This window comes from Astyanax mexicanus, chromosome 20, assembly GCF_023375975.1.
Source record: "Astyanax mexicanus isolate ESR-SI-001 chromosome 20, AstMex3_surface, whole genome shotgun sequence".
NCBI classification, from domain to species: Eukaryota; Metazoa; Chordata; class Actinopteri; order Characiformes; family Acestrorhamphidae; genus Astyanax; species Astyanax mexicanus.
The window spans coordinates 29,466,984-29,538,249 of NC_064427.1; the positions used below are offsets into that span (position 1 = coordinate 29,466,984).

Genomic DNA, 71,266 nt, shown 5'->3' on the forward strand with positions numbered 1-71,266 from the left:
TTATGCTGAGCTTTAAGGTTAGATTAGATCAATTTTAGTGCACTTTCCCTTTATGTACTTTATTATTTCATAACTTGTGCAGTATAATACAGAGTTTTCAGTTCAGATTTTATGCTGGAGTCTCTCACAAAGCATTTTTACAGAAGTGGAGAAATGTATCCAACTTTCCATCTGGCTGTTGAAATACATTTAAGTGGATAATTGGATTAAATGTCCAAAAGAGATGCACACAGCTCTGTAAAAGAGAATAAAATCAGGTCTGCAGAAACACTCTTTTTTTAAATGCAGTGTGTGGATTTACAGAGAAATCGGGGGTTGCAGACAATAATATAATTTCCAGAATATAAAGTAATACGGAATAAAATGGTCTGTTCTTCTATACCATGCTCTGTATATTAAGTAAATGGGGAATTTGAATGGGCTTTTCAAAAACTGGCCTCTGCATACCTGTCAAGTCTCCCGTTTTGGCCGGGAAACTACCGTATTTTACTCCTCTTTCCCGCCGTCCTCCCGTATTAGTATTTTCCCGTAAATTTCCCGTATTATACTAAATAAAAAAATATATAGGCCACAGCGACAATGCACTGACCGCTGTGTGTCTCTTAACCAATCGTGGTGCCGGTTCAAGGAGAAAGTCCCGCCTTTCAGGAGAAACAACCAATCAGCTAGCTGGTTTTGCGGAGCGCAGTTTGGTGTGCGGGAAGCCCCGCCCCTCCCCTCGCTGTGAGTTCAGGCAGCTAGTCGGAGCAGCTGTCGTTAAAACTAATCTGGATATACGGAGATTTTTCTAAAAGAAAGGTAACTAACCATGTAAACTGTGATGAGATTGTTTCTGATAGCTGGTTAAAAAGACTCTTCTCTGAATCAAAACATAAATTAAACCCACTGTGTGTTTAATAAAATACAGCTTGTGACTCAGTTAGCTTAACTTTAGAATTAGCTAGATAGATATTCAGGGTTTGAGAAAAATCTACATATATATATATATAATGCCCTGCCCTGATGTGCCTGATCAGCCAATAACTATCATTTCCAAACTCTATTAGTTCAGGGCTAGTTTTAGGGTTTGTTAGAATTTGTTTAAATCTCAAGTATTGTGGTAATGTATTATAATGTAATGTAATGTATTATTTAGAAGGGGTAGAAGAGATGGTTGAGCTGGAGAGAGAGAAAATGTGGAGAGGGCTGAAATTAACTGAACTGATCAGGAGTGGAGGCCCCTGTGTAGGCCCCTTAGGACTATTATTTACTTATGGAATATATCGGATCCATGTCCTTTTTGTAAATTTGTGCACCCTTCAATTTCAATTTTAAATCTATTAAATAAAAAAATATATATATACAGGTATGGGCCTCTGTCACATTCTGTGGTAAATAAATATGTTCAAAACCCTGTACCTTTTATTCTGTGTACAGTTACCTCCTAAATATCACTGGATCCTCTGAATTACTAGATAGTTTAAGGGTAGTAATTAGAAAAATGCTAACTTTAATGCTTAACTGATGTCACAGCACAGCGGCTGGAATTGACGCCGAACTGCATTCTGCAGTACACCAGCGAACTCCGGTCAGATCAGAGTGCTTTGGATTAATATGCTTCTTCACAGATGATCATTAAAGCATTCAAACAGATGAAAACTCTTTCAGTAATGTTGAGCAGTGTAGTCTGTGTTAGAGCTTTAAAAGGCAGATAATAAGAGAAAGTGGCTCTCAGTTCAGCCGCGCTTGCCTGCAGGTATAGTATTTAATTCGTTTATACTAATTACAACACCTGACCCAAATAATCAACTAACAACTAACTAATCAACTACCTGCCCTCACTGAGGCAACAACCAACCAGAAACACCAATTTATTTCACTGCATAGTAATGACGGTAAATGTTAAAACGTGTTACAGCTGGTTCTGGAGTATCACTGACCTGTTTTAGTGATTTTATGCTGTGACACTCTCAGTAGGGCAGTTAGTTTATTAGTTGGATCAGCTGTGTGTAATATGCTCCTAATTTATGGTCGGAGTTTTCGCCGGTGTTGCGCCGAAAATAGTCCCCGGCTGATCTCTGCAGCTGGGCTGGGAGGTCAGTTCACGCCACTGTAGCATTAGTTAAAGTTAGCATTTTTCTCATTACGACTCTTAAACGATCTCATAATTCAGAGGATCCAGTGGTGTTTAGGAGTAAAATGTACACAGAATAAAACGTACAGGGTTCTAAACAGATTTATTTACCACAGGATGTGATAGAGGCGGGTTTTTGAAAACCCTATACATTTTTCTTATTCAGTGGTCTATGAATTGATGTAGAGATCGTTTCCCCGAGGGTCTGTTACAACAGCCCTGTTACAACAGTAAAATCCGAACGTGAGAAAGATCTGACTGTAAGCTCAGCAACTGAGCCACAGTGGCAGTGCGCGTTCACGCTCTCAGGCGACCTGTCAATCAACTTGCCTAAGCTGTCAATCACCACATCGCCAAACCCCTTTAAATATCACGGAATAACTACTATAAAACGTATTAACTGTTAAGAAAAACACTGGGAGTTATTAACCAGGGGGGGGGGGGGGGGGGGGGTTGCAGAATGTCATAACGTTAGTGGCTTTACTTTTCAACCGGTGTCGTGCTGTCCTTCCTTATATACAGTCTATGGTAAGGACTGAACGTTTTAGTAAATATTTTTTTGCGTTCTGATTTAATATGATCTTAAGCCTTGAGACACGACTCAGGCAAAGTGACGTGAACAATGTCAACAACCAATAGAAGAGCTACGAGAAGCCGCGAGGTAAGAATATTTTACCTGACTGCGTACAAACGATTTGGAAAAGAACACATTTTGCAGTTAACATGCCTTATATGGTTCTTATTTTAATATGTAATTGACAGTATTTTAAACACAGGTAGCACTTTAAAGTCATTATATTTAAAGTTATTTTATTTTGCACGACTTTGTCTTATTGTGCAGTGTTATTGTTTTATTCAAACAAGTTTAATAAATACAAATTTTGTTATTAATTATATTATTCTATTCCAAGGTTATAGCAAAAAAATGGGGGGTAAAGAAGCTTATTGGCAGAGTTGAACATATTATATTAATAAAATATGAATAACTAACAGTGTGACCAAAAAATAAACTGTTGATGGGGACTAACAATGTGAGTCTCTGATAAATCACAGTAGTGATATACACGTTATTGGTAACTTGATATGTAATATGTATTGTATGTAAACTCCACCAGAAGCATGATAGGAAAAAATCTCAGAAGAAAATCTAGTTGCAGTCTTGCAATTAGTGACCCTGCAAGATCCCCAGTCTTTGACAATCTTAGCCTGTGACTAAACGTATGAGTAAAAGGTCTGTGACTAGTCTTTAGATATGAGAGGGTGTCAGACTTTAGTATGTTTAACGTCTTTTCAGAGTCTTTTCAAAATCGTGTAGTGTATGGACAGCATAAACTGGCGCCTGCCAAGTACAGTCAGTCCACCTTCCTGTGTCTGCAGGGTTAGAATATAAAATAAATAATGTAGGATTTATGAATAAACATCAGGTAGGCTGTAACATTAAGCAGTAGCTACACGATTAGACAGTTAATATAATAGACTTTTTTGGAGATTCAGTTCTAGTCTTTAAAGCCTACTGGAACTAAGTTTATTTTTGGAGTCTGCGTTTTGTCCTTATGGTGAGTTGAATGGGGCTGGGGCTCGTCGCTGATCTACAAACGCTGAGCGCATAATTTCACTGGGTGTCGCTGCGCGCTGCTGCAGGAGAGCGTTTGTAGATCAGCGGTCCTGCAGATACTGTTGAAGCCGCTGGACTCCGGACTGCTGCACTGCTCTCTGCCCAGCTCTGCAGTCCAGCCCTCGCCATGGCTGAGGAGGTGGCCAAGGCGCAGACCGCGCAGCCTGGAGGAGATACAATCTTCGGGAAAATAATTAGGAAAGAGATTCCGGCTAAAATAATCTACGAGGACGAGCAGGTAGGGGTTCAGTGCTGAGTTTTAGTAAGCTTAGCTTAGCTAAACTCGGCCCCGCTCCGCTAGTTTACACTGCTATTTAGCTATAGTCTGCGTTATCTATGCACAGATAGCTAATCTGTGGAGTGTACTGTGGCCGTGCAGATAACGCTGTGGTTAAGTAACTGTATCTGTATTCATTGTGCGGCTGGTTCTGTCCGTGCTAGCTGGCTAAAGCTGTTTTAGCATTACTGTAAGCTAACTTAGCTACCGCTGGCTGGTTAGTGAACGTGGAGCATGACCAGTGTTGTTAGCCGCATGCTAACTAGCCTAGCTAACACATGCAGCTGCAGTCGTGCGGCTGTTCTGTAGTTAAATTAGCTAGATTAACTAACCGCTAGCTAAATATGAAGCTGCATAACTAAGAGTGTGTTAATAGGGTAGGTTAGCGTTATGCGCTCCACCCCGTTTGTCTGTAATCTAACTAGCTAATCTCAGCTCTATAAACATGAGTTATGTAGCTAAAACTGACAGGTCAGGTCTACAAAAACTCGCCTGAAGGGTCACTGAGTTTAAACTAGAGCAGCACAATTTATCGTTTCAGCATCGTCATCGCTGACTCGATACAAAAGAAAATTTTTATTTTTATTTTTAATATACACAGATTATATCTGCCGAATATCATACAGCTCTGGAAAAAAGACCACTTCAGTTTCTGAATCAGTTTTTCTGATTTCGCTATTTATAGGTATATGAGTAAAATAAACGTTGTTTTATTCTATAAACTACGGACAACATTTCTCCCAAATTCCCCATGAAAAATGAAAAATATTGTCATTTAGAGCATTTATGTGCAGAAAATGAGATGACTGAAATAACAAAAAAGATGCAGAGCTTTCAGACCTTAAATAATGCAAAGAAAACAAGTTCATATTCATAAAGCTTTAAGAGTTCAGAAATCAATATTTGGTGGAATAACCCAAATTTTTAATCACAGTTTTCATGCATCTTGGCATGTTTCCTCCACCAGTCTTACACACTGCTTTTCTATAACTTTATGCCAGTCCTGGTGCAAAAATTCAAGCAGTCAATCTTGGTTTGATGGCTTGTGATCATCCATCTTTTTCTTGATTTTTTTCCAGGGTTTTTTTTAAGTTTGGTAAAATCAAAGAAACATACTTTTCAAGTGGTATCTTATTTTTCCCAGAGCTGTATACATATATATAAAAACCTATAAATCCTGCTTATGAAAATCAGCATTCAACCAATAGTGTTGTACTTCATTTTATCTGAAGCCATCCCACAAAATGCTTGTACTTACCCATTCTTTTCTAGTCATTGATGTTTTGATTCTCAGAACATTTTTAAAGCATGCATATTTCCAGTGAAAGGCATGGAATTAGAAATCAATCTCAGGTCTTTGTGCTGTTTCTGCCTTATTTTTTCACATGTTAAATAATGTACAGCCTATTATTAGAGGGAAAAAGCTATTATGCAGAGCAAGTTCATTAAATTGATCAATCATAAAACTGCTTAGGGTTGTGTAACTGAGCAATCTTTAGATTGATCGCTGATTCCACTGTTCTGTTTTTATTTTCTCTTTAAGTGTATAGCCTTCCATGATGTGGCCCCACAAGCTCCTACGCATTTTTTGGTAGTCCCAAGAAAACCCATTGTGCAGCTGTCAAAAGCAGAGGACGGTGATGCAGCAGTGAGTATTGACCATTTTAGAATCTTGTATTGCTTTATTTATTGCTTTTATTTGTGATGAGCGAAGTAGACAGCAAGCCCCAGAACACTGGGTACTGTTCATACTGAAAGAATTCTTATATAATATTACTACATTGGTTTCTGTAGAAATGCAGAAATGAGTATATCCTCTAAAGCTTTACATCATTGTAATAGTAATTAAAACTGTGAGATTCATTTTCTTTCTGCCTTCTGTTTTCCTTATTACTTAAGATGAATGCATGGTTTTTTTATTGAACGAAAAAAAAAAAGCAATAATAAAAAGACACTGGTGTTATTAAAAATGTAAGATCTTTATTGCATTGGTGCAGAGATAAATGCCAAAGGCTTAACTGCCTTTAAAGTGAGTTTATAAATTAAAGTGTACACCTCCCAACTGGCAGAAGAACTGCTTTTGAGCTGAAGGTGAATCCACAGTAGTTTGTAATTGCTGTAACTGCCTATGGTGTGAAGTGCTGAGAAGTTTTTAAGGAGTTTAATGAGATTCTGTAGAAAAGTGCTGAAGTAGGCAGTTTATGTGACGCAGACTTCCAGTCAAGTTTATGGGATTTCTGTCAGGTGCTTCACTGTGGTCATAATCTTTGAATGTGAATTTTATTATTTTCAGCAATGATATATAAGATTCTTTTCTAATTACGTGTTTTCCCTTTTGTTCTCTCTTTCTCTCTCTTTTTAGCTTCTTGGTCATTTGATGATTGTCGCCAAGAAGTGTGCAGAGCAGGTTGGCTTACCTAGAGGCTACCGGCTGGTTGTCAACGACGGCCCTGACGGTGGCCAGTCTGTTTATCACGTCCACCTTCATGTTCTTGGTGGCCGTCAGTTGGGCTGGCCTCCAGGCTAACTGCTCAAGTCCTGATCAACACGTAAAATGGCATCATTAGTCTCGGCACTAACTAAACAGTTGAGTCGTATGATTAACAGCAGATCGTTGTGCTAATTCTGTAATGTTATGTCAGTCTGTTACAAGGATACAGCAGGGAAAATCAATAAATGCACTTACCAACAATCACACCAGCGTTCTGTATTAGTAACATGTATTATTATTAGTTTTTTTTACTTTATAAATAAAACACATTTCAGTACAATTCATGTATCTCCTACACTTACAAAATGGGTTTAATATACCCTCTAAACATCACATAATGTCATTTATTTTTGCCAGTGGTTCTTCACTGATTGTGTGGAGCTGTATTGTTTCTGGTGCCTTCTGAGACATCTCAGAATTCTTGAGAGAGAAGAAAACAATAGAACTGCAGTATATTAATTGGGGCTGCAATTAATGATTATTTTTGTCATTCTACTAATCTGATTAGTCAACAGTTATTTCTGCTGTCCCCTTCGTCTCTGTTTCTAGCTTTCTCTTTCACTTCAAAATAATAGAAACAGTAGAATGTGGGATTTAAATGCCCGGAAGACATTTAGGTGAGAAAATATGTAATCTGTTGTGTTTTTGCACTTTTGGTGACCAAGCTGAGTGTGAACTGGTTAGGTTAGCAGCCCTCAAACCTTCCCCATTGTTTTTTAGTGTGTTCAGCACAAATTCTTATAATTGACATTAACGATTATGTAGACTAAACATTGCATCATCTTAACTTATTTTTATTTGGAGGAAAAATATCATTACTGCTTTAGTGTTATTCCAAGTAGAGAAGTGGTCTAAACGTGTAATGTTGCCCTGCGGCAACAATAGCAAAAATAGCAATAGCTTTTTTTAGTGAGTAGATCAAAATGTAAAAAATATATATTTACATTTATATGTCTAATTCTACTTCTGAGAATATTCAAACACACACACACAAATATTTCACTTTAAACATTAAAAAGTATCATTATGTTACAATTGCTGGTATTGTGTCCCATTTGACTCAACAGATAAAGTGTTAAACATATATTTACCCCTAATTGTAATGTCTTGTGAACATAAAATTTAAAATCAGTATTTAAAAAATTAAAGGAACAATGCAAAGTCAAAAATCTTTGCAGCCTTAGTAGTAAACTATTGTATATAGAGTGTACTTGCCATCATTTTAAATCCTAGATTAATAATATAATTGTTAATCCCAATCCAAAAACTACAGTAAACAAGGTTCAACTGTAGGGTCAGGTTTACATACAAAGTTTTAACAGTACAAACACGCAGTGTAAGGACATGAACATTTCAGGTTAAAGCTTTATAAATATATAAATACTTTAGCTTTTAGTGCACACATCAGATTAAGTCATCTAAGGTTATTTGGTGTACCACATTGGGATGGTACATAGTACCACAGTTTGAGAACCAGAAAAACATGTTTTTTAATGCAATTTTAAAGAGGGTTTTCTGTTTTAAGAAATGCCTCTTCAGACTAGTTGCATCTAGTTGTAGAATAGCATGTCCAGTGGAGGGCGCTCTTGCATTATTATCCCATTTGCTGCTGCAATTCATCAGACCCTGTCTACCATGTCCTTCAAAGGATAAAGACCACCAAAGGAACAATGCTGATCAGTGATATTTTGGTAGTGGACTATTTTCAGCACAGCTGTGATACTGGTGTGTGTACACGTTTCCTGCCCTTTACTTTTTATATGCTGCCTTTTTTCTCTTTACTTTCTTTTATTGCTTTTTCTCCTTTCACATTTATCCATGACTGTATATCTGATCTCATTCTATCCAGTAGTTCTCATTTCTCTGATGTCAGAGCTTATCTTGCCTCACATTATATGATAGATGTAGCTTTTTAAAAAGCATCTGTAATCTGATTTGTGTCAGTTGTGCCAGTCTAGAGCATATGGATGGTGTAATATGGTGGACATCTCTTGAAAGGCAATGATACATTACAAGAGCTCAGACTTATGACGTGCTATCTGACTAAAAAGCAATAAAAAAGATTTTAAAAAAGAATTTAAAAAAAGTTCCAATGGTTGTTGAATTAAGATTAGCTTTGTTTAGTCTGGTTAAAAAAAAACTCAGTATAGAACGATAGTGAAAACATTAAGCTGTTTTTTTATACCATATAATAATATCAGCAATTCCATTTTTTCCTACTTGTTCCCATTTTTCTTCCTTCTAGCTAGGACTCCCTCATATTTAACCAGATATTATTATTCCTTATACAGAAACTAGAGTGAATTACATGGTAACTGATTGGTTTAGCTGTAGGGCCTACAAACTGATGTTAATAATATTGTACTTTTGAGATGATCCATTGTTTTAGGCAATTTTGAATAAAAATTAATAGAACTGAAACTGTAAATCATAATCTTGCAGGAAGGCAGGATATGATAACCCAAATAAGTCTGTGATGTGAATCACACAGCTTTGAAAAGCTGTGTAAAGTTCCTCACAGGACTACCTTGTCTTTCCTTCACTTTAGCTTTTGAAGTTTCTAAATGACCACACTGATCATCCCAAGAGCATCACTACAGCACAGTGTATGAACGCGTGTTCATTCATCTTGCCTTCTGGTTTACAGAATGTAGGAGTGCTGGATTAGTGCTGGAGATAAAACTAGCTCCTTTTAACAGCATAGATTTAGCATATATAGGTCTTACTCCCCATCTAACTGGTTCTGACAAAATATATAGAATATAATCTTAAAATACAGGTTATGAAATTGTTGTTGTACCATATATATCGCATCTGGATTTTAACCTTAACCATCTATGGCAGGGGTCGGCAATTAAGTTTGGCCGCGGGACAGATTTTTTCCAAGCCATTACATGGCGGGCCACAAGCACTTGGGCGCGGTGGCGGGAGGGCGCTCTTAAAATGACAAGCAGACATTCAAGTGGGCTGATGTGGGTGAAATCTGTGGACTGACCATTGGGGGCGCTATTAATGATATACCTGTTTGTTAAATAAAAAATAAAAAACGAATATAAAAAAAAAAAACAGAATAAAGAAGCTAGCAGTTATCTAACAGCCCGTGGCTCTATCAAAAAATCTTTAATAAAATTTTCTGTTTTGGAAAATTAAGTTTCTAAATAAAGAGCATTTTTGAGACGGACAGTCCGATTTTTTTTTTCATTATAGTTCAACCTCACGGGCCAGATGTTTCTTGCTTGCGGGCCGCATCTGGCCCGCGGGCCGCCTATTGCCGACCTATGATCTATGGTATTCGTTTTATTTGAAGGTAAAATATAACCCTGGGCCCCGAGGCGACAATAGCAAAACATGGCTTTGGTGAGTAGATGAAAGGGTACTTGGTTGGTGTGGTGCAATGGATAACACCATCGCCTGACAGGCGTTAACAGTCATGTGCAGTCATTTTAACAGTCGTGCTGTTTTTTCATTACAATAAGACAAAATCATGAATAAGCTGCTCAATTTATTTAACTGATTACATATTTTTTAATTTGGTATCAGCGTTCACAACTGGATCTAATCTGGTTCTATAGAAACCTTATTAGCCTTCCTTTAGTTGCTTGTCCTGCTGATTTTGTACGTCTACCTTTTATAGAAATGCTTTTACTTGAATCATTAAGGTCACTGAGTGCGAGTTTAGTACTCCAACTCTGCTAATAATATCCAGCTTTATTTTATAACGTGTGCTCCAGTTCTCCAGAACTTTTAGAAACTAGCTCACTCCCTTTTTCTTCTCCAGTCTTCTGCTTTTGAATATTAATGCTGTCTCCCTCTCTCTCTCTCAGACCAGCCAATCCGGAATCAGAGGGGGAGGGGAGCTCATGAATATTAATTTAGCGGGAATATTTCTAGCCAATAGGAACGGGAGAAGGCAGCATGCTAATTAACATTTGACAGCTGGCGGAAGGTCCAGCCCTCGCTGGGAGCAGAGATGGAGAATGGGAGCAGTGGAGTTGGAGTTGAGTTGAGTGGGCTGGTTCTTGTTGAGTTTCAGAGTATCAGACTGAGGATAACTACACAAATCTGATGGAAAACTAATGGAGAATATATCTTAATTAGTAGCACCTCGGTTTTTTTCCAGGGGCAGCACTTTTAAACCGTGTTTTATTGATATTTTGTTGATATATAAGAGCTGAGCGATGAACCGAGCGTTCTCCTTCCCCGTGGCCAGCGAGCGGAGCCGCTATAAGGAGCGGCTGGAGGCGAGTCTGGCGGGGCTCCTGGAGCTGGAGGTGCTGAAAGAGCGCCAGGAGGGCCTGGTTCTGGGGGCCCTGGCTCTCCTAGACCCGGGGTGTGGGCGGCCCGCCTGGGGGCTCCTCCGGCACGGGTTCAGCCTCTCCCCGGCCAGAGCTGGAGAACAGTCAGCTCTGAAAGAACAGCAGGTAAGAAAGTTCAGATTTAGCGTGGTTCTTTGTTAGGATGATCAGACAGACTAGAAACAGCACTAATTAAAAGTGTGAAAAACCTGATTAAAAATGTTCTTTAAATCTGTTTCAGACTTTAAACAGTGCAATAATTGAGACCACTTAAGTATCTGAATCAGTTTCTCAGATTTTGCTATTTATAGGTATATGTTTGAGTCAAATGTACATTGTTGTTTTATTCTATAAATTATGGACAACATTTATCCCAAATTCCAAATAAAATATTGTAATTTAAAGCATTTATTTGCAGGAAATGAGAAATGGCTGAAATAACAAAAAAAAAGATAATGCAAAGAAAACAAGTTCATGTTCATAAAGTTTTAAAGAGAGTTTTCAGAAATCAATATTTGGTGGAACTTTTTATTTACAGTTTTCATGGATCTTGGCATGTTCTCCTCTACCAGTCTTACACACTGCTTTTAGATAACATTATGCAACTCCTGGTGCAAAAATTCAAGCAGTTTAGCTTGGTTTGATGGCTTGTGATCCTTCATCTTCCTCTTGATTATATTCCAGAGGTTTTCAATTTGGTAAAATCAAAGAAACTTGACGTATATGAACTTTTAAGTGACTGATTAGTTTTGGCTGTCATTTTGCAGTGAAAAGTGTGTTTATCATAAGAGATCAATAGTAAAAAGTCCAATCACACAGTAAAGCTTTGTGCTAGTCTTACACTTACATTACATTAACCTTCTGAGACCCTGAGTTTTGCTTGGTGTGCATTTTTAATTCTTGTGGAACTCCATGACTCACAACAGTTTCTGTATTAGTAATAATAGCTAAATAATTAGCGTAGGGTTCAAGATGGTAGACTTTGCTGTACACTACATTCCTTCACACTCCTGATATTTCCCTCTAACATGTCTCAGTAGGCATACTGAATTTACAATATACAGTAATCAATAATTCGCAGATTGCAAAGTGAGTAAGGCCCACACTGTAGCCCCAGTAGATGGCACGTAAATGTTTTGGTTTGATAATAGGTGGTACATTGCTTTAAAAGTTTGAGAACCACTGTGATAGACTATTGACTTTTCAGTTATGATCATGGATGTATAATTCCTGAAATCTGAAAGTTTATTTAATAGCAACATTAAAAACTTTGTTCTGAATGTCTTTACTACTACACAGTAATTCAATTTAAATTTGAGACGGTCTTAGTTTCATAAAAATATTTGTATGTGGTGTATGTAGCAACTACTTGAGCTATTCACTTTAAGCATATCACCTTTCTGTGCAAACTAACTCTTCATATATTGAGCTACACCTGCAGAAGAGTAGTATGAAACTCATGTGATACAACATGCCAGAAGTCTCAGCATGGAGTTGTAGAGGTTCCTAATGCTATAATCCATCACAGATGCAGCTTAAACATTCTTGCAGATATTGTGGTAGGGATGGAGTGTTGAAAACGTGTCCAATAGCATCATTGTTTTTAAGGCAATCATTTGAGACGGCAGCAGTATGTGGATGAGCATTGTCCTGTTGAAATAGCGCACTTATATGTGTGCTTAGAAAGTAAATTGCACCCCTCACAATGACACCAGGCCTTTTAGACTTGTGACGGGTGACAACAAACCAATTGTCTTGGCCCTGACCTCAGTGCCTCCACACACAGATTTTTCGATCACCTCTTCCAAAACAAAAGCAGGACTTGTCACTTAAGATACCCAATGTTGTTCTTAAGGTGTTAAAAGGCTTTTGCTAGGTGAATGTAAGTACTGCATTTGAGTGATATTGGACTAAGAGATATTTTTGGGGTTTTTAGAATTGTTTTTTGCTGTGTTGGATTTTTTTTTAATGAGGAGAAAACATCATTAGATCACTTTCAAAATATACTGAACTTCTATTTATTTAACTCTACAGTTTTCCATTGTAGTGAATTTTGTGTTTGCCTGGATTAGCAGTGAAAGCTTATGTTATTTTACTAAAATGTCTTTCATTAATACAGAAGCTTATTCCAAGGATACATATGTTTTCACAATGACATTGGCATTCATGCTTTATGAATAAAATGAAAGAGTCTAATCAAGCATTGCCCGTGCACATAATACAGACATTTACCCACTCATAACTTTCGTTGGCTTCGAGGAGTTTAACCCACAGTTGACCTGAGGATAATTGTGGGAGTGAGCAATAAAATCACACACTAACAGTTGTGTTTATGAGGGACTCTCACTGACCATGCAGTTTACAATCAGTCAGTAAAAACAAGGATTTAAGTGGACCCTAATGCTGGGTGACACTGATAAATGTGTTTTCTACATACAATCATGTTATCAGATGATACTCAAGTTGACAGATGAAGTTAATGAGCCAGTGCTTTGGGGCTGTTTTGAAGAATGTTACCTACCTGACATAGCTTGTTTTGTTGACTTTGCTTTGCTTGTTTCTCATAAGTTTACACACTCTTTTAACCATAACTCTTTAAAAGATAAGGTTTTGGTTGTAATTTATCAATCAAATATTGTTTTAAGACACTTGTTTTACAAGCTTTAAAACAAACCTCAAAACTAAGTTTCATTCATAGTTGTGGCTGTAGGGATTGAATGGGTTAAGTTGCTTGTAAGTTTTTTCATTTGCTGTTAGTCCTATGAGATGTAGGAACAAGGCAAACTTAAAAAGCAACTCATATAATTTTATTAAATGTGCTTTTATAGCTAACATATGTAAATTAAATCTGTTCTGATTGGCTGCTTTGTTTTTTGGCTTGTATAAAAAGCGACCTTGACTGAAACACAGTGTGGACAGTGGTTAAGGCTAAACTGCAACACAAAAATAACTACAGTAAAACAGTAAAATAAAAATTTACATTTTTCCAATGTAATGTTGCCTCTGTACATCACCACAATGCATTTGAAATGAAGCAACAAATGGAATTGAAATGTACAGTAAACGTTTCGGACCAGGATTAAGCCTAGTCTATTTTCCTTTCAAAATGCTGTGTAGCCCAAACTGCCTCTTAGTTTTTCATATTTTTAAGACAAAACTAACATTAATATAAATATGGGCATTGATATTGATGAATTAATGCAAGTAACTTTTACATTATGTAGTGTTTTATTGTTTCTTTTTCCTTCATTTATCAAAGGACTTTTGCTCCAGAACTGGGTATGCTTTTTAGATGGTTTCTAGCAAGGTCTTATACATACTGTGGTCTTTCTGTGTTTGAGTGTTACCAGTAGTTTACCTCTTTAAGTAAACTCTGTGTATTGACATTCATGAAGGCACCTCAATGATTTATCAATATCAATGATTTAGTCATTGATATTATACTGTATGAGCCAATTAAGTGAATTTGATTTTAATTCTCTGCTAATTTGCTTAGTCCTGAATCTTCTATATTTCTTAGGGCTGCATTTTACAGTTTGAATCAGAATCAGACATACTTTGTATTAGAGCTGTAGAGCTAGAACTTGCCGATTTGATACACATAACCCTGATACAGGGGTCATGATTTAATATGTAACAATGTGTTGTAATACTGTATTGTTTTATAATGTAAACTGTTAGTCAAAAAAATTAATACTGGGTTTTTGAAATTCGAGACAAAATATCGTGATACTTACATTTTCTTATATCCCTACTTTGTTAATCACATGACCCTTGAATTTGGAACTAAACTGGATTAATATTGATCAGATTAATTGATGAATAAATACACCAACCGTTAATATATACTGTTGCACTCATGTAAACAGGTCTGTAAATGGCTCTGAATTCTTATAAGAATAAGGGTGCTGTTTCTAATACAGAACAGTATCTGCGTACTGTCTTTTAGCCAAATATATACAGTATGTGTTCAAAGACTCAAAGTATGGGCTTTATCTGTTGGCAGGCAGATAAGGATGACTGCAGTAACCTAATCTTGTTGTTTGAGTGTGTGACAGGCCCTGGTGGGAACAAGTGGGGGGTCTGTGTACCAGCAAGCTGCCATGTGTTTTTGTGTGTCTGTGTGTCTGAGTGTGTGGGGCCCGAGAGGCTATCAAGGCCAGGAAAGATAGGCAGTGGGCCTTCTGCTCCGGCACACACGCACCGGTTTATTCCTGGCATCATGTACTGACAGCCATCTGACAGTAAGCAACAGCTGGGAAAGCACCGGTCATACTGTCCAGATTCCATGCATAAGTGTGGGCGGGTGTGCGAGTGTGTGTGTGAGTGTGAGTGTGGATGCATGTGCATTGTGCAGCACATTGCCTCCTTGAGCAACTGTGGCGTCCGGCCGTGTGCACTCCTCATCAGCATTCCCCCTCACGTCCAGCTGTTGAGGGATGTTGGAGAGTGTGAGTGTGACAGTGTGTGTAAATTGGGGGTGAAGTGTTGGTGTGTTTTGATTGATGACTCCTGGAAGAGGCAGTAGATGTTGTGGCTAGTTTAACGGGCTGCTCGAGGATCAATGGGCCTTGGGTGCAAACTCTTCTAATAATCCCTGTTCAGCATTTGTTAGGTGAGGGGTTGGGAGACCCTGTAGCAAGCAATTATTATTTCCTCTGTTGGATGTCAGTTATAATAAATGTTTCTCATAACTCTTTAGTAGAAATCGAGTGGGACTTATAGAAGGAGGGCTGCCCTGAACATTATTCAACTTTCACAGGCTATGATACTTTGATACTCATTTTCAACACTATCTATGGGGAGTGGGGGGCATTCAGGGCCTTCTAAGAAGTAATCTGTATTAAATCTGTATGGAATAATGTTTGTATGTACAAAATGTACAAAATACAGTCTTCGTCCTATTAAAGTGTAAACTGCTAAACAGAACATTGTCTAATAAGTAGTGTTTCAGGGTAGATACATGCACACAAGCTCTCCCATTGGTCAGAATGTTACTGGTAAATTGAAGGCACAGTGTATCAGATTAACCATTAAATAATTAGGAGCTGGCAAAGAAATCAACCAACCCCCTTCTCATTTCCAATGAGTGGGACCGTTTTCTTTTTTGTTTTCTTTTTTGTTTTTGTTTTACTAAAAATAGTCTATTTATAGCTTAACTAACATAGCAAACTGCTTAAACATAGCAAAATTGATAAACTGTATTTTAGTGTCTGTTACAAGCTTTACTTCAAACTTTCTTTCAAAAGCTTTGGATGTTTGTGTTTAATCTAAAACAGCCTAAAAGTTTCAAGTGAACCAAAGTGAGCTATATTAATGACCTTTCATTGACGTGAGTTTTGATATTAGTTGCATGAACCTAAGGCCAATTGTGGTAATCCATAGTTAGTCCAACTCAAATCTGATCGATGTGTGGAATGAAATATACAAATCTGTTCGTTACTCAGCCTGCTGGATCTTTGTGTTTTTAGCAACTTCAAACCGAAACAAGTCATGTTCACATAGATTTAATGAACTCTGTCATGATTAGGGGTGTGACAATATATTGATATTGTGATATATTGTATGGTTTTTGTATCTGTGATACACTATCGATGTGTTGTGTCAAATATCAACATTTTTATCAAAACACTTTTTAAGACTTGCCCCCAGTTTGACTTACTAAAATTACTAATCTAATGAACAGGGTAAACCTGCGTTAAATGTTTAGTTTGATGACAAATTCTGTGAAACTAAAACCAATAAATCCATAATTCCTGATATTTTATTATTTAGGAGTGTTTTATTATTTTGCTGTGAAGTATTGTAGAGAATGGTGAACTTGCAATATATAGAGTAGCGTTGAATCACAGTATTGTGATTATTATCAATATCATGGGCAGTGTACCGTGATAATATCCTATTGTGAGATTCCCTGTGCTTCTCACCCCTATTGATCATGATAAACCTTTTTTTTAGATTATATATTGTCTTAGAAATAATTGCAATAAATGATAGTATAGTGATAGAATAATAGCAATAACAAGCATTTACACATTACTTTTAAAGAGCCATAAAATATTAAAAAATATTGAACAAAAAAAATGACTTGATTTTAGCATAAATAACTGAGGTTTTCATGAGCTGTTCATATATGTTTATGTATGATAAGCCAATAGCGTATTTATTGTGACATTCCCAGGTTTTAAACAGTAAATAATAGTAGGTTGCTAATAAGTTTAAGTGTGTTTTATTAGTGCCTGTTCAGCATTTAAATATTAAATGTTGTATTTTGTAAGTGTATAGTGTGTGTGTAAGTGTATACTGTATGGGTGTATTATGTACTAGGAGCAGTGCTGGTTATATAGTCTGACAGCAGAGTATGTAGTAATGTTCTTTTACACACTCTGGATGAAGGAAAAAATAATTTATAATTTCGGTGTAATTTTCACATCATTTCAAGTTCCCTAGTCCTCAATCTGTTCCAGCTTGTCTACTGGGCTCTGCTGGCCAGAGAAGATAGTGGTACAGAAGCTGTTAAGTTTGCTGCTCTAATTATGAGCATCAGCACTGCTGCCAGCTTCACACTGAAGGTGCAGGAGAGCAAGTAAGCAGGGAGATGATAATTGAGCTGTTCAGGAGAATTCTGCTTGTGTGCGAGTGTCATCCTCTCTTTCTTTTTTAGTGCTGACCTTCGTGCTGTTACCATGACAATATGTGATTGCATCATCTGGTTAAGCTAACAGGCTTTGGGTGAATTTGTCTGGGGTCTGGGGGGTGGGGGTGTTAGGGTGCAGGGTAAGGGTAGAGTTACAGGCATGGTGCAGAGTCTCGCCATCTCCAAGATTCAGCCAAACAGCTGGTTAAATATAGTAAAAATAAGATAAATATAAATACAAAACTGAGTGAATGTTCTCTGCATCTTCAAACTGTTGGAATTTAATGGCATTCTGACCACATTTCTGACCATGCTGTCCCATGGGTTTAATTATTCAATGCTTCAATCATTACTACTTCAAAAAAGTCATATTTCATGTGATGTGTTTGCAGTCTAGCCTTAAAAAAATGTCCTGTCATTTTCACCACATCTGTTCAGTGCTGTGTTGACGTAGACTGGATTTGCCACAGAGGAATTTTCAGTGCCTTGACGTTGGCCACATTTTCAGACACTGACGACTGCAGTCTTTCGTCAACGGCCAGCAGCACCATACATGGGCCCAGCTCTGTGATGGAATCTGCAAGTGTTGATAAGAGCTTGTTGTTGTTGCTCTGTTCTGCATTTTTCTGTCTGTAAGACAAAGTCTTTAATACAGAATCATAAACTGAGTAGAGCAATGGAGTCATTATGTCTAGCTGAATTGCATAAGCTGCAATAAGAACCAAATCACTAAAACCTATCTGATCTTTTTTGCTGACTGGCTCCGTAAAACACATTTCCAGTTTTACCTTAACTCAAAAAAAGTTGACTGGCCAAGACCCATTCAGTGTTTGAAGTTTGAATGTTTAGTTGTGCAGTGGAGCTTCAAGGATTAGGGCTGGGGCGACGCATCGACATAATCGACGTCATCGATTACGAAAATACATCGATTTGCATAACGTGCGTCGGCGCGTCGTAAATATGATCAGAACTATGTTAATTAACACGGTAACATAGAAGCATAGAACTATTATTTAATTAAAATGATTTTTAAGAACAGCTAAACACAGTTCTGCAAGTCAAACGCGGAGGAGTTCACGTGCGAGAGAGAGAGAGAGAGACACACACACACAGAGAGAGAGAGAGAGAGAGAGAGAGAGAGACACACACACACAGAGAGAGAGAGAGAGAGAGAGAGAGAGAGAGAGAGAGAGAGAGAGAGAGAGAGAGATTCGCTTGTTCTGGTGAGAGCTCATATTCTAGTCCCATACATAATTCGGCAGCTCCCTCAGTGTTTTCTGCCGTATTTTGCGGCTAGCGCGAGCGCTTACAACTGACACCGCGCACCGCGAGGTGCCGCCGCGTTTGTGCCGAATCCGACTCTCTGCTGAATCTGACTCCCGCTTCGCGGACAGAATCGGCACAACACCCCCGCTGTAGAACTGCGGTAGTGAAAACAGCGCTTATAAATAAATTAGTTTAGTTTCACTTTCAGTTTTCGTTATTTTTTATTTTTTTTTTTACATAAAAATATAATTAAAAAACAGACGCCTACATCTCGGACTATTTTCTGGAGCCCGGGTCGGATTTCGGGTCGGACCTCGGGTCATGTCGGGTTCGGGCAGAGGAGAGCATGGACTCCGGAGAGCAATCTCCAGCTACAAAAAAACGCCAGCGGGCATCTAAAGTTTGGGAGCATTTCACGCAAAAGGGCAACAATGTGGTCCTCTGCCATACGTGCAAAAGGAGCACTTGAAGCGCACACATCCATGAGCACTATGTCAACAGGGTCACACAGTAAGTTACCGTTTACATCAGGGTCTCCGCGGGTGTCCTTAAAAAGACTTAAGGCTGTCTACCAAAGGTTTTAAACCTGCCACAGGCAGAAATTATACATTTTTGGTTTATATTTGTGCATGGCATTTCGCAGATTCCAGAAACAGTAGCATTATTCATAAGTTCAGGTGTTTAGCTAAGCTAGCTGCCTTAAGTTATTTTAGCTAGCGCCGTCGGCGTTGCGGTGTTACACCGTTTTCTGTCACCGTCGGAATTTTGTGACCAGTGCTCACAGTTATGAGCGTTCATTGGCAAAACAGAAGCTTTCTATACCTACACCTTACCCTCAGCCCTAAACTTAACCGTTTTGGCCAGTCGGGGTAAACATTAGAAACGAACACGTTTCGAATCGGCCAGTGCACCGGTCTGCTGAGAACTACTTGCCCGTGGTCACAAAATCTAGCGGTCACAGAAAACAGTGCAACACACGGTTGTGGTGTATGGGAGCTTACCATTTTTAGCGTTAAAGATCTAAACGTGTTGTACATGTAAGTGATTATAAGTGTGGGGTTTGGTTTAGTAGGCTTGTGTTGTTGTTGTTGTTATTATATATTAATATAGTAATTTATCGTTTGCTTTAAAACGTAAAATAATAATTATTTAAATATGTTTCTCAATAAATAGATTAGTCGACTAATCGAAAAAAATAATCGTTAGAATAATCGTTTAAAAAATAATCGTTAGGGACAGCCCTATCAAGGATAATAAAATCTAAGCCTTGGTCACCAAATAATATGCAGATTTACACACCAAATATGTCTTCGCCAACCAGCTGTGTTTTTGGTTTTTAAAACAAGAATTGTGTCATTGATTTTTTTTTCTGTTTACACTCTAAGCATGGATTCAGTTCAGCTTAAAAGTGATGTAAAACTACCAGTAGCATCACCTAGTAGAGAATCTTCAGCCAGCTAAACATGCATAAATGAGACATAAGACAGGATTATGAGGTGCTACATATTTAAATATTTCTTAAGAAAGGATTAGTTTCTCAGGGGGTCCTGTGATTTTATTCTCGTCTGGATAATCATGTATTACAGGCTGAATTACCTACTGTTTTTCGCTGAATTCCGTGGTCCTTCAGTAATTTTAGTCCTGTCCGTACTGACATCTCTGAGTTTCGTCACTTGCATTTGATAAAATAGCTATTTGTTCACTGCTACACACCGTAATCACACTTTAGGGCACTTGTTTTCACGGAGATCCATGTAAACACAACAGCGAGTTGAAATGGAGGAGCAATTTTATGTGACAGAGAAAGCCAAAAAGTTTTTTAGTTCCAGTCCGGATGCAAGAGTTTTATCACTGAATAGAAGTGTGAAATATTTTTTTCACAGACGTCCCCCTGAGAAACTAATCCGGTTCGGATAGGGCTTTAGTATGTAAAAAAAAAAATAACAGTTGAACTTGTTTTGTTCAAAATGCTCCAAATTAACAAACCTGTTAACTAATTCACATCAGAGAAACAAACTACATGTATCATGCGGTTTGGTTGCCAGGTTGGAAAAATGAAATCAAAAGGTGTTTCTTATTGTGCTCTATATATCAAACTTTACCTGTTTAAAGGCTAAATCAAATTGTCTCATTTTCTTTCCTAAATATTTTCAGGTCTTTGGAACACACTTTATTTCTGTTACAGAGCAGTACAACCCCATTAAACCATAGCATTTCGCCCATGCATGCTAGTGAAAACACACACACTCTAACACACCCTCAATAATGGCTAGCCACCTCAGTGCCTGGAGAGAAACAAGGGATTAGTTGCATGGCTTAAGGGCAACTCAGCGGTGAATGCTGTTGATAGCCACTTCCTGCTGGTCCAGGGGATCAAACCAGTTGGTGACCTTCCAGTCCCAATTCTGCTTTGCTGACCTTTAGGTCGTAGCTGCCCCAAGCAAGTCTTCTACCTCTATGCTTAGCATTGCTAACAGGATTAACTCAGATCTCTGAGATGGTGTTGAATATTTTTGGTTTTTGGATTTTCAAGCTGTCTGCATTTTGTTTTTGAACAACAAGAATCCCAAAAGAGAAAAACTGGGCATACAAAAAATTCCACTGCATTTCGACAGGGAACTTACTAGTTGAGGGTTTGGGCTAATTGACTGTCGTTTTCATTGCAGCCAGCATGTCTCTGATTGTAGCAGTGTTTGTGTAGACCATACTATGGGCAGTTTGGAAACAGCACAGCAGTGTGATTTGGCTGTGGATGTGATGGGAGAACCTCTGTGGAGGAACAAATGATCTTTGAGGAGGCAGTTTCACAGGAACCCTTTACCACAGCGCTTAAGCCAACACCCGCATTAGGTCATTTACACAAGCACTCAACGTGGAGGTCTATAACTCTGTAGCTGCTGTGGAGGTTCTGAGAAAAAGTGCACTTCAGAAAATCAGAAAAGCTCTCTTAATTTTTAATTCATCTCTCAACTCGTTTGGGAAGCTTTTAAGCTTTTTAGGTTCAGGGAAATATCATCTGCTTTGCTTTCGTAGCTTTTCAGAGCATGATATGCTAATTTATGCTAGCACTTCTGGCAGTCAGAGTGGTTGGAACTGCAGCACTACGCTTCACTATGCGTGTGATTAGCGCTATCCAAATCGCTGCAACTGTACTGGGATGTTAAACAAGTTTTAAACAAGGAGTTTCTCTGTATTCCCTATGCTTACTTATTAACCTCTTGAAACCCTGCATCCTCATATGGGGATATTACATTTCTGCTTCTCTGTACCATGATACTTATTTTTAAGAAACATTTACCCTTGACTGCCATTAAGACACTGCCCGTCCCATCTAGTGGTCACATAATGATATTACACTCAACTGAATGCAAACAAGATGGCTGGAATGGAATCCTTTTCAAATGTTTCTACAGCCAGTCATTTAAAATAACATTAAAATAAATGTCAAAATAAACTTTTTCTCAAGTTTAGTTGTTATACTTGTTAGGTCCTCCTAATCCCAAATAGCTAGGAGAAATTAAAAACGCACACCAAACAAAAGTCCAGGTCTCAGGAAGTTAATTACTAGCCAAAGAAAATGTTTAAATTAGAAGTAGCAGAGGAGAGCAGGACATCGCAAGTGAAATTTCTCCTATATTTTAATCACTCTATGTGAAGGATAACTCTATATTATCTAAAATCAAAATATAACTATTTTTTAAACTATAACTCACTAGCATAAGCTTCATTTTCTTGCTCATTAAAATTAAGACACTCTTAAAGTTAAATTTAAGATTATGCATTTTCCAGACAGTGGTTCTTTAAGAGTTGTTTATTAATGGCAATTGTATATAGAAACAAGCTCCTAGTATCTCCAAAATACCAACATTTCAGGAAAAAGTATAAGTATGATTAATTGTTATTTAATATAAAAACCTGCACATCTGTGGATTAAATTGGATTAACTGGAGTAGCAGTTAGCAGGGCAAGTTTCTATAAAAGTAAATTAAAACCAAAAAACCAAGAACTTTGCATTTATAAAAGGTATATGGGATTCTCTTATTTATTTTCCGGTAATGCTTATTTTTTTTATCACTGCGCTAGCCCTGCTAGTTTGTACTTTAGCCTAGCTAGCCTGGCTAGCCCTCTTTAGAAATGCTACATTTAATTTACCTCAGACAATGGATGCATTATCCCAAGGTGAGCTAGCAAAACAATTCAAAAACAATACATACAAACAAGGTCATTTGTACATCTATACACCATAAAAACATTACAGATTTGTTTATATTTGTAGTGCTAAAAAGATGTATAATAAGCTGTACTTAGCCTCCACATGGTGGGTTCATGCCTAACTCGGATGTTGGACTTTTCTAGTTCCGAATTTCTAAGTATGAACATGTTTCCATGGTGTATGGATGCACAAAATGCCATAACAATCTTGTTTGTATTGTTTTTTATTTGTTTAGCTAGTTAACCTGAGACACTCCACCCAACTTCTGAGGTAAATGGAATGTAGCATATCTTGTGAGAGCTAGCTAGCAAGCTAGGCTAAAGTACAGAGCTAGTACAAGGCTAGTACTTTTCACATGGTGAGGTTAGGTTTTATCACAGTGTTAAAACTATATGTTCCTAGAGAACAAATGAGATAATCCCATATTCCTCTTATGAATGCAGAGTTCTTTGTTTTATTGGTCAAATCCCCTTTTTAGAAACTTGTCCCGCTAACTGTTATGGTCAATCCAGCTCATGGGGACATTTCATTTGTTACACAGATAGGTATTTATATTAAACAATAATTAATCTTACCTAACCACTTAAAAAGTCCTAAAAAGTTGCCATTTTAGAGATACTATATATATACCATATACTATACCATTGCCTTTACATAAAAAAATACCACAGCCTCAGAAATACAATGTGTTAACATTAACAAAACATACTATTTTCAAGCTTCATGAGCCAGAAAATGAATGAATGATGATGAATAATGAACACTAGTGAAAACTACTGCAAAAGTCCGGAAAGGTCCTGGGGACATTTTATGAGTCTCTCAGTTTCTGTGGGGTGCATGCGTCCTCTCACTCCTGCGTGTCATTTTGCACTTAAGCGTTGTTAATACAGAGCACAAGTGCTTGAGGTGTGGAAGTAGCAGCAGCATTTTAGGAGGGACTTTTTACTGCCTATAACCCTGTATCTCTGAAACTGCAGCACACAAGTTAACAGTATATATGACAGTAAACAGATGCAAATGGGGAGACTGCACTTAAAACTGTAACACAGCATTCAGTAAACAGTTTTATTGCACATAAGCAATACGTAAACAGTATACAGTCATACTGCACATGTCTGGACTGTGATAAAAATGTAGCACACAATAAAGAGTAAATAGTAAATACTTATATTGGACATGTGTCTTGATAAAAGAAGTCCAGATTTGGTCTGAACTAGTGTTTCTAATGGATTCTGAGAGTTTTTCCATTGATACACAGTTAATAGATTTTCCAGCTAATTTTCCAGTGATGAATGCTAATGTTATTTTTCGTTTTCCAGTTCATGAGGATGTTTTTTGCAGTAATTGGTGCTTTTCCATTGCTGTATTGTTTTTATTGATGTGTCTCATAACAGAAAGAACCAAATCTTTTGGCCTATATAGGTTTCTAAACATTCACACAGTGTAAGATCCAATGACCGTTTCAAAAAATGTACAGTAAATGGGTTTGAATTGGATAGCAGGATTTTTATACAGTTAATGACATTTAAAGAATAATTATGATCTTTTTCTTTTATTTACTATATTTTAACAATGCCTACCATACTGCTTTAGCACCATCCTGAATGAAGCAAGCAAACAACCCTGCAGACATTTAGAAAAGAGCAATCAGGTGACAAAGTCAGTAAAGTTAATTTGAGAGTTGAGGCAGAGACACAATCTCCCATTCATTCATAAACAGAGCATTCTGTTCCTTTCATTCCCAGATTCCCAGACTGCCTCCCTGCATTCTAATGCTGTATGACTGAACACAGCGATGGCTGCCACACTGACTCACACTCTCTTCTCACTCATCTGGCAATCCTACGGCCTTTTACACACTCAGGGTGCAATACACACATACATGCAGGAGGTCATTAACCTCAGTACAGTCACCACACACACGCACACACACACACACGCACAAGACCTCTAGAGTAATGGAATAAGCAGAATTAGACTGACTTCATTGTTAAAGCAGTGTATTTATAGTAAGCCCAGCTCTCTCTTTGAATACATTGATTTCTGTTCAGCTATTATTCCAATGGAGTAACAGCAGCCACTCTACTTTCTGTGATTTGTCCATCTTTATTTTAGCTGTCTGCTCACACAATGAACTGAAGTGATAAGAATATTGATTTAAGTGATTGAAATATGAAAGATACAGATGTTTCCCTATAACACATGCCGCTCATGTTGGCATGGTGTTTTAATATATTTGTCCTATTTAAGGATTCAAGGAGACTATATTGTCATTCACATCACATGTGGTACATGAGGTGGAAAGATTTTGTAATCTTACAGTCCAGTTTACATCCAAAGAGCATTTGTTAAAATAGATAAATATAAGATACAATTGAATTGAATACAATAAAATAGAATAGAATAAAATACATATCAAGATAAATACACAAAAATAGGGAAAGTAGGCAGGTAGCAGCAACATGAAGTCCAGAGTGCAATTTGCTGTAGCAGCTTAGGAATTAGGATTACAATTCATTGTTTCATTTATTTCTAAAATAAATTTACCACATCTCATCTTATCAGCCTTTTACACTGCATTATGTGTATCCACAATCTTATTACCTGTCTTTATGCAGAAAATTCCTCACCATCTCCTCGTAGACTTTACAATACAAAGGATACTAAATTGGCTCAGATCTTCATGTTACAAATGTTCAGTTTACATTGTGTTGAGTTTCCTTACATTAAATCCATGGTGACATCTAATCCAAAGGTTTTAAGAGAGCATGTGGTGCCTCTTCAAAGAAAGTTCCCTTTTGTACTTTTATACACAAGAGTGTATTTATAGAGAGCTTTTTTATTGAGTGTGTATCTGTGTGTGTTTGTGTGTAGGGTTTGATGGCAGTTCTTCAGCAGCAAGTAGGAGAGCTGAGGGTGGATGCAGAGAGCACTTCGTTGGAAAACACGACTGACACAGGAGACAGTGGTCCAAATTCAGGTACAGCTCTACTCGCCAGCCTTTTACTGAACCATGCTAATCAGTATCCCACTATATTTAACCCTTGTGTGGTGTTCGGGTCTGTGGGACCCGTTTTCATTTTTCATCAAATTATACTAAAAAAATATTTTTTCTAACTCAAACTCATTGGCATTGGCTCATTTTTTGTGAAAAACATATATCAAAACACATTTTCGATAAACACACACTGTACAACACCTCCCCCCCTTACACATTTATATTACATACAGTATGTTTGGCCAAGGGCTAATAAACATTGCTTCATTTGTAAATTTGAAACTAAACACATTTTCTACTCATATCTTGAGTTTAATTAATTTTCTTTTACATTTTATTAAAAAACTAATAAAAAAAGAGGAGCACTTTTTGAAATAAATGTAACATAAGGAAGGTAAAGGGTAACCATGTAAGCTGTTTATATTGCCTGCAATTTAGGTGAAGCAAGCATGTGTAAAGCATTTTAATGTAAAATTGCTTAATTTTGCTGAATTAAAAACAAGTAAAAAAGTAAACGAGTAACAAAAATATGAACACCATACAAGGGTTAATAATAAGTTCTGTAACAATTCAGTGAGCATCAAATAGCATTGTGTTAGGCCTATATTAAATACTATTGTATTATATTCCCAATGTCATTGGACAGGAACCAGCATTGTTAAAGTCTGCATTGTTAAAGTCTCCGAACTGTGGGATGTGTGTGTGGGATCTCCTGCATTGCATGTGGATGTGATTTCTTGTCTGTGAGTTGTGAGTTGCTTGTCTGTTCACATGGATTCTCGTTACACTAGTGACCCTGTGGATCGAGGAATGTTAAATGCCAACACAAGTTCAGAAATGGAATGTCTCATTAATTTGGTATCCTCTAGCAGGCATGGCTATAAGTCCAATAATAATTCATGTCACCTTGCCATGAGCATGCTTCCTCACTTACAAGATAACACCTCGAAACCTTACAAGCGTAAATGTTCACAAGCCGTGCCCTGCGGTAACACTTCACGATTAAGTTGCATACTGGTGTTCCACTACTTTCGGGACGTCGGAGTTAAAATAAGTTTAATAATAAATTAATAATATATAATACAAGTTTACCCTCATTAATAATTTCTAAAACTTCATTTCTGTGAAAGGGTTAAAGTTGATGAAATCTGTAATTCAGTTAGAAGTCCTGGAGAGAACTCATACTCACACACACACACACACACACACACACACACACTGACGGTTTAGTCATGAGAGCTGTGTACTGAGACCTCACTGTGTGCACACACTCGGGACACACAGAAAGGCCTTCTATGTGAGAGTGAAAGAATAAACACACTCTCCAAGGCTGCATGATATTGATAAAATATCATTTTTCAATTTAATTGCTATACATGCCCTGCAGTTTACAGCACATTAATAATGATTGATGTGCTTGAAGATTGATCTTGTGCTTATGTTTAATGATTTACGTTTGCAGGATCATGTAAATATACTGTCCAGTATATTATCCAGAATATTAGGACCATTATAGTGGGTGTCGGTAGACTCTAGACTCTATGGGTCACAGTGGACTCTAAAGGCTCCCGGGAATTCTTAACGGTCGCGGTGGACACTAACAGTTGCCGATTGAATGTAATGGCTGCCGGTAGACTCTAATGGTCCAGGCCGACTCTTAACTGGTCCCAGTAAACTCTATTGGCTGCAGTTGACGCTAACAGTCGCGCTAGACGCTAATGATTACGTCGGATTCTAACGGTCATGGTGGACTGTAGTGGAGTGGATGCTAATGGTTGCTGGTAGATGCTAACTCTCAATGGTAAACTCTAATGGCCACGGTGTATGCTAACGGTCGCCGGTAGACTCTAATGGTTGCAGTGGATGCTAACGGTTGCTGATAGATTCGATAGTAAATTCTAACAGTCGCGGTGTATGCTAACGATCGCCGGTAGACTCTAACGCTTGCGGACTCTAACACTGCAGTGTTGAGAATGATTCACCACCCAAATAATAGTTTCTCTGTGGAGGCCCTATTAGGTCCTGACCATTGAAAAACAGGGTGAAAGGAGGATAATACAGTATGAGAGAAACAGATACAGGACTACAGTCTGTAATTATAGAAGCATTAGTTCACCCATGTGATTCAGTTGAGCGGCTAAATTAAACTTTAAAATTTACTAGACAAGTGTAGAAAGATGAAAGTAAATACTTTTGCATTGTGATTCATTGGAATATTGCAGATTCATTTATGTGTGGTCATGCATGCGACAGATACCTAAATATACATTTATAGACGTATTCTGTACAGACATGTATTTGGCCATTTAAAGGATCTTCTATTTGTAACCCACAAGAAATGGGCATTAAAATATTCTGTAAACTATGTATGGCAATAAATGCAGGAACCCATGTGTTACAGCACTGACTAAGTTGGACGTTTATGTCTGAAACATTAGGGTATCAGTCAATCGTGGCAGTAAAAACAGAATGTCCCAACCACTGAAACTGTAGTGTCACCATGGCCCCATCAAACCACATCAGCATTCAAGCTACACTCCTATTCTCTACGGGCCCAGGGCATCAGGATGGATGAGGTTTACATGGAATGTGAAGTTTTTGCAGCTGTTTTAGAGTATGATGCTGATCGCTTTTGGCTGTACCTCATTTTGGGTTATTTGAGCTGTTTTCATATGCTCCTCCTTTAGAGATGTGGACATTTCTCTCGCATATGCTCAGTAGATGTTCTGACTGCAAGAGAAGCCTGACTCAAGCTGTTCAGCATTCTGTTTGCAAGGCTGGTTTTATTGGCTTTAGCATTACACAGTAGTAATGTCTGATGTACAAATGCTGATACTACATAAATATTTATAAAAATGGAACTATAGTCACTGTCAAAAACAACTACTTTCACAGCTCAAGGTTATGTTAATGAAGTCCTGCAACTAGTGGCCCTACCTTTTCTTAACACATACTTCAGTGTGCTATTTAACAGGACAATGTTTTTTTACATAAAAAAGCCTTATACTATGATACTATGATAGTATGATATGGATGCAATGCCGTGGCCAGCCTGAAACGATATTTTGTGCGCTATCAACACTTCACCCCTACTGCAGAATCACCAGGAACTGAGTGAATGTTCAAGCTGCATGGGATTACTTATCTCGGGACACCATCAGGAACCTCTACAACTCCATTCCAATATTACATATAGATGTAGTATGTAACAGATGTGTGACACATGTGGAATACAACATATGTTGCGCATGCATTATATAAGCCTTCTGTATGTGTAGCTTAAAAAATATGACCAAGAGTTGTCTATATCAGTCTGAACTTTTAATTGTTTATTGTTCTTGGTAACCTTTATCTTCCTTCTTCAAAGACCATTGCAATTTTCTGCACATTCTGTTCTGCGACCATGGATTACCATTCAAGTGCTTCATGTCTGACCTTTGGTTTCCCATGTTTGTTTGTTGTAGGAGATGTTTGTTTGGCCAGTCGAGATGGACTGCAGGTCAGTGGAGTGCGGCCCCTGGTTCCTCGCTCCTTTTCAGCTCCCCAGCCAACACTAACGCCTGTTGCAGAGAGAGGAGGAGAAGGGGAGCATTGGCTCTGGCCAGCAGGTGATGCAGTAGGAGAGGAGGACTTTCAGCAGTCACAGCGTGTGGAGACCTATATCGTGGGCTTGATCCAGCGCCGCCTGTTGAATGCCAGGCACTGCAAACCACGAACCAGTCTGAGCCCTGAGAGCAGAGGAGTGGTAAGGCAGAGTAGCCTCTGCAGCAAGGAGCCTCCTTATGCACGTGAGTGCCGCAAGGCTTCACCCAGCCCGGAAAATTCACCAGCCTGGGCCTCATATAGCCTGGAAGACGAGCGGCTTGGAGGCCTGTCTCATGAGGAGTCCCTCCCTGTGCACTACCCCAGGCCTCCTGCACTTGCTGAAATCCGCTCCACTTCTCTGGACTTTCCCTGCGGAGTTCTGGAGCCCAGCAGCAGTGAGGCAGACTCGCACCAAAACTACCAGGTCCCGCACTCACCTTCTTCAGATGAGCAGCTGGTGAATGCCCAGTACATCCCAGCTCAGCCATGCCGGGCTCCTGCGAGGACCAAAACACATCGTGCCCACCCTGCTTCCAATCCCAAAACCAGCCGTCCTTCACACTCCCCAGAAAGAGTAGAGAGAGGACAGTCTAAGTCAAGGGCTGTCCCAAAGAAGTGCCGTTTCACAGAGGAAAGGGCAGCTACTAAGAAGCCTGGTCGAAGGGCCTGCCGCTCACAGTCAGAGAACAGCCTGCTGGGACAGAAGGGGGCAACCGAGCGGAAGTACAGCACAGTGGAACGGGACAATGGACGTGCCACCCAGCCCAAAAGTCGCCGCAACCAAGGTGGCCTGGGGCATCGGCGCTGGCGCTCCACACTGGAGCTCAGCCAGGATGAAGCTGAACCTCCTCCACCTCCACCTGAGCAGGCAGCAAGACGTTCCCGCAGACCCCGTCCTGCCCCACCTCCTTACTCCTACAACCAGGCTTCTCAGCAGCACCATCATCATCAGCACCACTTTCAGCACCATCAGGTCCTTCACTCTCCGGACTACCTGCCCTGCCGGCTAGAGGGGGGTTATAAGCATCTGGGTCCCACAGAGTGGGAGTCCAGTCTGAGCGAGGGTGAGTCTCCAGGCTCCAGCTCCATGTCCAGTGACTCAGATGAGAGTGGAGGACTGGTGTGGCCACAGCAGCTTGCCCCCCAGCTGGCACCATCCTCTCCGCCTGCTCCTCCTGGAGCCCCGCTGCAGACAAAAGCCTTAGTCAAGATTAAAGCTTCTCATGCCCTTAAAAAGAAGATCCTGCGATTTCGGACTGGATCCCTGAAAGTCATGACTACTGTCTGAGCTACAGGGTGATGTTTCAGTTGTTCCTGGCCTTGATTTGGAAGTACCCTTGCTAAGAACATTTAAAGGGTTTTGTGTACTCTGAAGCTTGGTCAATATATACCTAATCTTGAGGAGATACAATGCCCAAGGAACTAAGATCAGAACTGTTTGTTGAGTTCCTGGGTTCTATGTATGACTGGTATTTAATGGTGTTTTAAAGAAAGAAACCCTATGCAGGACAGGTACTCCAGGAACAAGACCAGAAACCACTCTTTGGTACACCATGTCCTACAGCCTAAATAAGGTCGAAGTTAATCTGCCTCAGATTTATGGAAAATCTGAGCCTAAAACCATCCCTGTATATAAGTGTATGTGGTTGAAGGTGCTTGTATTTATGATTGTACTCTGTAAATAAAAAATTGGGACCATGTCATAGGGGATGTTTGTGGTTTTGAGAGACAGACAATGGTCTGTGTATAAATGTGTAGAAGAAGTGATCCTGCATGCAACTCACAAACAATTTCCAGCTATAGAACATAATTATAGCTTCATTTTAGACACAGCTGCCCACAGAAGAGTAAGACTAGTGCTTGCTGCACTGAAGAAGACACAGGAAAGGTCGGTGATCCAAGAAAAAAGAAGCGAAGGTCCAAAAAGTCAAAGAGGGCAGTGTTCAGCCTGAGGTTACTCTTGGACAGTTTGGATAGAGCAGCAACGTCAAGTAGCAGAGCTTGTGCACACTATTAATGCCATCTCTGCAACATTCTGTATATTGTTTTTGGCTGAACTTGCACTGGGTGGTGATCTGTTTTTCGTGAGACACGGAGCAGCAGAGCGTTGTGGGTGTTCCATCAGGGTGAGTGTGTGGAAGTTCCCTGTTGTAGTCTCTCACACTCGCAGGACCTGGGCCACCCACACCACAGTGAAAGTAAGTCTGGGGAGGGCTACAGGGCGCAAGTGGAGGGGTTACTTTGAGATTAAGTAGGTGGGAGACCTACTTTCATGGGTATTAAAAGTCTAAGGGACATTCTAGCCTTCAGTTTATGTGTTTTTATGTTCTTAAGTTCTCAGAATCTACAATGAAACATAATTAGAAGCAGATTTATGGAACTAGCTAGCTAGGTGAAGGTACAGCTTTTAAGAAGATTTGGAAACATCTGTTGGGAAAACAGTAGAGGAGAGTGGGACCTAATCAAACACACTTTCTGATCTGTTTTTAATAGTTATAGAGTATTATTTTCAGACATACACTGTTAGCATTTGTGATGCCTGTATTGGCTTTCCACAAAATATCCCCATAATAGTCAAGGATTATGGAAAAGAGGTCAAACAGCTGCAAATTAAACCATTTTACCCACAAAGTACAAGAGCAAATATCAGCACAATACACTCAAAGGACCTATTTCACCTTAGAAACGAAATGTGGCGGCTTTCAAAAATGCATGTTCTGGACATAGCTTAAAAGATAGGCCTCCTCATGCACTACTTGCTGGTGTTTTAGAATATGTATTTTTCCCTTTTGTTTATTTTCCCTTTCGTTTTGAACATACAGGGTGTCCTGACAATGTATTTTGTTTAGTAAGATTCTGATTCACTTTTGACTTTATATGCAAGGTATATTACTGCTTAAGTTTACTTTGAAAAGCATATTTAAATCAACACTGTATTAAAAATGACAACTGCTTGGGAATACAAAAAAGACAAAAGCATATCAACATAAAAATGTGTGCAATGATTGTACAAACATGGATGCTGTAGTCAATACCCTTGCATTCCTTAGAAAAAAGACCAAAACTGTTGCATAGCTGGATTGGTTTAGCCATGATACTAACTGTTTTCCTGAGCTGGATTACTTGTCGAGTTGATGACAGACTGAAGTTCCTGTGTAAGCTTAGTCTTAACACAGTTTTGTGGCTATACAGAGCCCTCTTTTGTTTTGTCTTGTCTTGGAATCTACTGCTGCTAAAAGAAATCAGGAGAAAACATTGTAATATAATCTAAGAAACATTTGTCAATGTTCTCTATAAATTACTCTGTCTTTTTACTTATTAGGAAAAACATTTTCGGATGAATATTTTTTGGTTGTTATTATGTTTGGTTGGCAAATATTTTTGCATTGCTTCCAATAAGTTAATGCAACTTTAAAGTTGGGAAATCTTTGGTTTAAATGGTTTTGTTAAAAGGTGCCAGAGCTCTGCTTTAGTGTTCTCTGCCACAATTTAACAGTATTTGGGACATGAGGTGTGGGGTCAGTCTTGAGAGGACAGAGTTTGAGGTGAGTAGCAGGATTGGGGGTGGTGTATCTGTACAGGCTCTGCAGGCAGAGAAGGGCATGCTTGTTCTCAAGAAAGTCCTGGTGTGCTGTGCCACCGGTGCAGTTCCTGCCTTAAGAAGAACATACCTTCGCATAAACACTTACTTAGCCCTAAGTAGAGGTAATTAACCCCAGCTGGACCATTACTGAACTCTCACTGTCTCTTTCCTTCTCTCTCTTTAAATTTTGGGAACTTTTTTCCATTACAGACACATGATGTAAGTGCTACTCATGCTGAGCTGTGCGAAGTTTCTTAAATGGGCTGTCCAGTGTATGGACAGTTTGGAGTCTGTTTGGAGAACACCATAGCAACTTCTCTGATCACATCAGACATGAGGTAGAAAAGCAGATGAAGAGGAGTATGGGAAGAGCAGGACAGCAGGAGGACAGTAACTCCTTAGGATAGAAGGTTTAACTCACGTGGGGCAGTGAACAAACACACTAGTGACTAGGACTAGGGGATGGGAGCACACCTTTAAAGAGGTGGGTGGCCACCTCAGTGCCCAGGAAACATCAGGGGGGTTAGGTGCCTAGCTCAGGGGCAGTTCAGCCATGAATGGCTCCCATTACCCACACTTCCTGCCGGTGATCTTCCATTTCCAATACCTTCTCTAAGCTTTAGGCAATGGCTTTCCCTGTAAAGCTACTCTTATGAACTCCTCAAGATACTGTCTATTACAGTGGCATCGTAGAGTATATTTAACCTATTATAAAACAATGTTGGTGTTATGTCATAATCCGTTCCTTTAGGCAAGAAGTAAACCAGTGTCTCGACAGTTCCAGAGCAATTGAACCACTACTGTGGAACAGTGGCAGCATGGTGGCTTGGCATGCTAACTTTTCAGTGCTGTGGTCTTGGGTTCAAATCTCTATCTGGGTGAAGTTTACATATTCTCCTGGAGTTTGCATGTTTTTTTCTTTTGTGACTTTGGTTTTTTACAGTCCAAAAACATAGTATGTGCCCAGGTATGTGAATAAGTATATGTTTTTGTACCATGATACGGATTGACAATCTCAAGAGTTCTATGCGGTCTTCTAGGTGAGCAATCATTTCTGTCGTTGAGAGTATGCTGTGCACAATTGCCTGCTATTCTTTACCAGTGTGTAAAGTTGGCTGTGTGTAAATGATTGTAAAGTTTGTTTAATGTAAAACACCACAGATTATGAGAAATGTGCTTTAAAAGTGTAATATTAATTTATTCATTTGTTCTTCGGCACTACTGTTTCAGTATTTCATCAGCTGTTCCAAAAAGAAAAGAAGAAAGGGGTTGAGGGTTAGTTATTTTGCTGGCCTATGCAAGTATCCCAGAGCTCCATCATGGCACCCCTTGGGTTTTAATTTACATAAATCTAAATGAAGATGTTACCATTGAGTGTAAATCAGTGTTGTGCTCTGACAGTATGGGAATGAGCCACAACAGTAGTGTGGAGGAAGAGTGGAGTAAAATGTACAGGAAATATCTGTAAAAACGATCACTGTAATCCTTACCCTCATGTACGGATTAGTGATCATGTTGCAAGAGGATAGGAGTCAGCAATACTGCTAGACTCTCGAAATTAGTTCTGAAACCATTTAGCCCAACCGAAGGAAAAAGTGAGCCTCTCCGAAGTAAAAATGGCCTAAAAATGTAATGCCCATTTATGGACAGTCTAGGATCGTGATAGGATCTGTCAGTGTTGCTAAATTCCAGCTCTGCTCACGAACAAACTTTTCGGAAAAAGCTTCTAAGAATGCTCGCCCTGAGCTATCAACAAATCGGCTTTGTATAGCTGCTGAGATGAAAGCAGCGTGATCTTCTGCCACTCTAGGAATGAAGGAGTGACTTATATCTGACTTCTGCAGGGGTGTGATGCAGTGACCGCATTATGGGCAGAGGGAGCGAGGAACGGAGACTGAAAGTGGCCAGACAGTGATTTGGGCCTTCGCTTATCCAACTCTGCCTTTGACTCCAACCTCAATAAACTCTGGGAAGAAAGAAGCTTTGTGCCCGCTCCTCTCTCTCTCTCTCTCTCTTCCTTGCTCTCTCACTCTTTTTCTAAAACCCGTTCTCTCTCCATCTGGTCGTGGTTAAAGAGGCTCCCTTCAAGGCCAAGAACCTGGAGAATTTCCTGTAAAAGGGGGAGGGGCACAGAGGGAGTGAAACGAAGACAGAAACAAGAAATTAAAAGAGGTGGGTGGGGGGAGAGTTTTAGCAAGACAATCCCTGCTCCACATCTGGCTTGTATTAGGAGGAGGAAAGGGGGGCTGGGGTGGGCTGTGATCAGAAATGGAAGAAGGATGAGAGAGGGACTGAGAGGAAAATGTAGCTATAATGTCGAGTCTTTGTTCCAGTAGGCCGAAGATATATTTCCTGTTCTTTTCTTTCTCTTGACACTCTCTCTCTCTTTGTCGTTCCTTCTCCCTTACTGGATGGATCAGCACTTCAGAGATTTAAAGATTGCCAGTAAAACCAAAGTTTTAAGGTCTTCTCAAGAAGAAGGTGCTTTTTGAACCTTCTAGGTTTCTCTAAAGCTTATTTACTCATTTACTCTCTCTATCACACGTAGAGGAGAGCGCTCATACTCACACAAACCTCACTTTGTTGGTCTTCCCTTAAAGCCTTTAACAGACCTGGACTTAAGTTATGTGTGTTTGAAACTACTTGGGTCTGTATACATACCACAATCTGGGAGCTGGGCCAGACGGAGCACTGGAGGAAAGAGAGGGACGGAACGGGATCTCTGGGATAAGTCACTTTTCAGACAGCTGCTCCATGTCCCGTCAGTCACAGGCTCAGACCCAGTCCCCACAAACACCCACCTAGTCCCCCCAGATACCCAAAACCACAGGCTGGAGGAGGGGATTTGTCACGCTTTGACTGACAGATGTATATTGAGTGTGTCTGACAAAAGTGGTTGTGATCATCTGAGGAAAAACATGTTCTCATCAAGCATGACATGATTTAAAGAAATATGAATGTGTGTATTAAAGATGAATTTTAAAATGACAAGAATTATTAAATGGTTTAGATAAGGTAAACAAAGACTTTACTAGTGATTGGGTTCAGTTCCGGAGAAACAAACCGGTAAGTTCAGAAATGTTCCCAGTTTTTTTTGTTTTGTTTTTTTTCGCTGAAAGTGTCAATTTAGGGCAGGTAATTAGGTTTAAAAAAAAACTATGGCAAGGGCATAACCCTAAGCTTAACACCCATGACCTCTAATAACAGTATGGATTATCCTTTTTATCTTTGGTCTGGTACACACAGCATCCATTTCTTCCTTAACAGGTCTGGAACACTGATTATTTGACCACAATACACGTTTCTACTGTGTTGCTGTCTTTTTCTAGTTATGATTAAAGTGTGAATGTGCTGTGTGTAAGTGTCTACATGCTGAAGTAGAGAGTGCAGTAACATGATCTGTCCCAGTGCTGCTTTATTACAGACAAAGGCTTGGTAAGTTGACATTTTTTTATTCACTTCCAAAGCTCAGTTTATTTCCACTGCTACTTACCAGCTGTAAACTGTTAACCAATACATTGTTTGCCGAAAAAATAATTTTGTACACGGGATTTTGAACCATTTCCGATTAATAACTGGAACTGAAGAGCTTAAAGAAGCCCTAACCCCCCTGATTTTAGCTGGCTCTACTCTCAATTCAAATTTGAAAAAGGCTTAAAAATAGTAGGGGCACTGGGTGATGTATGGGTTTAGAGGCAGGGCAGGAGGGAGAACTGATTGGCTGTGTGCCTCTGATAGTGGAGAGGCCCAGATGGTTGGAGGTCAGCAGGTAGGTGGTATTATTAATTGACTGATCTGCATAATGTGATGTGTCTGCGTACCAAAGTACATGGACACATCATCCTCGCCTATAGCATAGTTGACCTGAGAGGGCGCTGCAGAGACAGAAATCACCACAATAAACGTGTTTTTTAAAGGTTAGGAAATGTGTATACAATTTTTAAGTAAGATTGGTATGTTTCATTACTTAAACACTTTTTAGCTACTAATGGAACAAAAATATGGTTCAGGGTTTAGTAGCTCTTTAAATGGCAAGAATAAAGGGAAAAAACGGGTGTTCTAAAATTTTTGACCAGTAGTGTAGATTTTTTTTTTTCCACATTAAACTTTAGTACTGTAGGTTATGTGACATTTTACCTATTTTACATTGATACAGTGCTTTACATTTTCTTCATATTTTTAAATAAATATTTTGACAAAAAATGTATCCCTACCCATCCTACATTTAGTCAAGACATGTTTATTGTCTAAGGTTAGCTGGCTACTGTAGCTAAAAATGGTCTTAATTCAGGTTAAGGGTGGCTAAGACTCACTGGTGGTTTTAGGGGCGGGGCCACATTCTAGGGACGTTGGCCCCAGCTAAACTCTGATTGGCCCCCTGAAGTGCCCCGGTCCTGGCTAATGAGATAAATAGGAATGTGCAGTGTGATTAAAGATTATATAGAAGTATAGGAGAGCTTCTTATGTTTTAAACTGACAGTATTTGTGAAAAAGTAAAAAAGGTTTAAAAAATTTCAGAAAATGCTGCATTTTCTCACACGCGGTGTGTTTGAGAGTATTTTGTATATGTACTGTAAAAGGGTATGTACAACTGGTAAGGATGTTTGGTAAAGTTAATTTTGTGCCAGGTTTTACACAAAAATATATTTCTATATAATATTTTATATAATTTAATATAATTGCAGATTATATACATATAGAAAAAAATATTTCAGACGCAAATGAAAGATTTCAGAATCAAAAGTCTTTAACAGCAAAATTCACAATAACACAAAAATGAAAGCATTTTTGTTTAAGTCTTTTAATCAAACATATATATTAAATAGATTTGTTCTGTTTTGAATTTGCAACATAGAAGTTTTCCTTTTGATTCTTACAATTTGATTGCAGATTTTATATTTATTTTGTGTAAATCCACATATTTTACTGTGTGAACGTTTTTAAATTACATTTAAGTGTTTGAATATGGTGTAGCTGATAATATAATACTCTAGACCTCTATGAATATTGTGGCCCCTTGGTGGCCCTTTACTGGCTGATACCTTTTGGCTACTTAAGGTTAGGCCAGTAGCATATTAAGCATTAAGTCTGTGCTACCTTTATACTGTTTTAATTATTATACTGCTTTTCTTATGGATTTGTTTCACATTTAGTACTTTTATATACTCCAGTATGAGTTAGATAGTGTTTTGCTGGTTGTCCTGAAACTGGCGCCCCCATGTGACCAGATTAATAAATGCATATTTCACACTGTCATGTCTTTCCCTGAGCAGAAAAGCCAGTTAACTTTAATTAGATTCACAGGCTTCAGGTGTTAAAATGAGGTGGAACATATTAGTCTGTTTTACTCACACTCTAAAGATGGATGTAAGTCCTTAAAGACCATTACTTTAAGAGAACAGGGGGGATTTATTCTATATTAATGCAGTAATCATTGGTACAACTGAACGCTACAGCAGCCCTCAGGCACAGTAGCAGTATATTGTTAGAATATTACACTGTATAATATTACCATATGAATATATTATCATCTGAACTCTTTCATAATAGCAAAGTTCAACAATGAGTCAGTATCCTACTGAAACAAATGACTCTGTTCCAGAGCTCTATGTTATCTTATAGTAGAAGTAGAAGGCAGTGGAGAACACTCAGGACCTTCTCTGCAGGTATCTGACTAATTTTCAAGACGATACTTACCTATTAAAGGAAAATGGGAGCTGGAACTGAATACAGTGATAGAGAATAAGTCAATAAAGTTTGCAATAAAGTTAAAAAAAAAGAAGGTCTAATGTGAGGGTGGGGCAACCTGTTAGTGGAGGGCCAGATACCTGCAGAGTTTGTGCCATTTCTACTTTTCTACTATACACCTGATTCTTATCACCCTAATGACTGAATCTGAGTGGTATTCTTTTCTTTTTTTTTATTCAATTGATTAGTGCTTGTATTTAAACTAGTAAACATATCCTTGCACTAGCCTTATTCTGTTGTTAGGTTTTTTATTATCATTTTATTCATTTTTTACATTTAATTTAATTTAGTTTTGAAGCATACTCTACATGCAAGGCAAATATTTGCTTCTTATTATTTTTTTTTATTTCACCTTAAATTGTACAGCAGAATAGGGCATCTACTAGCGCCAGAACCTAGCTGCTGCATCTTTTAAGACGGAACAGAAAATTATAATCAAAAACTACCTATAAAGCACGCAACCTCAGCTTCTTGTCAGAACAAGTTTGAGCAGGAAATGTGTACATGCCAAGCAGATAAACACTACTTCTTGCGATTACTCTGGTTCCTTTAGCTTCCACAGAACCAGTTTAGACCAGTTCAGTTGCTGACCTATATACTCTACCGAATTATTCTTAGAGTTGGGTAAAAAAACAAAAACTAATGTTTGATATGCTCCAGCTGCTCCATAAATCAGAACTCTGTCCCTTACTCACTCCTCTACAACTGATGACTTGAGACAACCGTCACAGACAGAGTTGCCAGGTTCGCGGTTTTTCCGCCAAATTGGGCTTGTTTAAAAAAGCCGCCAAAAAAAAGTAACAAAAAACAACAACAATGTAACCAGAAATCACAAGGCGATAAATTTAAAGAGGAGAGAAGAGAGTTCAGGAGGGGCAAGAACAGAAAAGAGTAAGTAAGTCAGTTCTTTTTGCTAAGTATGTTACTATTAAACGTTATTTACTGGGATATAAAATAACTAATAAAACACTAATGTTACAATATGATTAATGACTTAGACATATAGCAATACTGATAATAAATCCCTCATAAACAAAATACAAGTCGTACACTTATAGTTGTTTTTCCATTTTACTTGAGACAGACATACAGCTCTAAAAATATTAAGAGATCGCTTTAGTTTCTGAATCAGTTTCTCTGATTTTGCTATTTATAGATATATGTTTGAGGTAAATGATCATTGTTGTTTTATTCTATAAACTATGGACCAAATATCTCCCAAATTCCAAATAAAAATATTGTCATTTAGAGCATTTATTTGCAGAAAATGTAAAATGTTTGAAATAACTAAAATGATACAGAGCTTCCAGACCTCAAATAATGCAAAGAAAATAAGTTAATATTCATGAAGTTTTAAAAGTTCAGAAATCAATATTTGGTGGAATAACCCTGTTTTTTAATCACAGTTGTCATGCATCTTGGCATGTTCTCCTCCACCAGTCTTACACACTGCTTTTGGTTAATTTTATGCCACTCCTGGTGCAAAAGTTCAAGCAGTTCAGCTTGGTTTGATGGCTTGTGATCATCCATCTTCCTTTTGATTATATTCCAGAGGTTTTTAATGTGGTAAAATCAAAGAAACTCATCATTTTAAGTGGTCTCTTATTTTTTTCAAGAGCTGTATATTTTGGGCTAATTTAAGCTTCTGAAGGGCAGGTTTTTGGCTGACTTTGGGCTGGATATGTTTGTTGGACCTGGCAACCCAAATCACAAACTCTGCCAGATTTAGAATCAAGGCAAAAGGTGTGTAATGTAACCCTGGCTTTAAAGTCGCCACCAACAACTCAACAAGTTTTGAAACCTTAGGCACAGGTATAAAAGGAATTGTGCAGTACTAGTCTGACACAAAAATCTAGTGAAAAGGAATAAGACATCTGCACTTTTTTTTAACAAAACAAACTATAAAGAAGGAAAACATAGATATTTTATTAGAAAAGCTATAATGTGTAATCTCTGCATTATGGCAATGAAAGCAGGAAGCACAATAAAAAGACAAAGAGAATGCTCCAGAACACTAAAACTACAAAAAGAAATGAAAAATAATACAAATAACTTCCTTAGAAAATAAAATCACAGAATAGCTTGAACTTATACATAACGTCACTGAAATTTTAAGCAGCATATACAGCACATCATTCACTGTGGAATCTTCAATAGAACAGAACATAATGTGTAGACACATTTAACACTGATACACATGCTAGTCAGCTAAGAGGAGGTCAATAACATTGCTGATAGCAATGTATATTAGGCCGCTTTCAGTCACAGGACTGGTTTATAATACACTATCATTCTATGTGTTAGTGAGATGCATCCAAATGGTCGGCAGTTGGCGAGGAAAAGATTTGGAGGTGAATCATGTCTGGGATGAAAATGCGTCATTAACCTAAGCAGTGTTTGACCTCATAAAACAAGCGCACAGGTCTTTACTTTGCCCAGATTATTCATTATTAATTAATTTTAGCTGGTGCAGCTAAATAATCATCCTAAAATCTGGGGAAGCCTCCTCAAGCACCCCCGTTCTTGTGTGGGTTTACAGTTCATGTTAGGTCATAGTTCATTCACTATGCTTAGAAACTTCAACTAAAGCTAAATAAATAAATAAATAAATAAATAAAACCATTTAACTGCACTTTCTGTTTGCAAAAGTTCTCCACTCTTAAACTTAATAGCATCTTAAAGCCTGAAACCATTACATTTCCCTCAAATAAGAAAATATGCTGAATATGTTTTAATCTTTAAGAATGAAGTACAGGTGTGAACTGCTGTGTGGAGCTCCTAAGGCAGCTTTTCTTCTTGCATTTCTCATTTTTGTGATGGTTCAGCCTCTAAAGCAGGGTGGTGCTACTTCGGGAGAGGTGGGGGACTGTGGAGGAGTGAGACGAGAGCAGTCCATCAGTCCAGGCTGTACACTAGCTGGTGAATGATTGATATGAAGCCCCCTGAAACAGATAAAGTCTGAATTAAGTAGGAGTACAGTACCATGATGTAGTAATAGACATATACTGTAAACACATTTAATATACTGTCTAATGCATTAACAGCCCGCAGTCGCTGATTAATTTGCATTTTAATCTGATTCCACACACACAGCTCCACAATTTAATAGAATGACATTCTCGGAAATTTGGAAAAGCAGGCCAGGAATGTTCTGGATGTCTATCTAGGTTACACCAGGGCATTTTTAGTAAAATATAAATTTCTGTGCATGAACCAGTATCATAATAACCATAAAAATATAAGTGGTATCTCAGTGATTAGGGCATACACAGGGTTTTGGGCTCAATACCCGTGTGTCTACTGTTAGGCCCTGAACTTATGCATTTAAGCCAGGAGAAATTTTTGCGGTGTAGTAAAGGCCTAAAAGTGGGCTTGGGATATAAAGAGTGCTGGTTTGACCCCTTCAGCCCTATCCAGACAGAATTAGTTACTCAGTGGGTCCTGGGGTCTCTTTTATTCTCAGACATCTTCTGATAAAATTACAGGCTGAATTACCTATTGTTTTTCTCTGAACTCTGGACTCTCCGTCTGGACTCACATCTCTAAGTTTCGTCTCCTCGCGTTTAATAAAATAGCTATTTGTACACTGCTATGCACCGTAATTACACTTTAGGCACGCATTTCTACGGAAATCCATGTAAAACACAACAGCGGGTGAAAATGGAGGAGCTACTGAACGTGACGTCATGTGACCGAGAAAGCCTAAAGCTCACTGGTCCTCCTGTTTTTTTTTATTGCAGAGTTTTATCACTGAGCAGAAGTGTGAAATATTTTTCACTGACGACCCCCTGAGAAACTAAGTGGGGTTGGAAAAATTTAAGAAACAGTGATTTCTCCTCCATCAACATGCATGTTGGAGCTGGCCTTCATTAAGCAACCTAATTCTTAAATAAGTGCAATGGATGAGTTAAACCCAGAAGTTGGAATCTGCTGTGCAATGACTAAAGGTTGTCTGTTCTAATATTGACTGGAAGGTATAATTACTAAACAGGACTGTAGTACCATACAATAAGCAATGGTTCTGACTATAGACTATATAGGGTATACTAGTGAAAATAACTTTGCACTGACCGCTCATCTCCACTGCTCTCTGCATTCCCCTGCTCTGATTGTTCCGATTCGCTGTTCTGTGATGCACAATCCTGGAAAGACTCATCATCCTCCTCGGACACAGAAGCGTGTCTCTGCAGAGGCCACGGCAGCCCACCTCTCTCCTCCTCGCTCACCTGGGTGGGGTCCACCACTATAGACGGCAGGCGGCCTCTCTGACCCACTGGCCTCTCCAGTGCCTCACAGTCTTCCGCTGTCTCTGGAAAGATCTAAAAGGAGAGAGAAAGAATGAGAGAGGGATTAATAAACCATGACATTTCTGTATATTTTATATATTTCTTCTTTGTACCATAAAAATTTATATACCTGATAACATTCAATTAATTCAGGTACTTTCATTCTATGTTATTTGCTGAGTGTAATTAACCATTAAATAAACACCACAAAATTAGGAGAGCTTTTTCTCTTTAGGTAAAAAGGCAGACAAATAATTCAAATATTATCTTTGTAAGTATTTATCATTGAAGAGTAGCATTACAGCACGCTTAAAATACAGCGCAGCAACTCGGTTCCGATACATCAGCTCACAGATGCCTTGTGCTGATCGACATCACCCTTTAGAGTGATTTGGGGAGAGAGCGCCATCTACCCACCCAGAGAGAGCAAAGCCAAGTGTGTGGCAGAGTTTAGCCCATTATTTCATGCATATCTTGTGGTCTTAAGATAATTAGTATATAATATTTTTGTGGTTTTAATATATATTGTGTTGCAGTCTTAGTTGAATCAATATTTTATATTATGGCCTTAAGACAATAAATGTATTTTAAATATAATCTAAATATAACCTCAGTATAATCAGTACTTTATCTATAATGACTGTCCAGGCGACAGTGTCCAGCACAGTTTAGTTATTTTCCCCTTCACACACACATCTGATTCATTGTATCTGTCAGTTACCAGCTTTAGCAGGTTACTCACCTTACTCTGTGTGACACCTGAACTGAAGTACCCTTTAATGGCATCTCTCCAATGAATTCTTAGAACTCTTATACTCTTACACTTATCTGTTACCTGAAAGAGCGTGGGTGCACTTTCTAAACCTCCTGAACCTTATAGGCTTACTATTCAGGAATTAGAGATATAAGATAAGAGATTTTATTTTTGGATATGAGAGTGAGGAACTGATATGTGGGCTGACATACAGGAGACGTAATCTGTTTACCTGGTATGGAAGACGCAGTCCTCTCCTTTGCAAATGAAGCTCTTCGGTGGAGGAATCCTGTGGACCACATGCTACAGATGCCATCATTCTGCACAAACACACACACACACAAAGATATTATTAAACAAATATTATTAAACATATAAAAGTACTCTGTGTAATAGTAATTGGGTATTACTGAAGCTAAACGTCATTCACACAATAATAATGTTCTGCTTTTTCTCCAGCAATTTAATTTTAATTGATGCCCAACATTTACAATTACAATTTATATATCTTGCACGAGGTCCTTATATGATATTTGTGCAGGTGTATGTGCCAAAATGACCAGTCTCTTATTATCTTTTTGATATATTACATAATTAAAAAAAAAACTGTATAGAAATCTACACTCCTTATAGCTTCCACATTAATAGGCACATGCTAGTAAATCATTTAATTAACTTCATCTTAATTTTCAAATATAAACTGGGTATGAATGGGTGTGAGAATGTTAAAGACTGTATAGTAAAGACAGAATTTAAACTAACAATGAACTTTAAATTAAATTGTTGACTAACTTTTCATGAATTGGCCCTTTTAAAGTACATCATTCATTGCAATTTAATTTCGCTAGAGAAAATGTTTAAAAATAACATACAATGTGTACTGGGATTAGGATGACGTATGATGTAATCTAAGTGAATGGCAACGCTGACAGGATTATTTCTCTTTATTGGTTTTAGGATTTAGATTAGGATTTTGTCTATTTCATATGTAGAAATAGCAGCTCTCGAAACAAAACTGTATTTTTATTTTATTATTATAAGTATTTCACATCATTCTTTTCACAAAAAATGAAGGGTTTATCATTACTTCTATTAGATCTGGAATTACTGTTCATATTGTCAATGTCAAGCAAAAACCTTGTATCTTCAAATCTGCAACTTTGTAGTAGATAGAAAAAAAGTCAATTTGAAGCATTTCCATTGGCCTATTCATTATGACATTTGCACACAATAAAGAACATCCAGATTTGCATTATGTCAAAAAATAAAAAGTGACAAAAATGGATATACAATGTTTTTGTTCAGAAAAAGTTTATATAATAATACAACAATAACAGTAACCATGCAAAATCCCAGGCATTGCTATAGTATAGTAAGAATGTTAGAACTATTTTTAATGTGAAACAAATATTTCAGAATAAGACTGTTCTAAATGGTATATGTCAGCATATTGAAAAATAATGTAATTGACGAATGTAATGTCACTGACGTACAGCTAAAATATAGTTGTGCTTTAAATCACACAACAGGTGCAATCTGAATTATATACTAATAAAATGTGATGAGTGTGCAGGTCTGTGGACATGTGTACATTAATGCTTGTGTACTGGGGTGAGTAGACAGTCTAAATAATTTGTAGCCAAAGCCAATGTGCGCTTAGTGTGTGTTTCGGGAAAAAAGTGTGTATGTCAGCTCTCAATAAGGATTGGGTGTGTGTGTGCGAGCAGTGGAGCTGTAATCCACTGACACCTTAGTGACGTAACAGATCTACAAGATAAGATGTGCTCATCAGGATGTTCTCTCTCTCAGGATGAGTTACTGTAATCTGTAATCCTAAACACACACACAGACTACATTGCTCTGTATAATAAGTACCTTCTTACAGCACATTCTCCAATGACCCTATTCTTTAGGAGCACCATTCACTGAAATTGTTTACCATTAAAATTCTTTAAAACTGTATTAAAAATCACCAATTTACAGACAATTTGAAATGTATACAATTTCACAGGGTAATTCCTTGAAAAAAATTCTACAACAATCTCAAAATCATCATCCCATGGCAAACGAAAATGGGACGAAATTACATGACTGATAGATGAGATTATCTAAATAAATGACAACTCTGACAAGATTATGTCCCTCTATAGGTCTTTTTCATCAGCAAGATTAGGATTCAATCCATTTAAAATGCAACAGCAGCACAAAAATCAAAACCTGTATTATTTTATTATTATTATCAAAACATTTCATATGCCCTGTGTCTGAACTGAAGCAGTCTGCAGATTTATGTGGTTTCTCACCACTATTAAAGCTGGAATCACTGTTCATATCCTCACTGTCTTGCAAAAAACTTCCATGTAACTTTCATTAGAAGACAAGTCAATTATTAAAATAAATAAACATAAAAAACTGCCCATTATGTTTGTTCAACACTATTGAAATGTTGAGTCACTCTTCAAGACTGTATAATAAACATATTGAACATGGCCATTTACCAACACTGTAATTCTCCCCAGTATAATTTATAAGACTATTCCCTATTACTGTCAGTTTATACTGTGACAATTATCCATTAAAATTATTTATTATCAAGAAAGTTCCTAAAAGCTGTATATATTTTAACAACCTAAACCCCTTTAAACTAATGATGGTTTCTGGCTGTTTTGAGTTAGTTGCATTGTATCGCTTTGCATCTTGTTTACGTACTAGTAGTCCTTCGGGAGTAATAAAATCATGGGCATAAGATGTTAACCAATTACATTATTTACTCAGGTAAATTCCCCAACAATAGTCAGTTATACCTTACTACTAAAATCCTCCCCATTGACATTCCTCAACAATACAATTTCCCCAACAATGCTATTCCTTACAAACAAACTTCCACCGCAAGCTTCCTTATCACTGCAATTGCCTAACACTGCTATTCCACACAATGTTTCACATCCTTCCTTATCACTACAAGTCCCCAACAATGGTCAGTCATTACGTGTTCCTCAAAAAGGAATTCCCAAGCAGTGACATTCCTTACCAACACAATTCATCAAAAATGCTATTCCCAAATTTAGTTCCAGAGTATCATTTCTAGGACAATTCACCAACAGTTTCATTGTTTTATACAGTGTTTTTATTCTGTGGCTTTTCATAAAGCAGGATTTTCTCAGTAAAGCCTGGATAACCTAGTCTAAGACAATCCATGATTGAATTTTGGCTTATCTGTTATCAGAAAAACACAGTTTTGGAAAATAATCATCTGACACACTCCTATTCTACACTGTAAAAATGGTTTATCTGTTCATCCAAAACATATATGCATATATTAATAATAAAAACAGTAATTTGTGTTTATTTAACTGAAATTAATGCTACAAATAAAACATTACTAAATTTAAGGAAAGTATTTGTGTTGAATAAATCCAATTCAATTGCCTGTTACTACATGGTTCTACATGTTACTACAAGTCATATATTGTTAAGGTTGTTATTGTGTAGAAGGCCTTGGTAATACAGAGCATTATTCAGCAATAAACATGTAATGAATTTTACATTTAATGAAACTTTACACTTTAATGAAAACATATGTTTAGTTCCCAGAAAACAAACTATATGTGATTGTGTAAATGTAATGCACTCGTATTTAAAGTTATGTACTAAAACAACAACTGTGCTGTAATTAAGGTCCATTTTATTTTAAGTGTGTGTGTCTTTGTACTCACCTGTACTGGTTTATTCTCAGACTCCAGAAGCTCTGAAAGCAACTCTGTCAGTCCTGCTGCTGCTGTAGCACCTTTTATTCTGAAAACACTGTCAAACAGCCAAGCGTTATCCACAAGAGACTGCTGACCTCCAGCCAACACAGCCCAGCCAATGTCGTAATGCTTCTCAGCTTGTAGGCTATTGTTTCTCTCTTTCTATCTCTATCTGTCTCTCTCTCTCTCCCTCCCTCTCTACCCCTCCTTTCACACTCTGTCCCTGTTGATCCTATAAGCTCTCCGTCTCATGTAATTAAAGACTTCCAAATGACGCCACACCGAGACCAACGTACGCATCTCCTGCATAGATACTTAGTACCAACCCACAGTGAGGCAGGATAAGGATGCTAATTCCAGAAACCCAAACTTGGGCACTTGGCACTGGGCACTTGGCATTGGGCATCGCAGCTTTAGGCTAATGTTGGCCCATTGCTGCTCCAAAGTATTACTGTCTAATAAGCAATATTTTTCTATGGAGTTTATACAACCTATACAACATGCTTTTGTGAGGCTCACATTGTTGGAACATGGGCTAGGTGGGTTCCAGGTGGACATGGGCGCAGAGTTGGTTTGCGTATGTGACGTTACTGGGTACCAGTTGGGTTTCCCAAATTTGTCCACAGTCATGACAGCCCAGTTTAATTTTCCATGGGTCACTTCTAGGCCCCATGTGTAGAGTACAACTCAGAGGGGGGCCATTTTAACCCCTCCTTGTCCCATCTAAAACCCTGGTGGGACCCATCACTGACGTCCATATTTGCAACTGTAGACAAAATATTTTGGAAAGCTGCATTTTTTTTGCACAACCAAACTCCTTTAATCAGTAGTAGGTGCACTTTTAAGTTAGGAAATTAGTTTTTCCTTTAATTAATTATGTCAGAATAATTATCTAGGGATAGTCAGGATAAGTATCTAATTATCTGATCTGCATTATGAGGTAACTGCCTCAAATATATAAAGGGAAAACTTAAGCTTATTACCCTTTCTGCCCTGTAGATGGCATCAATACACCATTCAGGCAGCATATGATTCACTATTGTCTCCCCAAGCCAGGGGTTCAAGTTCAAGGGTGCTGGAAGTTATGGAGAACCTGAAAGGGCATAAGATATAAGATCATATCAAGATTAGTATCTCTGCACAAAAATATTTAATACATTTCCATTACACAACTAATTAAAGGGGACATATTTTACCTCTTTTTGCACAAGTTAGAATAGGTCTATGGACAAAACAGAACATTTTCATGAAGGTAAAATCACTCTTAAATAAAAATATCTCATCAGCTTTCTTGCCAGTTTTAGTCCTTTTTTATTCAGTTTTAGAGCTCTGTCACTTTTAAGCAAATAAGCTTACAGTAAATCGAAATGTAATCTTTTTTTTTATAGAAAATCTCATTAAAAGTTTTTTTAATTATTAAAAATACAAACTGATGTTGCCTAAATTAGAAATCCCATGTAACCTCTTATCCCGTGTAATTCAAGGTGGTTTAATGTTACCTTTACAAAATATATTACCTGTAAAAATATTAGATTAATGTAATCGCTTTCAGTGAGATTTGTTTAAAAAAAAAAAAACATAAAACAACAAAATCATAGTCTCCTTCAAAACAATGTTAAGTTGAGTGGAATCACTGCCAAAGGAATGCTTCATTGAGATTCATTTTCAGCGGACGTTAAAATGTCAACTTAGAATGTCAACAGAGACTTGGCTAGCAAAACTAAGGATTTCTGGATAGCTCCTATTCTCCAAAAATAAATGCCTTTTCAAAATACTATCTTTTAATATTCAGACATGCATGGTCAATAAAAGAGAACAGAAAGGTCACACATGAGCCTAAGGTCACCATACCGAATGGCAGGCATCAAATAGAATGTACTGCCCAGATGCCCAGCTGTATGCTTTGGTGTCTGTTGTTCACAATTTAACTTAGCTTAGCTTAATACAATGTCAGCTTAGCTTAATACAAGTTGTTTGAAATCACAGTTTGTTCTGTTAATGTCTGTATGTCTAGTCGCTAATAAAGTTGACAATATTTTCATTGAAGGAACCTTGATTACCTTATCAAAGTGTGCTACCACTCTGAGTGTTTTTACTACAAATTTTAAACTGATATTAATAAAAATATTATTTTTTATTCCTAAGAAAAATGGCAAATTGTATGTCAAAATATGTTTCTCCAGTCAGTAATGTTAAGATGTTTCTACAGTAAGAATAATAAGAGTAAGAATTTATTTCTTGAAAAAGTATTAAAAAAACATGTCAGTGTCACTGCAGTGCTGAGATCCACCACCCAAATAATACTGTTAGCGTCGGAGGCGATTCTATTGCTTGAAGCGAGCACGAAGCGGCATTAGCGACGCCGATATTGGAGCGCTGGTGTAGCCCAACAATCGCGTTGGGCTAGCGGTATTAGCTGCGCCGCCGACCTGGCCTGCTAGCTAGCGTTGGGCAAGCGGCATTAGCGACCCACCCACCGGGCTAGGAGCGCTGGGGTATTAGTGACTGGCTACCTAGCACTGGGCTAGCTACCTAAAGGCGCCACCCACCGGGCTTGGAGCATCTGTAACCCCACCGCATTTGTAACCCCACCGAACGGAGCGCCGGGGTAGCGGCATTAGTATTGCGCAAGCTTGCAGCATGACCAATGCCGACAAGGTTTAGAGCGTCAGGCTAGCGGTAATTTCGGCTCCGCTGGCCGGGCTTGGAGCATTAGGCAAGCGCCGTTAGTGACCCCGGGAACCAGCTACAACGCCGACTAGACAACAGGTAGTTAGCCTTCGTGCACCAGCAAGCTAAGGTCTAGCTGCCGAATCTAGCTTGGACAAATAAGCCATTTAATGTGAAAACCTACAGTTTCAGGTAGTTAGCTTGTTGCCTAATAAATTTAGCAACATTTATTGTGTATGTCCTACTGCATAGCTAGCTAACTAGCCACCATTATTGGTATAGGTTATTGTATTAGCGGTTTAATACTTGCCCATTCCCAAACAAATGGCTGATGTTTTCTAAACTAAATTCACTGCTGCACGGTGTCTCTAAAACCAACTTTATTAATATAGGAATGTATTTATTTATTAGATTTCTGGGCAAGAGTCTCATTAAATTTACTCAAATTTATCTGCAATGTGTCTACAAAATTGTGAACAAAATAAACAGACACAATATTGGGCTGTACATGTTAATTAGGTACGGTTTTGGGTAAGATCTCATTTTAATGAGCAAAGATTTCTGGGCACAAAAATCCTGTGAAATCTTTTGGACACTGCTGTGTCAGTGTCAGAATGAGAATTATCCACCACCTCTATAATACCTGCTTGGTGGTGGTCCTGACAATTGAAAAACTAAGAACAGTGTAAAAAGAGGCTAAAAAGTATTCATAGAAACAGATTACAAACCTACAGTCTGCAATAAGTAAATATTTGCTTTTTATAGTCTGCCCTATCATTCTCCTTTACATGTCCGTTGTCTAAACACCAAAGTATTGTCAACCAATCAAATGCAAACATCATCAGATGTGATGTAAAATGATTCAGAGTCATAGAAGAGCCCAACCACGATGCTTCCTGATCTAGAGGGGTGAAAAAGAGAAAGAGAATAAGCACAGAGAGAGTGCATGGAACTGGCAGCGAGTATTAATAAACAGAGGAAAGCTAGAGGAGGGGTGAGGAGGCAATGTGCTGTAGAAAAGTACAACAGAGGGAGGGCAACAAGTAGAGAGGAAAGAGAGAGAGTTCCACCCTCGGAGAGAGAATCAAGCACAGCAGCTGTTGCTGGTCAGGACAGAGCCTCCACACAGAGGAAACACATGGACCGGGGTTGAGGACACTGATGAAGGAGGGATGGGATGAAGTGGGCGTCTGGATCGGAAAGTGGTCTCCAGGCTTTGGGGTCTCCTCAGAATTTGTATGGACCCCTGTACTTCAGCTGGGAAAGTGTGAGAGGTTAGTAAGTTAGGCAGCCGTACCGAAAGAGGAACTGAGACAAATCAGGAACTGAAGAGCTGGTTAGTGTATTACAATAGCAGCACCTGAAAGAGAGAGGAAGGTGGAGAGAGAATAGAGAACACTAGAGAAAGCCACAGAGAGAGAGAGAGCGAGGGAGAGTAAGAGAGAGAGAGGGAGACACACCAAAAAAGGGCTTGAGCCAGCACTGGAATCACTGCTTGCTTGACAAACTCACAGACACGGGGTGAGAAGAATAAGGCGAGAACGAGAGAGAGAGACAGAAACAGAGAAACACGCAGACTGATTTGTGAGGGGCATTAAAACCTTAAGCATCTGTGGGACAGCAGAGGACAGGGTGCACTCAGGCCTATGTAAGTGTGTGTATTAGAGTGTGTGTTACAGTTAGGGTTAGTGTAGGGTTAGATTTATGGTCAGTGGGAACAGGAACAGACACTATTTCTTCAGGGGTTAATATGGATCAGAGCTGGGGCTGAACGCAGCTCCTCAGCTGTGCTCTGCCACCATGTCATCGGGCCCAGGGCCCCGAGAGGCCCCTGTGCCAAGGGAGAAGGTGCTGAGGGAGTCTGGAGGTGCTGGGGAGGGTGGGGCCTCGGGCCCGGTAGGCCTACAGACACTACTGGACCTGTTGGTGGGCGTCTACCAGGAATTCCAGTCTTCCAGCCCATCCAGAGAAAAATACATCAGCCGCTTCCTACAGTGGGGTCAGTGCCATTCCTTCTTATCTCATATTCCTTCTGTGAGGGTGTGTGTGTTCTGTGTGTATGTATACCTCTATTCCAAATCTGCCAATGCTGACAATGATTTTTTATATTACCAATAGGCTAAAAAGTTACGTAGTGGGCCAGGAGGGGGGGCAAATCTGGGACCCCAGACTGTTGTGGGCCTAGTTTAGCAAAGCACTGATGAAGGGAGGTGCCTACCTGATGACAACTGTGATGAGCTTGCGGCATAATGGATGATAAGTGTATGGATGAAAGGATGGTTAGGTGTTTTGTGTTAGTATTAAATGTTGTGGATTGGATCAGGTGGAGGGTCTTGTTATTGTCATGTAGTTATAGATAAGCGATTGGCAGTATAGAGTATTGGGTAAAGGAATGAACCCTATGTAGAACTCCAGTAGTTAGGTGCAGGATTTATCATCTTCCTGTACTATCCTGTACTGTTTACTAGCTTTAAATAATTGCTGAAAAGGTGATTTAGGAGATAGATGACTTAGAAATGATGAGCAGAACTGTAAACAAAAAAAATGAAAACTAAACATTAAACATCCCAAAACCTGCATCATGGAGCAATATAATATTAAATATTGTTGTAATCATTCTATATATAAAAATATATAGCTATACTGTCTAAAATGTTTTAAAGTATTTAAAGTATTGCATTTTAATAATTTGATATTTGGTTCTTGGTAATGTCACACATTTTATACAGAGATTTCACTCTTCATTAATATATAAATATACAAACTTAGTTGAAAAAACAGCCTATTTTGAATTAATTGTTTTTGTGATCCCACAAAGGACACATAGCACTAAGAGGGCAAAGGTTAGCACACACCTCCTAACTCAGGATTCAAACTGGTGATCTCAGATCATTTTGGCAGCATCTGGACCACTTTAAATCAGTTACTCCCTTTTAAATATCAAGATAAGATCATTAATAAAACATAAATTAAATAAAACCCATATAGGCGCAGTGATGTTAATGTGCCATCCTCGTTAGTAAACACCATGGGCAATATCGATGTCAACTGAAATTATAGAGCTTATGTCCATATATTTTGCGATAAGACTATAACATAATTATTGTGACAGGCCTATACTGAAGTCATACAGAGTGTTTCAACACAAACTGTCATTAGAATGAGACACAATATGTGAGAACAAAGACCGTTTACATTTATCAGTCTTAACAGGACAGTGTTTACTTCTGAAACGTCTGAAAAATGTTAAATTCTTAAAACAGCCTGGTCCATTCTAGGGCATAAAGAGAGATTAGATGGGTATGGTCAGGTTAAAATTATTACAAGTGTTATTGGTACATAGAACCAGTCATATGTTATAGGATGAGAAGACTAAAGAGGGTGGCTCTAAGCTTTTTATTTTTTCTTCTATCATTTTTGAAGTATATTGCTTGAGTAAAAGTTTGAAATAATATTAATGCTTTTCCCTTAAGCCAAATTCCTCTGTTCCTTTTACCCCTGTTTACAATATGAGACACATATTTATCATTTCATCTTTTAATTGTTTCCAAAATATCTAAAATATGTAGTAAAGCATCAACCTTTCGGTGTCTAGTCTGTAATTGTTTAAACTGACATTAAGTTATTACTACATATAAAGTATCAATGATTCTTAGTGAGACAAGTGATTCAAAACTTTGGTATGGTTGTGTGTCTGTGTGTGTGTGTGTGTGTTTAGTTGCTTAGTAACAGTTCATCGAGCAGCAGCAGTTGGCTCAGGCAGGATGTAGCTGGGAGGTGAACATAAGCACAAGGTCGTGAAAGAAGACGCTATTCTCAGGTCATGTGGTCATGCGGCCGTGAGAGTGTGCGCCAGAGACACTGTGTGCATCACAAGACTTTCTCTCTGTGCTCTGGATATGTGTGTTTGTATAAGTGTGTGTGTGTGTGTGTGTGTGTGTGTGTGTGTGTGTGTGTGTGTGTGTGTGTGTGTCCGATGAACAGACTGGATCAGTGTGAAACAAAGTCACAGGAGGATCAACTATCATCCTTTTATGACAAACTTAGCCGACCCTGACACGTCCATGTGTTCACACACACACACACACACACACACTTGTGGCAGCCTGTGTTGACATTGGTCCGGCCACTCCGTACATGGAGGTCTGTCGGCCATCGCTGCATGAGTGAAAAGCAGCAGACATGGCCAGAATCAACATACACAAACACACACACACAAAGTGTGACAGACTGCAAAAACACACTCTCTGTGTTACACTCCTTAAGTATCATTATTTCCAATATTTTGTATATATGTCGCCACAAGGAGATGTAAAATACTTCGGACAGTGTACTTCCTGATGAGAGAAGCAAGATGGCCATTTTGATTTATTGCCTGCCAGCTATGCCATCCTTCAGCAAGTAAAATGTACCTTATTTTTAAGTGTCTCAGCTTTTTTGTGTAGGTTATATTTACCAAAAAATTGGGGTGAATGGGCATTTTACATCTTTTGTTGAAAATTAGGTAACAGCGTGTTTACTCAGTTTACACAAAATTCCCCATTTGGTTGCTTACACAAGTTTTTTAGTTTTTATGCTGTTTATACAGTATATGTATCTATATATACAGTCTGTGTATACAGTCTCTGTGTGTGTGTGTGTGTGTGTGTGTGTGAGTGTCCAAAAGCATGTGCTTGAACAGCTGAATCTCTGGGCATCTCTAACAGGTGCTTGAACACCATTGACCACTGACATACTGGACAGAGCAGAGCCCCAGCAAAGGCCGAGATATTTTTGATTTAGATACAATAAACTCCAAACCCCCCCTCACACTGTCAGCCGGTCAGCTGCTGGCAGACAATCAGACGGCCTGAAGCTTATGAAAACCCGACTGTACAGTGTATTTGCTTCAGAGAGAGAGACAACAACACACACAAACACATAGACAGATTTAGTGTCATTGTCAGTGTTGTAGTGATATTTCCATTTATGTGGTTGGCAGGCTGTTTGGCTGTGGTCCGTGGGGGGTTGAGTGGTAAACAGAAGGAAGGGAGTGGTGAACAGACCCACGTTGAACTTTCCACAGGCCTGGAGTGGATAGGCAGCATCAGTCACCCCTCTGATGGAAGCTAAAGGTTAGAGTTGACAGTCTTAGTAAAGGCTATGTTTGAGTGGGCTGAGCTTTGCTCTGTGACTGAGGTTGAGAGGTACGAGCATGTTTGGTTGAGAGGTGGAGTTTTGTAGAGCAGAAGCAGGATGTTCCCCTGCACAGGAACATAACTGTAGCATTTCCTGAGTACTTCACCTTTATTAAACCGGCATATTTACAGGCAGTCTGCAGAGGAATTGTTTCACAAAAGCCATCAGAGCACAATTATCCCTGTGACTCAAGAGACCAAATATCACTTTAGACACAAAACCTACTGAGTTTTGTCAGGCAAAAGATTTTGGAGTATACAGTAAGTTTTGCACTGAAGGTCCACAGCAGATCTACATAGAAATTTAAGTATATTTTTTACAGTTAGCATTGTACAAACTGGCTTGTGTGGTTTCTGAAACTGTGTAACAGTGTTCTTCGTTGCTGCAGCAAGAAAACTTTGAATACCAAACAAGTCTTAGCTAATTGAGTATATTTGAGTTCATGGGAAAACAGTGTAAATCTGACTTCTCACAAAAATCCTGCAGTCAGAACTATATGCAGTCAGAACTGTTAGTTTGTTAACTGAAAACAACGCTAAAAACATGCTCTCATGCCCTCAGACATCTCCATCTCTGTCTCTCCCACTTGGTCACTTTACTCTGATCCATGGTGTTCCTAGTGATCTCCTGCTCCAGTTTCTGGAAGCCTCTGAGTGTTCGAGATGTGGAGAAACACTTCTGGAAACTTCTTTCCACAAAAACAGTTTACACTGTTGCCTTGCTTGCACTCACATTCCTCTCATGGATGTGTGTCTGTGTGCCGGCGTATACGAGTCTGCGATCCAAGGCACTGGAAAAACTTGTCTTAAAAAAGTCTTAAGCAGTGGCAGTCTATTCCTAGCACCATCTGTTCTATTTCTGAACACTTTGCTTTTAAAGGGGAATAGATTGGTCTTTTTATGTGCGGGATCTGTTTCTGTAAAAAAGGCATAGGCTTGTCTCCTAAAGAGGAATGGGGGGTACAACATTTTCTAGTAGGCCTTGCTTCTAGAGAAACCTCCAGGCCATGGCCCCTCAGTCAAAGGAACAGTATGATATATATTATTTGTGCTAACTTGTGCTCTCTTCTGAGAGCAGAGCTTTAGCTTAATTTGTATGCTTTGGGGCAGTTTTTTTTGTTCTGCATCTAATGCCACCCAATGGCCATTTTCCAATTGCCTCAGGTTGCCAGGTATGAAATTTAATAGCAGGCAAACTAGAACTGCAGCAGAAACAGCATTAGATACTACCCAACCTAAAAAGCCTTGGAATCCTTCAATAAAGCTCCATAACCAAAGATATTTCATATTTATATTTATATGTTAAATTTGAGTAAATATCGGCGATGCATTTGATAGATGGGAGGTAGATTCAGACAAAAATAAAACTGAATTGAAATGCCCTAAATGAAAAAGTAAATACCTTTTTGACATTTGTTTTTAAATTTAAAAATATCCTGGTAAAATTAAAATCTAATTTAATTATTAATACTCTTAAGCATTGATAAATTGTGCTAAAAATAAAATGAAAACAAAAAAAGCTATTTGTCATTTTATTTTCATTAACAGTTCAATAATTCAATTATATTTTATTTTTGGGTGGATCTACCTACTATAGGTTTTTTGTTCTCAGGAGAACAGACTCAGATTTGGCTAACAGAGGCAACAATGCATCAATGTAGCTAACAGTTAACAGGTTTAAAATTGGTTAAAAATATTATTAGTGTATACATTTGCTGACACATCATTGCTTGCCAACAGCAAAAGCAAGCCACCTGGCCTTTTGTCACCTTCTCGACCTGAGCGTGTACTTCAGACGAGCTGTTTGCTTTCCACTTGAGCAAAAGATGAGAAATATGAGCTGCTAACACATGATTGGTCTCTGGCTAAGTTTTACTAAATATTGGAAATATTAATATTTATCCTGTGAAAACCTGCAGGGTGATTCAGCGCTTCAGTACTTTCAGTGAAACATGTTTTAAATGTACTATTTTTGGTTCCTTTCCACAAGTGGCACTTTAGCAAGCATATTCAGGAGGCAGACAGTGACAAAGGAGAGTTTACATGACTGTCACTGTCTTGTCTCCAGGAAAACGCCTGTTAGTTGTTGGGTTCATGCTTAAAGGTTGCAGCTACAATTCATACAGCATATCAAACACAAACAGAGCTGCTTAAAGTGTGTTTAACAGTAGGGGATGTAATTTGTAGTTTCATCAGCTGGTGTGTGTTCGAGGGGTGAATTGCAAGACTTTTGTCCCCTTATTGTAACTGTTTTTACTCTGTGAAAATGCATTCATGTTTTAATATTTGCACCATTCAGCGCTGAACTGTATGCCACAGTTCATTTAAGTGATAAAAAAGCCATATCCATATCCTGGAATTTTCTGTAAATCTGGTGATAAGTCTGAAAAAAAAAAGAAATAAATTGACTATTATTTCCTACAACACACTGCATATTTCCTTTTTGGTTTAACTGTACTTAAATCATTTTATTCTGTATTTGTAATATTTGACATGAAAAACATCTAAAACAATTCTAAAACATAAATATATAACTCTATATCTATGCACAAATCTAGCTAGAATTATGCTTATCTAAGTTAACATGGTTAAGAAACTCCTGAAGACAGAGCTCTTCAAATTATTGTAAATTGCTTTGGACAAAAGCGTCTGTCAAATGTAATGTAATGTAATGGTTCATTAAGACCTGTATTTATAATGATGCTATTTACATTACTTGTTAGCAACTAAATATTAGCCTCATAAATTCAATGTAAGGATACATTATATTTGGAAAATGGGACAAATTGAGTTACACAATAATTTGAGATTACTGCATCTCTCTCATCCCATCACAGCGGAGCCTCTGGTGAGACAGGTGAGGAAGACACGCATAAAGAGGGATGATTTCAACATCCTGAAGGTCATTGGCCGGGGGACTTTCAGTGAGGTGAGAAGTTGAAGCCTGTTGCTGGGTTTAATTTTTAGCACTGAGTGTGAGTAAAGACTGCTATATATAAATGTGATAAACACAGATCTATTTATAAATAAATATAGTGTTTCTTTACTGCGTTATTTTAGTACTCTTGATGAGCAAGTCATGAAAACACTGTATGCTCGCTGTGCTTGCAGGTTGCAGTGGCGAGAATGCGCAGCAATCGGCAGGTCTACGCTCTAAAGATCATGAACAAGTGGGACATGTTGAAACGTGGAGAGGTGATGCACTCTATACACTCCTTAATCTTCTACACGTCCTCAGATATTCTTTCTCCTCCTCCAACTTTGCCCATCTCTCCACATTCAGACAGCATGCTATCAGGAGGAGAGAGAGGTTTTGCTGAAAGGAGATCGGCGCTGGATCACCGAGCTGCACTATGCCTTCCAGGATGACAATTATCTAGTATGTTTCAGCAGAAACTGTGTATTACATCTGTATTAAATAAAACTAAACATATACACTTCCACTTGCCCCAAATCTGCTTAGCAAAACAAAGTCCTAATAGGAATGTTTGTTCACTCAGCAGCCATGTTGGCGACACCCCTTGGCAGTTATTTCCACACAAACAAGACCAGGTCTGACAAAAATAGCAAATGTTTTGTAACGTTTGACTCGTAAAAAGTGTTTTTTCAGGTTAAGCCTGATACTATACATGCTCATGTCTGAAACAACACGTTACAAGCTATGCCATTCACATTATTACCAGTGAATTGCTTATGTCTAAAAAATAATATGTCTGTGCAAATAACATGCTTATTTAATGCTACATAGAAAATGCGCCAGTGTTAAATACTGCTGTGTAGTAGCTGCCAACTTAAAGCTTTAATAGATATTTTAATCAATGTTATTTACAGATAACAGTGCATCAGAATGTGAAATATTGTCAGAAATCACATTAGCAACTCTTTCTTCAAGTTGTTTTACCCTAAAATAACAGCTTTAAATCATGTGGATGTTTTACTGAACTGAAATAGAAAGACTAGCACCAATGTTGTTGTTAACTGGACTTAGCTCGCTGCTAACTTATCCTGCCACTGGCTGCCTCACTGGCTGTTTAAAAATATATAACTAAGCTATTATTTTAATAAGAACGGCAATAATATAACTCTTAGGCTTAGCTCCAACTGAGAAACTTGGAAACACAACTGAGAAATGCTGCTTATGTAGCACTAAAAAATGTTTGTGGTTAGCGACATTTATTAGCTCTGCTACTCACTGTACGAGCTAAAAGATGCACTCTGGAGAGTGGTATTATTTGGTTAGTGGAGATAAAATCTTTATCCTTTTTCTCCATGAGGCACGCTAGTTCTACACATATATAAACTGCAGAAATTGCAGAAAAACTAACTCCAGACTAGGCAAGCAGTGCTTAGCTTGTAGCTCTGACTGGCTGCTAATGAATGAGTGGCTGCAGCTGTGCTCCAGAGTTCTATCTAGTGGTTGAATAAGGTACAGCAGCTCCCTGTGTTTAAGCAGCTCCACCAGTAATTAACTCATAAAATCAGAACTACAACATTAGAAAAATATCGGGTGTGTGTTTAGGCTGAAAATCACCTGAATATGATACATAGTCGATCAATCTTTCCATCTGTAGTACATTCCATTATAGGGAGAGCCCAGCAGCGAAAAAAATCTGATTCCTGCAAAACGCTGCTTTAACTACACAACAGTGGAGTACTATTTAGTGTTTATTTAATAGGGCATGATACAATTTGAGGCAAGTGTGTCAATTGTGTCTGTAAGCTTCCTGTATTCTACATTGTCCTAGTAGCTTCTATTCAAAACCACAGAAGCACATATATTTTGACTGATCTAAATATGGGAAAAAAATGTATGCATTTGACTTTTCTAATAGACTAAATATATTAAATATACATTATATGCATTATATATATTATTAGTATATATCATGAAAAATTAATATATTTTGCTTTCTTTGCTTTCTGTCTCCCCCTGTCTTAGTATTTAGCCATGGATTACTATGTTGGTGGAGACCTGCTGACGTTACTCAGTAAGTTTGGTGACCGTATACCTGAGGGCATGGGTCAGTTCTACTTAGCGGAGATGGTGATGGCCATCGACTCTATCCACAAACTGGGATATGTGCACAGGTATATACAGGTGCCTTGTGTTGGTCCGTGTGTGTGTATAAATTATTGTGGGATAGTATAATATTCATAATTTTCTTTGTAGAGACATAAAGCCTGATAATATCCTGCTGACGGCAGATGGTCATGTGCGACTGGGGGATTTTGGATCCTGTTTGAAGCTAAAAGACGATGGCTTGGTGAGATTAAACACAATTTAGTGCAGGCACAATGAGGGGCATAGCTAAGGGTGCATTAATATGAGAGTAATGATATATACCTATACATACCTGATTACAGATGTATGATTTCAGGTGTGTGTGTGTGTATGTCTGTGTGTGCGTGCGCACAGGTCCACACTTCACTGGCTGTAGGCACTCCAGACTATTTGTCACCAGAGATCCTGCGTGCAGTAGAGGGAGGAGGGGGCTATGGAAAGGAGTGTGACTGGTGGGCTCTTGGTGTATGTGCCTATGAGATGCTGTTGGGGACCACACCCTTCTATGCAGAGTCTCTATCTGAAACATACGCCAAAATTATACACTTCCAGGTGAGAGAGAGAGAAGGAGCTTTCTCTGTTTCTTAGTTTTGTATCATCATCTTTTTTTGTAATCATCTTTATTAAAACATTTGAACCCAGAATGAATCAACAGACAGTAATAAACTTGGTGAGTTTAATAAAACTGTTACAAAGTGACAGTGACAACCAACAAATCTGTGTGTGGAGGCACCGTATGGAAAAAAAAGAAACCACTTAAAAATTGAGTTTCTTTGCTTTTACCAAATTGAAAACCTCTGGAATAAAATCAGGAGGAAGATGCACCAGAAGTGGCATAAAGTTATCCAAAAGCAGCGTGTAAGACTGGTGGAGGAGAACATGCCAAGATGCATGATAACTGTGATTAAAAACCAGGGTTATTCCTCAAAATATGGATTTCTGAACTCTTATGGACATGAAATTGCTTTCTTTGCATTATTTGAGGTCTGAAAGCTCTGCATATTTTCATTTGGAATTTAGGAGAAATATTATATATAATATTGTTTGTAGTTTATAGAATAAAATAACAATGTTCATTTTACTCAAACATTTACCTATAAATAGCAAAATTAGAGAAACTGATTCAGAAACTGAAGTGGTCTCTTAATATTTTCCAAAGCTGTATATTGTTCCTGGTAACCTTTATCTTCCTTCTTGATAGTATTACAATCCTCATGACTCTTCCTTCTGCATGTGAATATTTTTACAACTATTTCTTTGATAATGAGTGTATAAACATATCCTGATTACTGTTACAAAGCCATGTCCATATATGTGTGTGTCTCCAGGATTATTTTGAGTTCCCTCCAGGAGCTGTGGAGATTTCAGAGGAGGCGCGGGCGCTGATCTCAGGGTTGCTGTGTGAGAGGATTGAGAGACTGGGATGTAACGGCTCAGCAGACTTCAGGAGTCACCCTTTCTTCATAGGAATAGACTGGAATGCCCTGCACAGACTGCCTGCTCCATACCAGCCTGAAGTCTCCAACGCTACAGACACCTCCAACTTTGACGTGCTGGATGACTGCCTCAGCGAAACAGTATCTGAATATTTTCTGTAGTTCTCTGGTTTGGTCTTTGTCAATATTTTTCTTTATGAAATTAATAAAATACTTCACCATGCATCATATCAACCCTGTTTGCAGGAGACTCTTACTGATGTAATGGACAGGGCTCCCGTCGGAGTTCATTTAGCCTTTGTTGGATACTCTTACACAGCCACCCGGTCAGTATTTATTCCTAAACATCATGGTCTCTGCGTGAGTAAGTCCACCTTTTTCTAATAAGTATTTAATAGGTATCCTCCATTAACAGAGAAACAGGCGCTGTTGACCGCAGCCAAGAAATCATGATGGAGATTGACCAGCAGTTGGCAAGAGAGCATCTGTACCTGCAGGAGAAACTGGTATGAAACACTCAGACTCAAACACAACCACAACCCTTCTGCGGAAATTAACACAATGGAGGAACTTGCATCACATTTGCTCAGTAATAGAGTTCAATCAATTTAAAAGGAAATTTTGCATTGTTACCTCAGGGGACAGTTTGAGAAGTTGTAGAAGTTGTGAGGTGTTATCTTGTGAGTGAGGTTGAACATTGGCCAGCATACTCATGGCAAGGTAATGACTGTAGCAGTGAATTATTAAGAGTTTGAACTTCAAACTTTTTCAACTTAAACTTCCAATCAGATGAATAAATTACAATTATTAGTTTATTGTTCAGTTCCGTATTTTACAGACTATAAAGTGCACCGTATTATAAGGCACACTATTAATAAACATCTGTTTTCTGGTCTATTATTATACATAAGGTGCACTAGATTATAAGGCGCATTTTAAGTGACAATAGTAAGGAATAAGGGTGTCACCCTGTTTCTCTTCTAATGGGAAAGCTGGGGGAAGGGCCTAAGTAAACAAAACTTTAATACTTAAAAAAAAAAACATTTTCTTTTGAAGTCAATGAGTGCTGGATGTTAATCTACACAGATTTCTCTCTTGAAAACTGTGTATTTGGGTGAGTAAAGCGCTTCCGTTTATTTACAGTAAGCTTTTCCAATATTTTCAACAGTGCAGTTAGCAGCATTGCTAGTTGCTGTTAGTAGCAGCACTAGTTGCATTTAGCAGCACTTAATGCCAGTAAACGCTGCCTGACACCGGTACACTGAGGAACCCTGAGTGTTCTGGTAACCCAAGGTACTATCAGCTAGCGGTTCGTCCCATGTAACTTGTTTTAACACAGCAAACGCACAGGCTCCAGTCCGATATACTCACCTCTGAATGGTGAAAGATCTAGCACTGCAGTTTACAGATAATGCTAATACTGCTCCAGCCTCATTGCTGAAGAAACTTCACTGAAACTTCTGTATAATGCTGCACTTCAGCCTGACACAACCTGACTGGTAAAATTTGTACATAAAGTGCACTGGATTATAAGTGCTGTCAATTTTTGGGAAAAATAAAGGATTTTAGGTGCGCCTTACAGGTGACGGGTGCTGGAGATGGTGATGGTTTTGCTGGCAGTTGATATTATTGAGAGTTCATGTGTTTACTTTTCAGAGTCAAGTGTGGCAGCTCAGGGAGCCTCTGTCAGCTGAGATGCCACTGCAGAGAGAGCTCCCTCTGGCCCCTGAACACAGTATTACAGAGTCCTCACTCACCTCAGAGACAGAGCAGAGCAACAAGGAATCCCAGGAACTACACCGGTATAGTACTTATACTGACCTGCTTGTCCCACAGATTTGCTGCTATGTTTTTTTTTACTCGTCCCAGACCTCATATATATTATGGTTCACTTCTTTACTGCCCACTACAGTATTTACAAATTTCATTTTTTTCCCTAAAATTGTCCTACCTGATCTATCTTCCCTTCTTTCATACCTCTGTCCTCTGCTGCTGCTGCTGGTAATGCTTGCTTCTGAGCCTTTCAATAATGATTTCATTCACGTAGGCGGCTACAAGAGGCCGAAGAGCGAAACAAAGAGCTGGAGCAAGACATGCAGGCCCTACAAGAGGAAATCTGCAGACTTAAGGACCAACAGCAAAAAGGCAAGACATATGAGGCCACACACATTACACAAATTTAGAAAAAATAATTATTTGCCTTGAAATAAAAAGGTATATAAAAAATAAAGTCCAGCGCTATGTAAAAAAAAAAATTGATTTTTTTTTTTGTGTAATAGGTAACACTACGGTTGTAATAGGTATAATACGGTTACATTAATTAACAGTACTTATGACAGAATATCTCACCTAACTTTTAACTAATGTCCCAAATCATTATTGTTTACAACATTCTTAAGCATTAAAATGTAGCAATGTTTAATATTGTCTATTAATTGTCAACAGACAATATTGTTAAATCAGTTGATTATTTTTACATTACTGAACCATTGAACAATGTTTATTATTGTCGCAAGTATTTGTGACTCTTATTGTAAAGTGTTATCAATAATGTATATTGTCATTAGTTTAGGTAATATATATTTTCTGCATTAGTGGAGCTCTTCCAACAAATAACCATAAATCAACCATTTAAACAACCTTTTTTACATTAATATTTTATGTGTTTTTTTTAGACCAATATTTCTTTATTTTGTTGAAGGCACTTAAAATAAAATAACATACAATAATGAACAAAACTATAACAATGAATCTTTCCCATAAGAAAGAAATGGTTGACAACTGTTTCTTTATGCTATGTTATAATACTGTCAAACCGACGCACACACTCATAAATCCTTGTGTGCAGCTTTGTGTCACTCTTGAATGTATATGTTTGAAGCTTTTTCTCAGAGAACAGTTATAAATGTGTCATCCAGGAATAGGACAGTAAGAGTTCCCCACCAGCACATGCCAGTCAAAGAGAGCTCTGCAGTCTCATCGGGCCTCATGACCAGAGAGCACAGCGGCTCAACCACCTCCTACTGCCTCCTGCTTTCACTCCAACAAGCCACTCATGAAGATCCAAACTCAACAGTCACTCCTTCTGCTTTATTTGTGTGAAGCAGGCACCCAGTGGCCTCACTCACAGTCAATCACGCATGCAGTCCCACGTTCACGCATCACTCTCCTCCTCTTGTCTGCGACAGTTGGCTGTACATTCCACTTTAAAGTAATGGTTTGGATACAAATCCAGTTTACACAGTTTTCTCTCTGCCCTGAATGTAGCCGATCTGCCAAAACCATTTTGGCTTCTGAAATTAGCTACATGAAATTAGCTAGTGATGCTAACAAGTAAGAAGTAAGCAAATTGCAGGCCTGTTACACTTTTAATGTGTACACAATTAATGTGTTACACTTACTTAAACCTTTTGGTAGGCTCAATTAGAGCTGCCTATGTGCTTTTTTTGTTTCTGACACTGTGTGACATACTGTTGTATATACAAATTTGAATCTGAGTAAACTAATATTAATATCAGCTGACAGTCATGCTGAATTTATTTATATTGGTGATATTAATGTGCCAGAATTTTGTGTACATTATCACTAATATGGACTAATATCTTGAAGTTGATCATGTATTCTGTTAATTGTTGATGTAAAAGTTGGGTTGGTCACTGCTGCATGTTCTTGTGTGTGTAAAAAGCAGGAGTGTACGCAGGTTGAACGTTGCCAAGATAGCAATGAACGTCGGACTGTTGTGTAGGCTTTTTTCAGTCAGTGGTGCACCTGTGTTTTTCGTTGCTTTTTTATTATAATTGTTCTCTAATTACTAATACTCTCTAGTTTGAGTATGAATCCGACAGCCACTGTTATCTCTAGTCATCTGAAACAATATTAAGCAAAAATGGTGGATAAAAACGAGCCGCTGTATGGATATGACTGCTGTTTCTAGCGTGCTTAACTACTAGCCTGTTTTTATACATCATAGTATGCCATACTATTACATAGAAGCCAGACAAGCAAGTCTGTTTGAGATTAATTAACTGCTGGGTTTGTTTTGAGGCAAACGTGATGATTAAGGTATATAAGGTGTACAATTTGCAAGCTTTTTAGAGGTAGCTAGCTTCCAATGCTAACATATCTTGATTGATCGGCTAAATTAGGGTCTGGTAAAAGGGAGAAAACTGTGCTGCTAGTCATTGGAGATGGGATATGTTTGTGTAAGTCTATCCTTTTCCCACAGGACTGCACTAACAGCTCTTTCTCGTCCCACCACAGAGCTGTGTGTGCGCCTGCCACCTGTCTTTCTGCCTGCTCGCTGTGCGGAGCCTGTCGGGGATGTAAGCGTGCCTCTCAGCACCTTCTTTTTCTCTTTCTGTTTCTGTGGATGAGTTTTATCCTTCTAATATACTGCAGTTAGCATGGCTGATCACCACTCTGCATTATTCTCTGAACATTACAAAAGAGGTCTGGAATTATAAAAGCAGGCCTTAAAGCATGAAGGCATTTTCTTTATTTGCTCTTTTTTAAAGCTGTGGAACTGATTGATCTCTTGATGTGATGTTTGCAGAAGTCAGTGGTGCCCCCTGCCTGCCACTACCCACTAGTGAAGCCTCTTCTGCGCCACCTGATGCTCTTTCACAGGGTGAGTGTCGGCTACCACATCTCGAGTGAAGTGACGCTCATACAGTACACACTCACTTCAGGGGGATGATGTGATTTGGTTGTTGGAATGCCGTTCACTCTGAATTGACGTGTGAACACAAAATCAGATGGTTCTTTTAATTAGATTTGAGTCATGTGTACCACATTCACAATATAGGATTCAGTTGCAACATTCTGTAGATATTTCATATTTCTATTCAGATATAACATTTCTGCAATGGCTTATTGTACAATATATAGCATTCGTAGCAATCACCTCCTTCTTTTTTGCTGATCTCAATATTGTTCATTATGTTTTTTCTTAGGAAGGAGAGCCCATTTAAGTTTGTTTATTGACTCTGTACAAAAAGTGAGTTTATTTTATTTATGTAGGTTTGACAAACTGCCACAACAACTTAACTGGAGAGAGATAAAACCTTCTTAACTCAATGGAAGTAAATGTATTTCAGATCATTTTAAAGAATTTCTATCGGTCCATTCAACAAGAAATTTTGACACCCAGTTCGTGTGTTCAAATTATGTAGCAATCTAAAAATCCACAAAAATGGTTAAATGCAGAGGCGAAATTCCAAGTATGATGAATGTGGTTGTCTTCTTGTCTTGTTTTGAGTATACTTATAAATCAATTTATCATCAATGTTTTTTTAAAGGGTGTAATTGTGTTTATATTCTATTATATATTCATTCATATATGTGCTAATTAAGTTGCAAAGTGTTGTTTAAAAAGCATAATTTTCCAATTAAACTTTATGTAACACTTTACAATAAGGGTCACAAATAACTCACAAAGTATTTACAACAGTAATAAACATCAAATAACTGATACTAGTTAAATCACATTATTAAACATTTAAAGTTTAAATGCTTAAGAATGATTTGAATAATGAATTTAAAAATATGATAATTAATACCTTTTTGCATTATAGTCACTTTGTTGTATAAAACATTTGGCTCAAAACGTGTGTGTGTGTATATATGTGGTAATTAAATGATCTCCGCACTGACATCAAATTCTCAGCTTCGGTACATATTTTTAAGAAACGTTTAAAGACCCATTTTTATTCTCTTGCTTTTAGTAAGGCATGAACCTTGATTATTTGCTTCTTTTATTTGTTATTTTACTTGATATTTTGGTTTGTTCTTTTGTGTTTTAGATTACTTTTTTTATTTAATTGTATTTATTTATTATATGTATGTGTATGCATGTTTGTGTATGTGTATATATGTATATGTGCATATGTGTTCATGTATGTATATGTATATGTATGTATTAGGTATTTTATTTCTGTCTGTAAAGCACTTTGTGAGGTGCTCTAGAAAGGTGCTATATAAATAAAGCTTACTTACTTAATGTAAATGTGAACAAACATGAATGTGAACCAGTAAGGCTAGGTGTTGGTGTGACCGTAGCCTTCATCTTTTTTTCTTTTTTTTTAAGGTGCGTTGGCCACAGGTGAGGTGTGAGTCGTACCTGCTGGTGTGTGCCGAGGGCGGGGAGCTCCAGATGTGGGAACGTCACTGCAGTTCTGAGCTCTCGTGAGGTCTACTGTGTAAAGACCAGCGGTCTGACCATCTGTGTAGGTCTAGCACTGGTATCACTGTTTTCAGACTGCGTATGCACCATCAGTGTAAACCACTTCACTGACACCCAATATGGTAACATTCAGGAGTACTGTACGTGTCACTGGTGGTCTTGGAGTTCAGTGGCAAGAACACTTCACGTTTATGATTGCACTTATACTCCATTTTCAAAGCACTCTTAATAAGAAAGGTGTGTGAGATCTCTCAGATTGTTGTACTCCTTTTTCAAAGCACTTATGTCCCTCTGCAGCGCAGTGATCAGGGTGGAATAGTACCAGACACTACTACTCACACAGGCTCACACACTGGCTTAGCTAACAGTTAGCTGGAACCAAGAGGAGGCCATAGAAAAACAACCACTGAGGCCTAAATACACATTTCAGCACCAGCATTAACAAGCCCTCATTGACTGGGTGGTTCCATATAAGAAAAGTCATTGGTATTTTAGAAGCTGTATATAAATTTATATAAATATAAATAAAAAACAAAATATGCATTTAAAAATCAGTGAAAAACAAATCATTGTAAAATGCATATATTCATGCCAATCCATGTTCTGAAGCATAAAAGGTGTATTCCTTATATGGGCATGATTCAGTGTGCAAAGGTATGTTAAACACTATGTTTAACACTATTATAATAATTCCAGCTAAAGCTTTGGGTGTTTTGGTAAAGTTGACCATTTCAGAGGATTCAGTGCCATTCAGAGAAACTATGATTTGAAACATGTTAGTTTACGACAGTGCAACATTGTCAGTTTGTTTAAAGAGATTTCCAGCTCAGAATCAGCATTTCGGATACTGTTATATTAGCTAATGGCGGAATAACAGAAGCTAATGACACAACTTTAGAGGTTTGTTTCTTCAAATGTTTCAGAATCATACCACTTGCCATTTTCAAGTGGTTTACACTATGTAGCAAACCATGTAGTAGTTTTCTGAACTTCACCACTTCAATCTGCTAACTTGCTAGTCTGCCAGCTATACCAAAAAAAAAAGCAATGCTCAAAGCCTATAGCCAGACCAATGACTGTAGAAACATGTACACCATGGTTTCATTCATTTCTATTCAATAGAAATGAATCCAAAATTCCCACCAGAAATTGCACAATAGAGACAGGAGGTGGTGCCATACTTCTCTACTACTTTAGTAAAGCTGCCCCTTTTTATCAGAACAAGCATCTCAGACTGCCTTTATTTAGTTCACAGCACAGCCTAAAGGACCAGAACCTAAGAGTGGAAGTGTTTTACTGGATACCCTGTCGAAACTAATTAGACCACATTGTCTGTTTTACACTAATACAGAAAACAATATAAAACAGACATCAACAGAGCATGTTAAAAATATACTGAAGCTGTGTGTGCTGTTTTAATGCACTGCATACTAAACTGATAATATATTACAGTTTAATTCTGTAGAGAGTTGGCATTATATTTTGTACAAAGAATGTATTAAAACATATTGCACAGAAAACTATAGTTTTGAGTGAGAAATTATTTATTATAAGGCTACTATAGGGCTACTTAGGGCTGTTTCTATTTGTCCTTTAAAATGCTTGAGTGAATAACTTTACTGTTTATGGCATGACAAAGTCATTAATGGATTATATTTTTATTGATGTGTTACAGAAGAATTGTACTTTAGTAACTGTGAATTTTACAGGCTTGCTGAGTTTTAAACAAAACAAGGTGAGAAGGGCTTTTATTAAAATACAAACATTATTAACAAATATATAAATATTTACCCCTGGTCAACATCCTATTTACTGTAATTCACAGCTGATGACACGCACTTTACTATTGAGAGAAAGATTAAATGTTTTAAAAATAAATATTTGAAATCTCTTTAAAGAGAGTTTGTATGTGTGTCTGTGTGTGTAATGCGCTGTTCATAAAGAAATAAAATATCTAAACTTGAATAAAGTTATGAAACAATAAAAGGGCCATTTTTTTAAATAAAAGTATTTGATACACTGTTATTTGGCTCATGTTTCAGCATCTATGTGTTTGTATGCAAAACAGCATGGCCTTGAACCTGCCTCCACTCGTTCCTTGAGTAGGGGCAGTGGTGCTGAGCTTCACATGTAGAAGGCGGCGGTGGGGTAGAGCATGAAGGGCGAGATCTGGGGCTGGGTGGGCGTGTCCTGCAGGTGTTTGCGGTAGTACCTGCGCAGGGCGGGGCTATCTGGGTGTCTCTGGCGCACATGCAGAAAGTACTCATCTGGCCGGCAGGAGGTGAAGCCACAGTCCTCACACACGAAGATCTTTGAGCGGCGCTGCCGGTAGGCGTACTGCTGCCGCACACCGTGGATCTTCCGCAGGTGTGACTCCAGTGAGCAGCGCTGTGTGAAGGCCTTCTCGCACAGGTCACACCTGTATGGTCGAATACCTGCACAAAAGGGGGGCGCAGGTGAGAAACAGGATCCACTATCAAATATACTGCATAAAGTGTTGACATTCTTTTAAGGAATGGTTCATTAATAAATGTATATTGCCTTGCAAGAAGATGGGAAAGGAACAACTTAAAGGATCAATAAGGATAAAAAATTTTAGTAGTAAATGATAAAATGATCAGGATGTATCATCAGATATTAAGGAAACATGCTGAGTTAAAGCACTGGCAGCTCTTGTCAGCAATGCTTTAGCCAGTATGTTCCTATTTGGACTGTGCAGTACGTCATGGTATCTGCGTTTGTTCTGTTTCTGACTGCCAGCTGCTCATTCCTCAACAATAACTCCACCCCTGAGGTTGCCAATACACAACAACAAGCGAGCGGTGCTGCAGCATGGAAGCTAGAAAGCAGGTTGGTTTAGCTAAAATCTTAGCTGCTACACAGCCTAAAAAACCTCGGCATGTCTCTAAAAAGATCAGGCTGCAACAAGATAAAACGGTAGGCTACTCCAATATAGATGTGTTTTGAAATTGGACTGCTGTATCTATTTCACATATTCGCCCTCATTTCTTACTGAATGCTCCTTTGCCATGTCCTATCTCATGGAATCTAAAGAATGCTGCTCTGATACTGCTGCTCAAGATCATTACCACCCACAGTGGACAGAGCAGTGGAAAATGGGTGTGTGCAA

General features: G+C 38.4%; 5 protein-coding genes across 11 annotated transcripts in view; 3 read left to right on the plus strand and 2 right to left on the minus strand.

Annotated features, from left to right (window-relative positions):
- The first annotated feature begins 3,772 nt into the window (after positions 1 to 3,772).
- hint1 (histidine triad nucleotide binding protein 1) lies at positions 3,773 to 6,700 on the plus strand. The gene is made up of 3 exons (XM_015606675.3): positions 3,773 to 3,966; positions 5,549 to 5,653; positions 6,368 to 6,700. The coding sequence occupies exons 1-3, from the start codon at positions 3,856 to 3,858 to the stop codon at positions 6,530 to 6,532; spliced, it is 381 nt and encodes a 126-aa protein (XP_015462161.2). The 5' UTR covers positions 3,773 to 3,855; the 3' UTR covers positions 6,533 to 6,700.
- Positions 6,701 to 10,428: 3,728 nt separating this feature from the next.
- Positions 10,429 to 31,193, plus strand: dact3a (dishevelled-binding antagonist of beta-catenin 3a). Its single transcript, XM_007252448.4, has 3 exons — positions 10,429 to 10,917; positions 25,782 to 25,887; positions 29,370 to 31,193. Exons 1-3 carry the CDS (start codon positions 10,675 to 10,677, stop codon positions 30,776 to 30,778), a joined length of 1,758 nt encoding a protein of 585 aa, XP_007252510.3. The 5' UTR covers positions 10,429 to 10,674; the 3' UTR covers positions 30,779 to 31,193.
- A 9,534-nt stretch (positions 31,194 to 40,727) lies between these two features.
- si:ch1073-303d10.1 (protein LBH-like) lies at positions 40,728 to 48,700 on the minus strand. Of its 2 annotated transcripts, XM_022681306.2 has the most exons (5): positions 48,594 to 48,700; positions 47,578 to 47,665; positions 44,094 to 44,181; positions 42,893 to 43,140; positions 40,728 to 41,763 (listed from the first exon to the last, which is right to left on the minus strand). In XM_022681306.2, exons 3-5 carry the CDS (start codon positions 44,178 to 44,180, stop codon positions 41,643 to 41,645), a joined length of 456 nt encoding a protein of 151 aa, XP_022537027.1. In that variant the 5' UTR covers position 44,181; positions 47,578 to 47,665; positions 48,594 to 48,700; the 3' UTR covers positions 40,728 to 41,642. The 2 variants fall into 2 exon arrangements, with proteins under 2 accessions (XP_022537027.1, XP_007252511.1); XM_007252449.4 differs by lacking the exon at positions 48,594 to 48,700 and having other exon boundaries at positions 47,578 to 47,760.
- Positions 48,701 to 49,946: 1,246 nt separating this feature from the next.
- Positions 49,947 to 70,161, plus strand: LOC103039616 (DM1 protein kinase). Of its 6 annotated transcripts, XM_022681308.2 has the most exons (16): positions 50,417 to 52,279; positions 58,295 to 58,386; positions 58,569 to 58,652; positions 58,741 to 58,836; positions 60,397 to 60,545; positions 60,628 to 60,721; positions 60,874 to 61,071; positions 61,848 to 62,096; positions 62,202 to 62,281; positions 62,371 to 62,461; positions 63,612 to 63,757; positions 64,003 to 64,100; positions 66,216 to 66,277; positions 66,508 to 66,582; positions 66,908 to 66,951; positions 68,041 to 68,128. In XM_022681308.2, the coding sequence occupies exons 1-15, from the start codon at positions 52,081 to 52,083 to the stop codon at positions 66,923 to 66,925; spliced, it is 1,731 nt and encodes a 576-aa protein (XP_022537029.2). In that variant the 5' UTR covers positions 50,417 to 52,080; the 3' UTR covers positions 66,926 to 66,951; positions 68,041 to 68,128. The 6 variants fall into 6 exon arrangements, with proteins under 6 accessions (XP_022537033.2, XP_022537029.2, XP_007252513.3 ...); XM_022681312.2 differs by lacking the exons at positions 50,417 to 52,279; positions 66,908 to 66,951 and adding an exon at positions 49,947 to 50,379 and having other exon boundaries at positions 68,041 to 70,161; XM_007252450.4 differs by lacking the exon at positions 66,908 to 66,951 and having other exon boundaries at positions 50,418 to 52,279; positions 68,041 to 70,161.
- The window catches only part of zgc:171929 (uncharacterized protein LOC100124596 homolog), a 4,006-nt gene continuing 2,529 nt past the window's right edge, over positions 69,790 to 71,266 (minus strand). The window contains exon 4 of the mRNA XM_049468535.1: positions 69,790 to 70,571. Coding sequence (XP_049324492.1) covers positions 70,261 to 70,571 — 311 coding nt within the window. The 3' untranslated portion in view covers positions 69,790 to 70,260. The remainder of the gene's footprint in view (positions 70,572 to 71,266) is intronic.

Excerpts from the sequence above, each read along its gene's own strand:
- hint1 (XM_015606675.3), top strand. The coding sequence starts at position 3,856 with ATGGCTGAGGAGGTGGCCAAGGCGCAGACCGCGCAGCCTGGAGGAGAT. Across the intron at positions 3,967-5,548 it reads TAATCTACGAGGACGAGCAG|TGTATAGCCTTCCATGATGT; the intron begins GTAGGGGTTCAG and ends TTTCTCTTTAAG. Across the intron at positions 5,654-6,367 it reads CAGAGGACGGTGATGCAGCA|CTTCTTGGTCATTTGATGAT; the intron begins GTGAGTATTGAC and ends CTCTCTTTTTAG.
- dact3a (XM_007252448.4), top strand. The coding sequence starts at position 10,675 with ATGAACCGAGCGTTCTCCTTCCCCGTGGCCAGCGAGCGGAGCCGCTAT. Across the intron at positions 10,918-25,781 it reads CAGCTCTGAAAGAACAGCAG|GGTTTGATGGCAGTTCTTCA; the intron begins GTAAGAAAGTTC and ends GTTTGTGTGTAG. Across the intron at positions 25,888-29,369 it reads AGACAGTGGTCCAAATTCAG|GAGATGTTTGTTTGGCCAGT; the intron begins GTACAGCTCTAC and ends TGTTTGTTGTAG.
- si:ch1073-303d10.1 (XM_022681306.2), bottom strand. The coding sequence starts at position 44,180 with ATGATGGCATCTGTAGCATGTGGTCCACAGGATTCCTCCACCGAAGAG. Across the intron at positions 43,141-44,093 it reads GACTGCGTCTTCCATACCAG|ATCTTTCCAGAGACAGCGGA; the intron begins GTAAACAGATTA and ends CTCTCCTTTTAG. Across the intron at positions 41,764-42,892 it reads GAGAGCAGTGGAGATGAGCG|GGGGCTTCATATCAATCATT; the intron begins GTCAGTGCAAAG and ends TATCTGTTTCAG.
- LOC103039616 (XM_007252450.4), top strand. The coding sequence starts at position 52,081 with ATGTCATCGGGCCCAGGGCCCCGAGAGGCCCCTGTGCCAAGGGAGAAG. Across the intron at positions 58,653-58,740 it reads ACATGTTGAAACGTGGAGAG|ACAGCATGCTATCAGGAGGA; the intron begins GTGATGCACTCT and ends CTCCACATTCAG. Across the intron at positions 62,097-62,201 it reads ATGACTGCCTCAGCGAAACA|GAGACTCTTACTGATGTAAT; the intron begins GTATCTGAATAT and ends CCCTGTTTGCAG.